Here is a 66,046-nt window from a genome sequence, read left to right as displayed (position 1 = left end):
ACTTTCTTGGAGATTTACAATATTTGTTAGCATTTTAAAGGCTTGGATAAATTCTGAAGAAGCTTACTTATCTGTGTTTAATGCAGTGATTTCCAAATTAATTTGATGGTGTAACCTATTTTATTGTGTAAAACATATTAGTAACCCACAGAATAATATCCCATAAAACATATGCAGGGAACTAATTGTCCAGACAAGTGATTTGGAGGATAACATCTGAGTATTTTGGAATCTCTGCACATCTCAACTACCAATTAATTTTGCTACAGGGCATCAGTGGGAGAGGATTCCTCTGAGCAGCAGTAACCAGGAAATAAGTAGACAAAAGGAAAGGATTGCTGAACAACCTCTAGAAGAAAGAGAAGATGAGGGTAGGAAGAACACAGCTTATCAGGCAACTGAGATTGAATGGTTGGGATTTCGAAAACCTAGCCAAGTTGACGTGTTGCATTCTAAACATGACAAGGAGCAAGAGGTCTGGGATGAAGAAATTAACAATGATGAGGATGAGGATGATTGCAATGATGATGAAGATGAAGTTCGAGTGATGGAATTTAAGAAAAAAAATGAAAAGTGTTCTCACTTAAAAGAGGAATGTGATGCAAGTGAGGACTCTGCACTGAGCAGCCCCAGTTCCCAACCTGTGACCCCCGATGAGCAGCCAACCTTCGGGAAGAAGAGTGATATCTCCAGAAGTTCCTATTCAAGATACAATACAATATCCTATCGGAAAATCAGGAAGGGGAATACCAAGCAAAGAATTGATGAATTCGAGTCTATGATGCATTTATAAACTAACTGAATCTGAGAAATTTTCATGTCCACTAAAGCAAAAGCTAATTCTATTTTCCTGAGATGCATCTTTGTATGCTTTATCTGAGTTATCCCTTCTAAGGCTGTGGACGCTTACTCTCTGTCTCACTATAGAATAATGTGGAAATAACCCTAGACAAAATTCAGTCTGGTAACCTCAAATCAAAACCTTTAGATTGATTCTTGGACATTTACTTCTTAAAACTTCACTAATATGACATTATTGATAAGCACTAAACAGCCAGAACCCCTGGGGAATCTGGCAAGATTTAGCTTTAGAAGGAGCAGAACTGGGAAATGTAATCATGAAATGAAAGATACCTATTTGAAGTCATTCCAGTATTTCTTTTGGGGTCTTTCTTCCTGTACCTTGAGGGTGATAAAAAGTCTGTTGTTAAATCTTTCTTACTTTTAAACATGATTTTATAGAGTCTGTCAATAAACTTTTTAAAATACTCTGCCTTTCCTGTTATCTTCAAAAAAAGATTTTAAGTGGTTTCCCTTGGCATTTACAGAGTGAACATTCTGTATAGGCCTCCTTCCTTCGTGGTACCATCACTGAATTTTCTCACTAGAGGGGCTGAGCAATTGTCAGTCAGGAGAATTCTGTTTACTAAATGTTGGATTTATGCTCTCAAGATGAATTAAATCCATTGTGAGGTTGATACAGGGAGGGGCTACGAGATTGGTGGACAATGTATTGGATAGTTTTATTTCTGTGACTTCAAAGAAAATCTTGTCTAGCACAGTTAAAGTCATTAAAAATGAAAATGACAGTTTTAACACATTTTAAGAAAATGCCCCCTCTCTATTACTATACTCTCTTTTATTAACAATGTCTCAGAATAATTTTCTTTCCTTAGAAACCTGAGACAACTATAATCATAACTGTATTAGTTACTATGAAAATGGAAATAATTATCTTAGAATATTTTCAAAGTAGATTGTGAGCTCGTATTTTTAGTGAGAAGGCTCTGATAGTTGTTGGGAATATATAATTTGCTGGACCTCAGCCCAAATTAAGATGCTTAAAATTGTGCTTGTGGAGTTTCACTCAAATCAATGTGTCAAATAACGTATAGAATATTTATGAAAAGGGAGAGTCTATATTTATATAGTCTTCATAGAGCCATAATTTTTCATTTCTTGCTTTCATATATATTATCCTGAACTTTCTGTCACTACAGATAAACATTTTTTTGGCTCTGCAAATAAAAAGACAATTCCTTATTGTCTGAATGTAATACAGTCTTCATTGTACTATTCAACCCTTTGTTTATTTCTTTTTCATTTTGTAAAAATACCCTGGGTTAGCCTTTCTTAGATTATTGTTTATTTATGTGTAACAAATCCCACACATTCTTTCATTCTTCCTGGTCATGTGTTTCCATAGGATCATATACTATTATTTAGTATTTACAGGACTCAATTTTGAATTTGAGATTTAAGTGATCCTTTTATTTTTTCAAACAGATATTTTGCAACTTGACCATCTGAAATTCTGCCACCCTTTATCTGTAGAACCTATAGATTTCACTCTTGACAATGCAAGTTTTCAGAATAAAGCCCGGGAAATCAGGTCTTTATTGATAAACTGAGGTAGAAGTTTGATGCACTAGGACAATTTGCTGTTTATGTAGATCATCTAAATCTTTCCATCTGGACAAACTTTTTATTCTTTTTTTCCCCCTGGATCACTGATGACCCCTACAATTTTCTACTCAACTTCAAAGCACAGTATTGTGTTATCCATTATGGAACAGGACCATATTGTTAACTTACCATCAACGGAGTCTGGGTTTTGAATTATTCTGCAGAGGTTTGAATTCCTATGGAACTTGAGTAAGGTGGCTGGTCTCTGGCCATGTGGCATGGTCAAGCAACTAGCTCTTAAAGGGTGCCAGCATACAGTAATCCTGGCCTTTCATTTACTTGGGTTAGTACTTTCAGTACATGTTCAATTGGAGAATGGACATTTAAGTTTTTCAAAGTGAAATAAAAGTCTTACCAAAAAAAATAAAAAATAAAAACAGAAAAGAAATATGTTTGACCATATGAAAAAGTCTTCTTTTAAAGCCTAAACTTTCATTGCTCTGTTTAAACAAAAGGTCTATAAAAAATAAGGTCAAAAGTTACAGCAAACATTTACCCATATTAAAATATCAGACAGTAACATAATAAATAGGAATATCAAAACATGTACACAGCTCAGGAAGCACGTGAAGTGACTAGACCATACAATCAACATGATAAACACAATGACATGGGTAGAAATCAGCAGCAGAAATCACTCAGATACTTGTGAAACTGCAAAATCAAATGATGATGTCTCATAACTAACTGCCAACTTCCTGGAGTTTTGGAAATGAATATGGAAAGTAATTTGAATTTTTACTTAGAAACTTAAAAATCAACTGGTAACATATTTGATTCCTTCTTTATAATAACTTCAGTTGGTCAGAAGCAGAAACACTGGATACTAAAAAAAATTCAAATTGACACCAAATTCTTTTATATTCTATAGTTTTAATCTAGTTTTTCCATTAATAAATGTTTTCACGTAATCAAACACAAAATTCACTAATTACTAGTTTGACCTTTGACTAGTTTTACTGTCCACTTCTTAGAGCTAATGTCCACTTCTTATAGTATAAACTAGCAACATTTGGGCAGTTGTTTGAAGGAGAAGAATTAAGATAAGTGCATATCCTAACCTGAAAAACAAGCATTTTGATCATTTAGAGTTCGGTTACTCCTTTCAAATATGGCAAACAATACCCAGAATGAAAATCCACCTGAGATATTTTTGTCCAGAAGTCCAGGTGCAGACAAAGCTATGCATTTGAGAGTTAAAAACACACAAAAATATTTCTTAATTTTATTTGTAAGTAGAAACTCTTGGTTTTACTTTCTCCCAATTCGAAGCATAAAATATAGAGACTCATATTAAACATATAAATGAATGTATATGTATATAGGTATATACCTTTATATACCTATATACACATATATTTACAAAGACCTGTATGTTTTTGAATGGTCAAATAAAGAAAATCTATTCATGCTAGCAAAAATTTTAGCTTCAACCTCTAATATAAAGATTTCATTCATATAGGGCAAATATCTACATCAATAATAAAATAGAAAGCCTTTGTTTTGAAAGAAATTATATGTTACTTATTTGATGATAACTATCAGCATGAGGAAATCAGCATATTAGAAGTTGCTCTATTTGCTGGAAAATGAGAATTTCATGCTTGGTTTTTCAAAGCAAAGACTCACATAAACTTGCAGAGACCCTAACTGGAATGGTAACTATTAATCAAGCCATTAGGTTGAAAACAGAGGCATTAAATCTGCTTAGTGTGATTTTGTTTCTTTTCCTTTCTTTTACACACAGGCACCACTAACACCTGAAATACCATCCATAAAACCTCATCAGGTGTACATAATACTTTACGTGGCTTATTCAAACCTGTTCATGAGATGGCTGTTTACCAAAAATATTTTCTATATTACCTTTGTTTAGTGTTCATTTTCTCATTGCAAGACATTTTGACTTGTAGCAATGGTTGAGTAACCTATGCAAAGTTTGTTGCAAAAGCACTACAGTGACAATCTATATAATGAAGAGAAAGTTACAAGTCTTGGTTTGTGTTTTAAATTAGAGGATTCCTCAATTTTTTTCACTTCCCATCTCTGTTCAAATTGAGAAATCTGTCAGCTTTTATTAATGGTTGGGGGAAAAAGAGTTGGCAATATTATTCACAGAGAAACAATCTCTCTATGCCTGCTTCTCACTCTCATATTTGTTCCAGGAAATGGAAAAGAATGTATATGGCACTAAGTCAAGAAGACAGACCACTGCAAAGCAATGTGGGGATAGTTATCCTTAAGCCTGCAGTTCAGTTGTTTAACTGAGAGGGGTGCAGCTTCTATTTCCTGTCTATACAACATCCAAGAGGGGAAACAAAGAAGTTTAACTCCACAATCAAGGGATATTAACTGAGCTTACCCGAGCGGATTGTCCTACTTAAAATATATATATATATATATATGAATCATGGCAGCATGATGTAGTGAAAGAGACTCTCTCTTCTTTCCTTCCTTCCTTCCTTCCTTCCTTCCTTCCTTCCTTCCTTCCTTCCTTCCTTCCTTCCTTCCTTCCTTCCTTCCTTCCTTCCTTCCTTTCTACATATAATAGAAACTGGGTTTTATCTGTTACTAGTCGGATGCCGTTAGACAATCCCTCTCAGCCGTCCTCTTATCTGCACACTGAAGAGATTGAGACCCATCTCACTGAGTTGTGTATGACAGTGAGATGGGACGCAAAAAGTGCCGAGCACATAGTAATTACTCAAAGATAATTAGTTCCCATCTATTTTCCTTCTATTCCTTGTAATTTCCTTGTTTTTATCCAAGATATCGGGGCCTTCATCTGAGCCATAACTTCTTTCCTGTGTTTGAATATAGAAGTTAAATTAAAGATGTTAAAACAAATAAAGATGGTGCTATCTGGTGTACCTCAACTTCTTTTTCTTGCATGACAGCACCTTGAAAATCCTTCTAAGCCATTCAAGAAATCAAGGTTGACTGGGGAAATTGAATTCATACAGTATAACTGGAATCTTTGCTCCTCTACAATCCCTAAGGTGGTATTAGAAGCAAGGTGTTTTAATATCTAAGAGAATGTTTCCAAATTAGTGTGGCGAAGCTAACAGTACATTGTAATCATGGCACATGGTTGTTTTTGTCCCGGTGAATGACAGCTGATTGAATGTCAGCAAGCAGAATCGTACAAATTTGATGTTGGTGATAAAACATGGTTGTACCAACAACAGCTGTGTCATCCTTTGTAAGGAGTAGGGTGGAAGCTCAGGGTAATTGTTGAAAAAGATCAAAAAAAAAAAAAAAGTCAAACCAAAAGGCTCAGATGCATTCAGATGGGTTTGGTGAGTTAGTTTTTGATCAAATAAGCCCCTGTAAAATATTATCAAAACTAAGCTTGTGTTTAAGGTAACAAGATGCATAGACATTTTTTTTTTTTAAGAAAGGCAATAAGTTAAGATCATCCAGGGAAAACTCTGAAGTCCCCAATAACACAGCCCCCTACTGAAAAATTCAGGGCTGACAAGGGCCCTAATGTGTCCCATGCAAGGGTTTCTCATTAGAAGTACCAGAAGACCTTGTAGCATTTATAACTTTATTACTGTCTTCTGCAAATAAAATTTAGAGGGCAATGCTTAAAACAATGTTGGTAGTAGATTTCACAATAAATCAATAATGTTAAGTTTAGGCCTATAAGATTCCTCACTAGTGATGTTACGTCTTCGTGTAACTGAGCAAATACATGCTAAAAGCTGTTTCTAAAATTTTACCCAAGAACAAACCTGTGATATATGAAAACAATCCTTTGTTATGTTGTTATTACAGATTCAAATATAGCTTCATATAATAAGTATTTCAAGGTAAAACCAGAAAGAGCACGCACTGAACAGACTGTAGAAGGTTTTTTTGAGGAAAACATTCACATTTCTTCCACTAGTGTACCTGAAGTTAAGTGTATTCAAAACATATTTCTTCTTTTTCTGAAAAAGGTTGAAGTTTTTGGTGGAAACTGTTTTGGGAAAATAACCTTCCAAAATTTTTCAGTTACAGGAAGAATTGCAAGAGGCACCCAGCATGTTCAGTTTGGTCAGCAATTCAATTAGGCATTTGGCAACTGACTTGTGTTTTATCCTCCACATGGCTCTGTTTTGAAAAGAATGATCTCATTTTCTAATCATTCTCTTATCTCATCTTCAAAGTCAATTATTTGGAAAAAAACTTAAATATGATGCAAATATGCAAACTGGTCTCTCCTTCCAATTTTTAGCTATCTCTCTGCTTTTGTGTAATTAATTGAGAGTTAAAAATACATTTGAAATAGGAAGTCAGAATAAAAGACGCCCACTTTTATCATCAGCTCAACTAAACAAGGTTTTTTTGTTTTTTTTTTAAATATTGTCAAGCGTATAGCATGATTATTCTCCAGAGACCCAAACCCAGCAAAAAGGTTTATGCATCTCTTTCATAGAAATGCTGTGAAACAGATTTGTTTGGGGCAGTGACCTGAGGCAACAGAATGACCGTGTCTTTGAAGATGCAAATTCTGATCCTGATTGTCCCACGAACTGGCCTGGGATTTTTAGACAGGTAATGTGTCAATTTTCTTACTAAAATGAATGTAAAAGAGTTAGGATTTCTAAGATCTCCTCTGATAGTCCCAATTATTGTCATACCTAAATTAGGGACTTGATTTAGTTCAAAGAAATATTGGACTTTTCCCCACATTTATCAGTGTTGTCATTAGGTCCACATCAAGGACTTTATTAATTTCCCCTTAGAGAGGTGCCAGCTCCCCTTTCTTTTGGGGTCAAGTCTAGGGCAATTTTTTCTTACCTCTCTTCCACACAGTGGCTTACCTCATTCTTTTCCCCTTTCATTATGTTTCCTTCACTTTATGTCTAGTTTGAAATCTTTAGAGCCCTTTTTTAACATACTTCCTCACTGTGAATGCTGCTAAATCTAACGTAGTATTTTATGTTAAAGAACTTTTTTCAGTGCTCTATTTCTGCTTTATTCATTTCAACCCCTTATTTAGTCCTGCGTTAGAGTATGTTCAATGATTAAATGTATGTTAGGTCACTACAGTGTGTTGTGATCAGCCTCTTTAATTTTGCCTTTCTTGTTTCTTTTTTAACCTCCACATACGTCTGTGACCATTTTTTTAGTATAGTTTTAAAAGCACAAAATGAACTGAAACAATGTCCACGTCTAGAACTGAACAAGCATTTGATGTCCTCACTTAAAAAAATACTTCCACAGACTCAGTTTGGTAAAAAGTATTATGCAGTGATCTAGATCAAAACTCTGCCATCACGGGGTATTATATCAATACTATTTCACACTGGAAGGTAAACGCGCATGTAGTCTAGAGGGATTTCACCAATGTGAGGGCTGTGTGTTTACAAGGTTTTCTAGCCATAGGAACGCAAGCCATTTATTTCTTTATTTTATTTTATTTTTGGATGAAAAAGTACTAAAGAAAAGATCAGGTGCACACTGATTTTAACCTACTTGTGGGCCAAAATAGCTGGTTATTATCAAACTCAATCATGGGCATCACTGTACTTCCCCAAGTACTTCTGTCTTCATTTTCAGGCATGGGGAACTTACAGGCTGAGTTTGAGCACAGGGCAGTCAGCAGGCAATTCGAAAGGCTGCCTAGAGCTGCTGAAGGACTCCAGTCAGATGATGGACTGTTTCCCTGAGTTAACTTTTGATACCTGGAATAATGTGACTTTTTAAATCTTCCATTCAACGTTGTTAATTTTGAAAATTTAAACTACCATGGGGAAATGCAGTCACCAAGTTCACTATCATTTTCACAGTGTCTAATGAGTTTACTAGATAACAACTGTTCCTCTTCAGTCTTCAAAATACTTTTCAAATTTCCACTTTTGATATGGCTTCTTTGGGTCACAAGCAGCAACTTTCAGGGTCTTCTGAGAAAAATTTCCTTCCAGGCATAACAACTGATGATAGTTTCCAAAAACAATGTGATTCACCTGGAGAGAAAGGGGATCTAGCAATGAGCCACAGACTGATTTTGATAACTGAGTAAAGAAGTGGCAACCAATAAAAAAAGAGAGATGTTTATATTTTCGATTCTTTAGGAATTATCCTGAACTAAATGAATAACATAAACAAAGGCTTTGGACTTTATTAAGTTTGTCTCTATTTCAAACTAAATCCTCATACTTTAAAGATAAATTTTCTGATCGTGTAGCTGATTACTACATTATTTAAAGAAAATAATTCCAGATGGCATTTACTATATTTGATGGATGATGGCTCCCTCACTGATGGTAAAGAAAAAAACACACAAATAATGAATTAGTTAATATCTTAATTAAGTACATGACTTAGAAAGCAAATTTGCAATATAAAATGCTAGAAATGATGTATTTTATTTATGATCTCCCTACCATAATCTGTGAGTACATAATTTCTGATGTCCAGAAAATTTAGATGTAATTAGAAAAAATATCAAAGGTGTTTCAGATGTTCTATTATTAATGTTCATTGATATCCTAGAAATGGTCAATAACCTACTTGCTCAGGGCTTTATAGTTTTTTCACTTATCAAACATGCCAATTACCCAGGACTATGAAAAAGATAATTATATATATGTATATTATATATATATTATATATATAATATATATAATATATATATTATATATATATATGTAATACTTTTAAAAAATTTCAAATGCGTGACTTCATAATAATTTATTTTACAGATGCTGCTACAAAAACCCTTGTAGAACTTTGGAACTATAATGCTTGAGTATGTTCAAGGTTTTGTAAAGGAGTTGTCCTTGAGCAAATTCATTCTTGATTGTCTACAATGTTCGGCTGGTGGATTGTAAATAGGTAACTAAATAACTCGTCCCCAACCTAGGGACACTTGATGTAAGAACTAGTGGTGGAGGGGCATTCCACGACCCAAATCCTCAAAGCTACCTATGAAACTCTTTCCTTTTAGGTGGCTAAAATCCAGAACATTTGGGAAGGGCTGACCTAGAGAACATCTTTTAAATGCTGATTTAGAAATGTATAATTTTAATAATTCATTCATATCCAGGGTCAAGCTCACTATTATCCTTCCTCCTTCCATGAAGCTCCCAACTCTTAATGCTTTCTAAAAGGAAAGACATGCTTCTGACATTCCTACTTTTATTCTTAATTTCTCTTGTTTTTAAGACTTACATGTTTTGGGGGACTTAGAAGGTTTAGTGTGATAACTACCAAAATATTGAAAAAGGAAGAAAGAACATTATCAAGATATTTATCTCCATGAAATCTAGCAGTATGAAAAGGGGAAACCAAGACAGAAGGCAATTCTGTAACATGTTACAAAGTCACCAGCACAAACAAGGTAGGGAAACAGCTTTTTAATGTTTCCCTTCTTAATTATATCACATCCTTTACAAATCGGCTTACCATTTAGGGTGACCAAAATTGGGTCTATATAAAAATCAACTAATTAAGTCTTAAATTATCAATGAGGACAACCCAGTTTGTAAATAAGCCTATGTGATTTAATAACTGCCTGCTCATTTCACCAGCCTGAAATCTTTTCCATTCTCAGATTTACTTCTGGAGGTAAGGACTGTGTTCTCGTTCTCATATATATATTCTTTCTCTCGCTCTTGCTCTTGCTCTCCTATTTCGTTTCGCTCTTTCTCTCCCTCTCCCTCCTTTTCTTTCTTTCCCTCCCTCCCTCTGTCCTTTAGCATGGGGTTAAGAGAGTAGAAGGTAAGATGTAATTTATTTCATAGACATTTATGGATTTCCCCAACACTATATAACATAAAATTAGCCTAGTATATACTAGTAATTCCTATTTTTTCTGAATAACTCAATAATAAACTTTATCACTAAAGAAAAAATATGTCCAGATGGAATTGAAATATAACAGAAAAGATCTAAAGGGAAAAAGACTAAAGAATATGTGGCTCAGGCCCTGATTTTTACCCTGGGCAGGAAGAAAAATAACCTGACGAGTATAGTCACTGGCTGTGCCTCAAAAGGATGGAGGCATTCCCAGGGAAAAGGTGTGCTTACTTTGGAGCCATCTCTGAGCAAAATAATGGTCTCCATAAACTCAATGCAAATAGTGGATTGGTGGCTACCTCCTAATGAGACAGAAAATTTGGGAAGGCAGTCCTTACATTATTTCTATTACCCTAAGGTCCTACACAATGCTTATGACTTTGTACCTTGTTAAGATAGAATTGGGAAAAATCAAGAGGACTTTGAGTGAATAGGGTAGAACAGGGATGTTCTGGTGATAAATATTAACCACTGGACCTCTGGAAAAACACCTCTTGATTTGTAGCATGGATGTAAATAATCCCATCAGGGCTGGTTTCAAGTTACAAAGCAGTATCACTGAATGTGAAGTTGGCAAGAACTGAATACAACTAGCTACTACAAGCTGGTGGGAGCTGGCTGTAGTAACCCTGGAGAGCCCGGGTCTCTGGAAGCCAGAGGGCATGAGAAAATATCTCCTGGTATGGAAAGGAGGCAGAATGTGGAACCAGATTCACGTTAAAATGCAGGGCTTATTGAAAACACTGCTCCTAACTTTCCCCATGTACTGTCTGTCCCTATAAGCTTTTCTAGTAACTAATGAGAACAAATTCTAGCCTATAAGCCTGACTTTTGGCATTGTTAATTGACTAAAGCAAATGACTTTTGGAAACATAGATGATGATAGCAATATAACCAAGAGAATATGGTGACTTCCATTTAAAATAACTGATTTGAGATAAATTTTATAAAAGAAAAAAAAAGACTTGACCATTTATAAAAATATCTGTTTATCTCTCTGTATGAACTTTCACACTGCCTCTATTGTCACAAACACACTTAAAGCTTCTGATTGAGGAAGCTGACAATGAGGGTTTGATGTCACATTTAGTTGAAATTTGGATTTGTGGTAAAGAAGAGGTATAAATATTTTGCTTACCAGTTCTGAATGAAAGACTGATGTTGATTTGTGTAGCCATTTTAGCCTTTTGTTTCTGTTATCACAAGGGTGCAGCCCCAGGTCTCCCTTATCAGGGATGGGAAACAAGCACCGTTCTCCATGTTTAATAAGTCTTAACCAGGTATAATTAAACTGTTGAAACTGTGGAAGAAATGAATAAAGAAAACATCACTTCAAACAGCAAACACAAGCAAGGGCTTTATCAAACATTTTTGTTAGTAAAGGGTAAAAATATAGGCACTCTGGTGGGATGTTTTGTATTCAAATCCTGGTACTCCCACTTTCAATTCTGATGGTATAGTATATTATTTATGCTGTCCAATCTCATTTGTCTCATTTTTAAGTTGGATAGCAATAGTGTCTGTCTCTGAGGATTGGATATTGACTGTCAAGTGTTTAGCACCCAGTAAGCCCTCAATAAATGTTAGTTGCAATAATACAAATGATTTAGTACAGTTAGTACATATCTACAAATGGATGTCACTTCAGGTGTTCTGGATCCCGGACAACTGTGGTGCTTGGAGCTTTGGAACGTTCAAACCACCACAGGATTTTATCCTTAGGCCACTGGGGCTACTGGCAGATCTAAGTCATAGTCCTAAATTACCTTGGTGGAAATTATTATGCTTCTTTGTTTGAGACTATCTAGATAGACAATTGGACTCTTAGAGGTTTTGTTTTATTGTAGGAAAGGCTAACAATCTTTCTTTGTCAATAGAACAAGGAATCAGGTTGCTGCTGTGTGAACATTCCCCAGTTCATAGAAACTGTTCTTGGAGAAGTCCAGTTTCCGGGAGTTGCCAATGTCTAGAATAAATATCAATTCAGGTAATGGAATCATGTTTTCAACTTTTATAAATATTTTCTCCAGTTGTTTACAACTCAGTACTATCTGCCTGGTCAATTTATCCTAAAGCTCTCATCTGTGGGACGTGTGTTGTTTTGCACCAATGTAAACATATTAGAAAAAAACAGACCACTGGTAAAAATCTATCCAAATGCTTCTATGTAATGAATCATTTGTAATGTCACTGAGATTTAACTTAGATTGTCAAGTATGTCATTGAGTTAGACCTCTCCACTGAAAGGGTATGCCCGGAGCATCATCAGCATCACCTAGGAGCTAGTTGGAAATGCTGAGTCTCGGCCCCTCTGTGGATGTATTGAATCAGAATCTGCATTGTAACAACCTCCCCAGGTGGTTTGCGTGCATATTGAATTTTGAGAATGTGGAAGAAAAAAGGGTTTTTAAAATTTTTTTTAAATTTATTTTATTTATTTTTAATTAAACTTTATTGGGGTGACAATTGTGAGTAAAGTTACATAGATTTCAGGTGTACAATTCTGTATTACATCATCTATAAATCCCATTGTGTTTTCACCACCCAGAGTCACTTCTCTTTCCATCACCATATATTTGTTCCCCTTTACCCTCATCTGAAAAAAGTGTTCTATGGGGAGTAACACACAGGGTGATGTCATAAATTCTTAACTGGGCAGGTCATGGTGGATATTCATTCCCCAGGCACATTTCTTATTTAGTAAAAGACTTGTCTTTGACTTAAGCAAGCCCTGTCCATTGCTTGTGTGTCTAGGTTAACACAGCTTTGAAATGTCCCCTTTCAGATCCCTTCTTCTACCTGGTAATACAGGACTAGGCTTTCAGACCCCTCCTTCGAATGTAAGAGAGTACATAAATTGAACTGTCCTGTAATTCAGTCTTTGCTTTGCTTTCTCCCACCCTTATGTAATCTTCTTTGCATTTCCTTCTTAATTTTAAATGCATAAAACAAACTACAAAACTGTTATTCTCCAGAACATTTGAGATCTTATTCCCTGGCATATGTCATCAGTTGGGCTCAAATAAACTCATAACAATTTTCTACAGGTTTGGACATTTCTTAAGTTGACAAGAAGCATGGTTGTATGTCATAGGATGAGGAACTATGCTATGTAGCTACTAAGATAAACTAGGTGTTACCTTGCAAAAGGATATCTCAACTTGTTGAAAAGTTAACTAGAGAAAATTTTAGGCAAGGAGCAAGATAGGGCTTGATGGTTCAATCCTAAGGTTTTATTCCTTTTGAGGTTTTTGTTTTGTTTTTAGATAAATGCTGTAGTCACTGGCTTGATGTTATCTCATTAATACTAGCAAGAATAAGTTAACTTCCTCCATGTTCCTTTACTTTTTATTACTCAAATAAACCACACAGAGAAGACGCTAAAACGGAGTAATAAGACAAAAAGGGAGATGGACATTTGTGGAAGGCAGGGACTGCATAATTTATACCTTTCTCTCTTAGTATCCACTCGAGAGACTATGGTTATTGAGACCAGACCTTGAATTTTCAGATAAAATACTAGTTAATCAGACACAGAAAGTCACTAAATGATGAGTCTTTAAGGATAGCATTATTTAATATTTTACTTTCATATAATTTGGACTAATTGTGGTTTTGTTTTACAGTTTATTACTTTCTTCTTTGACTTGTTAACATGTGCCAGTTAATTCTTTCAATTGATTTTTGACATTTTCTCTTTCCTCTATCTCCTCTCTTTCTTAATTAAGAAAAAGTTCCATTAGCCTCAAGTTTATAATCCACAGCTGAATTATAGCAACAGAAATGACAAAAATTCCTTCTCTTCTAGTATCAGCTTTGAATTAAAGGGTAGGGATGAGATGTGCTTGAAAATATAAACAATATCTCCAATTTGAAGCGAAGAAGTAAGTTTTGGCAAGTCTATTATCATCAAAAAATAATTTCTCTACCAAAGAGCAGTCTACGATTTTAGGGGACTCAATTCTACTTTTGAATCAATGTTCCTATGAGTCTCATTTGGCACTCAAACTGGTAATTGTCCGTACAGAATGAAAAGAGGTAGGGAACATGTGTAGGAGAGGAAGGTGCCATCACTCACAGCTCACCGCCAGCGCTCTAGAGTCACTGCTCTGTTCTCCCCAGCCTACATCTTCCCCTAAGCACTGTGTTCTGAGTTTGTGGGCATTTGCTGCAGGGTTTTTCACCATAGATCACAGATTATGCAATTTACATTACTCCCTTAAGATATAGAAGAATAGGGCAGGGGATAGGGTAAAATTTCTCCCTGAGATTAATTATTTAAAACTATGTTTTGTCTTTTTTCTTTATTATTTTATCTTCATATGTAATACATTATTTTTTCATTTTTTGTCTTTATTGTTATAGCAGTGAATGTTTCTGGAGCATAAGTGTTATGTATTTCTCTACATGCTTCATATGTATTACCTAATTTGATCCTCATGCCAGCTTTAGAGTAGGCACTATTATCAGTGCCATTTGCCTAAGTGTCAAGAAACTTATAAAGTTAACACATGTTTGTAAGTTATGGAGCCAGACTATGCCCCTGGTGGGTTGACTTCAGGACCCACACCTTTTCTCCCTCAGTCACATTGGTGGTGAACTCTCTTCCCATCAACCTTATGATGATAGAGAAATTTAGAAATTCATGATTGTTTCTACAAGCAAAAATGAATTTCTCAAGTGAGTGATGAATGTGTCATACCTTACACCTCTCAATTACACCGGTACCATCACCTGCTACCATCTGTACCATCACCTGCTGTACCATCATCAGCTGCTATGAGAGAGAAAACCCTAGCTCTGCATACCTTGCTGCTTCCGTCACAGTCTTCCAGAATGGCTGTGGTGTTTTTAATGGAAATGCATTTCCCCAAGGCCACATTAATAAGCTAGGAAGCAAAATAGAAGATATGCATTAAGAAACAAATATTTTAAAGTAAAACAAGACAGTCAGAGAACACAGAATATAAACCTACAATAAGGTTAAAAGATAGTTAATAGCTTAGCAGTGCTTAGCACTCTAAGATTTTATTGGTTGCTATCTCTAACAGAGACATAATGTAATCTTGCTAAAGTACAGCTTCAATCTGTCAATTTAGACCTGTGATTCAGCCACAGAGCTAACAAACAGAAGCTTTTAATTAACCCTTGCCTGGAATGCTGAATAGGGAATGAGCAAAAGGTGAAATGAAAAGCAGTTCTTTTCTTGGCTCAGGTTTGTCTGATGCATACATTAAAAGTCAATGCACATACTTGCCATTTAATCAAACCAATGGTTCCAGGCTCTGTAGCCTGGCTGACCCTGCCAAGCTATTTGACTGCTTAGGCACTGATTCATAGATAAATTGAGTCCTTCAAGAACAGCAGATTATAGCTGATTCCCTGTCAGAATCTTCCTAATGACTCAGGCAAGCTACAATTCATTACAGGAAAGTCACGAAAGCTAATACAGAGCCAAGCTTAAAGGCACTTCCTGGTAGGCCCCCAGGTTTTTAATGGATTTGCAGGGTCAAATATGGAGGCAGCTTTCTATAAGTCACTATTTAATGCAGAAAAATGTTCATTCCCTTGCCCTCTTTGACATCCTGGGCAGGGCTAACGAGATGGTGGGTTAATAGTGCAATTCTGACTTCTCGGATTTCTAAAGAGCTGTGCATAGCGAAGTCTACACTTGGGAAAGCCTCCTGAGTGGGTAGACAGTGAAGTCTTAGTTGCCAGGGACACTATGAGTGCCCCTCTCTGTTCTGCGGTGCCGAACACAGAAGTCTAATTCTGGGGTGCTTATGACGCAGGCTGTGTAGCTCACAGTTTCCAGCCTTCATAACACGGTGCTCAGTGAATTGGTCCCCATTTTTACATGCATAGCTTAGCTGGCAGTAAGGGGTATCTTCAGGGACCAGAAATGTCCCTGGGGGGAAGAAACACCCTAAAAGCAAGTGGTTACACTACAAATATTGGTAAGCAAGAGACCCATATTTTAAATGCAGGAGGAAAACTGGGGCATGGATAAACAAGAACGGTGGAATTACAGTTTCCCACATAAAGGTGGAAAACCAGAGAGTTAGTCTCTCAGTGGACTAGTGTACTGGGAAAAACAATTTACCCTTTAGCACAGGGAGACTACACAGAAGCTAGATTCTCCCAGATCTACAACCTTGCAATGACCTTCATTTGGGTTTGGGACGCGAATTTACACTACTTGCATGGAGTACTAACCCTGACAGACCCTCATGCACAGAAACAACATAAAAATAGTACCAGGTTGGTTACTTCTGGGTGGCTGGAATGCAAAAACAATTCCAGAAGGATAGAATCTCTGTCAGAAATCCTCAGAGAAAGCTCTATTCACAATTTAAAATGACAAATATAGGAGGGGACCATCCACCATAGCAAATGGGAACAGTCAGAACACACAGAAGGAATCAATCACCACAAATTTCAGAGGAGAGTTAACAGATGCAATAAGGTAAAATAATCCTGGAGATTAAGGAAAGGAAATGGTACCTCACTTGTTCTCTGGATCTTAACAGAGAAATATATAAATTTCTGTATTTGTAGATTATTTAGAAAGTATTCTATTTTCAAATGGGTTTGGAAAACTCTGGCTTCAACAAAGCTGAACAGGTTGTCCTATTCCAAAACCTCTCAGAACCTTCAGTATATTAATGTTTAACTTGCTGCTCCAAGAAGGAATGCAGTACAAGTGTTTGCCATATATATTTGAACATGGACTCTTATTTTTGGCAGCACAACTAATAACATTGCCCGGAACAATGTTTGGGAATCCCGGGTTCAACCAATTTCTCTGCATTTATTTCACATAGTCCTTTTATCCAAACACTGAAAGGCAACAGAAGGAAAAAGAAAACTTTTCAATCCCTGCCTCCCCCTCCACTTCATCTGAAGATCTATTTTCCCTCCATTTTATCAGAGATTACTGGAGAAATCTCTGATAAAGGAACTGTTATTTATCTCATTATGAATGGTTTTTCAAAACTGATTCTTTGTTTTTAAAGAATTTTATCCGTGCTTTACTGTGAGCCATTTCAATCTTTATAAAAAAAATCAGGTGTATATTAATTTTAAATTACCTGTTTTGAATTATTTTATTTTCCAATTTAGGAAGTGGGAATATCCCACAACATATCACAGAGTACTTAAACATTAGATTATATAGGCCATTTGCTAACAGTTTAGTCCAATATAAATACACATCATTGGTGAGGTTATTTTATTAATTACAAGTATTTTTGGTTCAATAAGAAATAATTTGTTCTTATTAAAAAAATGTAACTTTACTGGATTTAAATTCCTAAGTGTATATGTTGAAAGAAGGGAAAACTTGCAGCAAGTAACAAAAAGTTGTGGAGTTTATTTTCTTGGAGCTCCTCAAGATTGTCTATCCAAAATAATGGTTTCGTTAATCTGAATTTGAATTGCCTAGAGAAAGTTCCCTATTTTATTTTATTTTTTTAATGGCAATAATACTCCTTACCAGTTGCTTCAGAGGGGAGCAAATGACATCTTTATTAAAATTTGTCTGAGGAAGGCAACAAATAATAAAGTAGAAGGAAATAATTTGTTAAAAATCATTTAAAAATATTTTTTTGTACTTTGATATATTATAGCTCAGGCATTAGAAGGCTGTTTCATTAAGGATAGCTCTTTAAAAATGTCAGTGAGGCTCCAACAAGTTAGCCTCAAACAGAAGGCAAAAGGTAGTTTTTTAGTTCCCTCTGGTGGTTAACGTTCAGTAATGCTCTTGCTGAGATTTTTGTGTTAAGACAGTAAAACATGGAGAGAATTTCTTTTCTTTTCCTGATTAAGAGAGAGAATTTAAAAATGTAAATTTATTTTTACAGACATATTATTTGAACAGTGTATAAATCCAGCGTATTCTTCCTAATGAGTTACCTCAGATAAACTATCAGATTGAACCACCTGACGTAGCTGCTATTCTATTTTGACCTTTAACGATGGCAATTTTATAATACATTATGTTACATACAAATAGGTCACATATAGTTGTTTGTCAGCTGAATTTTATAAAAACAGAAAAATTTTTGGACTAAGTTTCTGCTTTTTCATACTGTTCCAAGATCTCCCTATACCCAAGGAGAATGGCTTTACTAAGTCCTTGTCATTGGTAGATTTGCTAGTCAGAGAGTGGTTGGCTTGCACAATCCACTTTCTAGGGAGATTGAAAAATGTTTGTGTAAAAAGCAGGCTTACTGATAGTCAACTCTGAGAATCTCTTGCATGAATAAAAAAATAACTCTGAAAGAAAATTAAACAATACTGGGAATATTTATAAATAAAAATTAAATGAGAAATAAAACAATAAAAAAAATTAAAAATATGCATGACTGGGGAAGAGCTCTAGGTCCAGGCTTAACTAACCATCTCTGAACACATTCTATGGTAAATGTCCTCATATCTTGTCATTCTGTTCAAATTAATCCTCACTCCTAGAATGGGTTTGAAATGGCTTTCATCCAGGTTCTCCTCTTCCTTGATTTTATTCTTAGCTTTGTACTTTATCTAACCTATTTAGCTTGGCTTCTTCCCTTTTGGTACATTACTCTGTGCCCTGGAATTTCCTCTGGTACTGTCTGACAATTTCTGTTATTTTCAACCCTTCTGTGAAATCTGTGAAATCCTAATTAAATTATGTTATCCCGTTGATTAACCCTACTCAATAACTTCCCATTGCATTCAGAACAAAGGAAGGAAAGAAGAAAGGAAAGGAGGGAGGAAGGAAGGGAGGGAAGGAGGGCAAGCAAAAAAAGAAAGAAGGAGAGAGAGAGAGAGAGAGAGAGAGAGAGAGAGAGAGAGAGAGAGAGAGAGAGAGAAAGAGAGAGAGAGAGGAGAGAAGAAGAAGAAGAAGAAGAAGAAGAAGAAGAAGAAGAAGAAGAAGAAGAAGAAGAAGAAGAAGAAGAAGAAGAAGAAGAAGAAGAAGAAGAAGAGGAAGGAAGGAAGGAAGGAAGGAAGGAAGGAAGGAAGGAAGGAAGGAAGGAAGGAAGGAAGGAAGGAAGGAAGGAAAGAAAGAAAGAAAGAAAGAAGGAAAGAAGGAAAGAAGGAAAGAAGGAAAGAAGGAAAGAAGGAAAGAAGGAAAGAAGGAAAGAAGGAAAGAAAGAAAGAAACCATTTAATTCTGCCTACAAGTGATATGACTCTTCCATCCTCTTCAACTTCATCTGGTGCCCTTCTTCCCTCTTTCACATCCTGACAACAGTCATCTTCTTTCCAGTTCTTGAATGCCTCGGACGGTCACGTGTCTTAGAGTTTTTGCACAAGGGCTTCCTCTGCCTGGGGCGCTCTGCTTTAGAACCTGGCTGATTCTTCACCTTTCAGACCTGGCCTTCGAAGTCTCCCCAGGGTTCACCACTCTAACTTAAGCTTCATCACTTGTAGCCAGTTCCCTAAATGAGAGCTGTTATGTTTTTTATTTACACTTTATTTGCTTATTTCTTACCTTTCTTCCCTACTTAACTTTAAGCTCCACAAAGAAAGGAACAGTCCACTTCTGAAATACCGCCCAGTTTATTGATAGTCGGTATTTGCCAAATTAATCAATGAACATGGCTACCTAGAAGCCTTTGTCAACTTTACCTATACTCAATCTTCAACCATTTTTTGTCTCATCTGCACTTATCCTAGGTATTTATTTATAATGGAATAATTCATTCTTTCCCACACATTTTGAAAGCTGTTTTTGGAATTTTCTTTTTATGGAGTCAGATATTAAATAGCTGCTTGAACTTACCACACCACTAGCCCTCACAATGGGAGCCTTCAAGTCAGGGAAAACATTCTCCAAGTACCATTTGAAACTTTTACATTTTAGTTTCTTTCGAAGTTCCCGTTGCTGCGTGAGGTTTCCGACATCTAACCCTTGGTCTATGAGGTGATCCCCGTGGCCATAGAAGAGCTCCTTATACTCATCAAGCCAGACCTCAGCAACCCGCACCAAGTTCCGTTCCACAGTCTTCATCCGGTCTTTGGGGAAGGAATACGGGTTGTCATTTCTGAATATGTGGCCCACTCTGGAACAAGGAATGATCTCAATTTCGCCACCACACATCCACACCTGGAATAGTTTGATGATAAGCATCAACTATCAAATCATTGGCCATAAACCATGGGCAATTAACAATGAATGACAAGAACCCATCTAATAACGTTCCCCTTCCCCATCTAAAGTATTATTCTCAACTTCTAAAATCTTTGTCAATAAGAAATTAAAGTCAATGGGTTTATTTAGTTTTGTGTGTTTGGTATGTTGCTGTGGACCATCTTAGAATTAGTAAAATATTTTTTCTTCCTTCCCTCCCCTGCAGTGTAATTTTTTTTCTCCTAAAGAAATCCTCACAGAATTCCAATATATAAAATGAGTTCCTGCTTTAGTTGAATCAGGGAAAGGAGTATGTATTTCCATTTCCTTGAACAAAACTCAGAAACCAGTCTTCTTGATAAGGAGCTTAAAGTAATATCCTATACATCATCCCACTCCATAGGAAAGCAGTTGTTTTTTTGATGTTCTCCATTATGGCGGTTGCTGTGGCTTTCTTGGCTATTAATCAATGATTGTGTAAATACCCAGAGTTGTATGCTATGTCTTCCTATGGCCTGTTGGTGGCCTGCTCTAGAGTTACTTTTTGTGCTTCTGTCTTGTGCTCTCCAAGATGACCCATAACTGAATGATTTCATTACTTTCAATATATCAGACAAATGTTCCAGGAGAGTTATTTTATGTCAACTATGAATCCCATAGCATTTACATTGAATGGCAGACAATTATTTCCCGCATATGCAGATACAGAAACAGTGCTGTAAAATATTAGGAACTCAAATAAATTTCATGAGTGTTATTGATTCTTCCAAATTCAATCTTGGATATGAAAACATTAATCCAGAAGCCCTACAATTCCTGTGACACTTCCTCGCAGAGGCAGTCACGTATCTGATTGTATTAGTAAAATGAAACCATTAAAAAATGATAAACTCTTAATTACAAATAGAATTTGAGAAACACTTCATAATACCTTGAACGACAACTCCATATTTTCTCCACCCCAAACATCAAGCCCGGGGTCATATGTTCCAAGTTCAAAAAAGTAATTTTTATCAATTGAGAATAATCCACCCGCCATGACGGGGCACCTACAAAAAGAAAAGTTTGTTTTTTATACTTGCATGTCATGGGAGCTCAACCTTTAGTGTGGATCGCCTGTATAGTTTGCGATGGACTTGGGAGATGTTTCAGAGTAACTACCAAGTGCCAGGAGGTCTTGGAATGGAGTCAAAATAGCACTTAAGTGACAAGTTCCCTGGTTCTTGGTGGCAGAGCTTGATTCGGGTCAGCAAAGATAGGGCCTGGAACTAGGATTCTCATTTGTCCTCTGCTCCTTGACACAGACTCTTTGTAGATGTTATTTTTAACAAACACTTATTTAGTGCTAAGGGAGTACCAGGCACTGTTATAAGTAATACATATGTATTAACTCAGACTTCTCAAAAATCCGGAGAGTGTGTACCATCAAGAAACTACAACACAGAGGTAAGAAACTTTCCCCGTATCCACCTGGGGTATAAACTGAGGTGTCCTTGCTTGACTCTGTGATCTCTCATTGCACTATACTGACTCAACTACAGGCAAACTTACTGACAGCTTTTTATGTGGCAAATACTTTTTAAAGCTCTCTCTCTCTCTCTCCTCTCTCTCTCTCTCTCTCTCTCTCTCTCTCTCTCTCTCTCTCTCTCTCTCTCTCTCTATATATATATATATATATATATATATATAGATATATATATAGAGAGAGAGTATATATAGAGTATATATATATATTATATATATATAGAGTATATATATATATAGAGAGAGAGAGAGTATATATAGAGTATATATACTCTATATATCTATATATAGAGTATATAGAGTATATATATTCTATATATAGAGAATATATATGTGTGTGTGTGTATATATATATATATACATATATATATATATATATATATATATATATATATATATATATATATAGAGAGAGAGAGAGAGAGAGAGAGAGAGAGAGAGAGATTATCTGATTTATTCTCAAAACAACCTAAGAGTTAGCTACTTTTATTAGTTTTAATGTAAAAATAAGGGAACAGAGACTTAAAGAGGTTAAGTAGCTTTTTAAATCTCACACCACTTGTAAGTAGTAGAGCTGAGATTTAAACCCAAAGAAGAGTCTGACTCTAGAGCCTTCCCTACTGTGATTGATCATGGGGGAGAGAAAGTACGTTTGATTAGACAAAGTAGTGATCACTCCCATGGTGGTCACCACTGAGCCAGCTGAAATCAGTTTCTGTGGAGAGCCTGTCTTTTCTTTAGGGTCTCCAGCAATCTAAAGGGTAAAGTAATTCTTGCCCCACATCTAACCCCCTTCCTCCATTATTTATGTACATATTCTCTCTGTATCCCAAATCCCAGATGTCCTTCCTAGATTATCCAGGATGCATACTCTTCCTAACTTTATGTTGAATATAATCTGAACTAGCCACTACATTGATCCTCAAAATGGGAGTCTGAAAAATGCAAAGCAGTTCTTTAGGTATAGGATCAGAGCAAGAGTGTTCAATTCACACAGATCTGAATTTGAATGCCAATTTTTTCTTTTACCAGCTGGATATCCCCTGGAGAATTACTTAACTCTTTTAAGTCTCAATTTCCTCATCTTTATAATGGGAATAATACTATCTCTCTTCTAGGGTTATAGAGAGGGTTAAATGCATATTGCTTGACAAATGACAGTAATCCTAGTTCATTGGCTAGAAGTATCAATTCTGAAAGAAAGCATCACACCTGGCGAGGGATGAGGCATGCTTTATCGAGGGGTAAGTTCAGGGAAAGCATGTTGTAATGTATAGTCTGGGCTCTGGCTTTCTCTTGGAGCTTGCTGGCTTGAGTCTATGTCAGTTCTTTCTCCAACGTGGAAAGCTCAGGACTCCCACTACTTTGGCTGAGGCTGGCTGCCTGCTGGTCCTGCAGGTCTAGACTCTGGAGAAAGTGTTAGCAAGACTCCATTTTGGCTTGAGGACTAAGCTGTATTCTTCAGTCCAGCTTTTCTATCAGTAAAGCCCTGATTTTAATTAATATCCAGCTTCAGAGTTTATTTATTAATTCATTCACAGAAGTTGGCACACCTCCCATGGAAGGGGTAAGACTAGACTGGAAACGAAAATCCTAACAGTAGCTATTATTATAATGATACTTCTGTTATTATTGTTTACTCTGTTAATTCTTATTCATCTTGATTTTAACATTATGTGTATTTATATAGCATGTATGCAGCACATTCAACTAGCTTAAGGTTTCTTAGGTTGTAAATCACAGAGAACAGGAATAGCATTAATGAATTTCACTACAGTCAGGGTGCAATTGACTGTGTAAAAATAAGTATTGGTAGTGGGAAACCAATTTCTCAGGAAAACTTTGTTTGCTTTTGGCCATCTATTACCATAGGTACAACTGTAATTCTTGATATTCTATGGAATGACAGGATATACTTGTTTTGTGAAATCGCTTCTTAAGAAACGTGACTGCTTCCTATCTTAAATTTCACACACTTACCTTATTATATCAGTTTCTTTAATTTTATTTTTTGCAACAATGTCTGGAGGAATTGTTCTCCAACCAAAGTTCATGGGCCACACAAAGATGCCTCTTTGAAAGTTGTCCACTGTCATGTAACTAATCCAGGAAAAAAAAACAAAAGTGCTGCCTGAGATCATACACATATACTGATCGACCCGACACCATGTCTTGTTCAAATGTGTGAAATAAGTGATTAGGCAAATTTTTAAATAACAAATTTTTAAATAACACTTCATAATACCTTGAACAATACAATACAAATTTTTAAATACAAATTTTTAAATAACACTTCAAGAAAATTTCTGAGTACAATTTTCAGTGACTAATTGGCTGGATTGCTGATTTTTAACTTATATTTTTATTAAAAAATGTTCTGGCCATTTGGGGGGTAAATAACTTATAAGCATATATATTTCCCACAAAAAATAACTAATTTTAAGGAAAACAAGTATTTTGGTGTTCAGCTGACTAGAAAGAGGAAAGAACTGCAAAATGAGTATTCAGATTTATTGGTATTAGGGTTAAGAATTTGTGATGATCAAATAAACAGATTGGCCTATTCTGAACCCAAGATATCTATCATATATTTCCATTTATTTAAATGAATAAACTGTGTATTTCTTTGATTTGCAAAAATGTACATATTAGGAGTATGACCAGTACTTTCTGTTGCTGCTGATTAAAGACTCACTTAGAAATATCTTGTGGAATATGACAATATTACCTCATATCCTTATCATTGATGACTTCAATTACTGGACAGGCTACTTTTTTTCTACTTAAATAAACTCTTTCCAGAAGAGGTTCCAACCAACCAATGTTACATTCCACGTGAGAATCTAAGAATGTCAACACATCACCTAGAGAGCCAGAAAAAAAATCATTTGAAAATGAGATAAAAGGTCTTAGGGGTTGCTCCAGAAGTATGGTTGTAAAGGCCATAGTCTTTTCTTCTCACTGAATTTTCCTGATAATTTCACTTTATAAGGAAATTTAAAAAAATTATAAGCAATTGTGTTGTGCAAGTACCATTTATGTTTGGGAAAATTGATAAGCCACTTAAATGGGCAGCCAAGACTCTGAAGGGAGTACTTAGTATTAGAGGTGGTTGCTTATGTCTCTTCTAAGGAGGTGGGTGTCATTAACTCTGAGGGTGGAGGATTGGGACTTTTTTCTGCAGAAAAACAGGAGGAGGTTGAAATTCCAAGTTTGGCTTTAGGAATGATGAAGAAGGAAATTTGCTCCACATAATAGGGGTGAAAAGAAATTAAACCAGCAAGAAACCATCAAGACTAGGAGGTAGTGTTAAAAGGATTACAGGGGAGGGGAGGGAAGATGGAGGTTGTTTAATAGGTCTAATTGTGAATTTTGTAAGATGAAAAGAGTTCTAGAGATAGGTTGTGAATATACAGTGTGAATATACTTCACAGTACTGAAATTAGTACTTATAAAGGGTTAAGATGGTGAATTTTATGTTATGTATGGTTTATACAATTAAAAAAGAGTGTAAGAGAAAAAAACTTGCAGGCCAGAAATATTTATTAATAATTTTTTAAATTAGTTTTGTGAAGTAACATTCACTCTCTTCCCCATGAAAATTTCAGTAGCATCTACATTGTTCCAAATAGTGTGTGTGTGTGTATGTGTCTGTGTGTGTGTGTGTCTGTGTGTGTGTGTGCATGTGTGATTAATAACTGGAGAAATCTGGCCCCTGGCCAAAATCCCATGTATAATCTGTCAGACTCGACCATAGGCAATGACATGGGCTTTACCTGGCAGGCCTCATGAAGGAAAGCCCTTCCCACACCAGCCTTGATGCACGCCAGTGCACTGCAGGCTCTGAAGGATGTTGCAGTCAAGGACTCAGGCCTTCCTTCCCCCCTAGCTGGACACCCTGTTATGTGTGTCTGCATTCCTAGACCTGGCTCTTCCATTTGGAGGCCTCCATCTCAGGCCAAGACTTTATGGGAGATGGGTGAATCTTAAAAACATTTTTCTGCATTCTGATTGAATATTCAGTACTTTTCCACCCCTAGCCCTGGCCCTTCTCCCTCACCCTGACTCCTGAGCCATAAAACAGAAAGCCTTTTATTCTGGACTCCTTCCACAGTGAAATTCATATCTGCTCTGATCCAGTGGCCCAGTGGCATTCCACAGGGGAAAATGGAACACTGGTGGAGCCAGCGCTTTCTTCTCTTTAGCTTCTTTACTTACACTATTGCAGTAAGTGATTCAAGACTTCACTGTGCTTTTATTTTGGCTTATTGTTTTAAATGATCACTCTGACACCTAGCTGCTTCCCTCAGCTCTTGACAAACCTATAATAACATCACTTGTCATCTATTAAGTGCTTACTCTATGCCAGCCACTGTTCTTATTCTTTAAACGTGGTTGTCTTCTTTAATCCTTACAATAAACCGGAAGGATAAATCTAAGTTTTATTCCCCTTTAAGAGGAAAGGAAACTGAGGAACAAAGAACTTAGATAATTTTTTCAAGGCTGCACAGCCAAGTGGCAGCCTGATATTAGAAAATAGATAGTTCATTCCATAACCTGCATTAAAAAAAAATGCCAAAAACATGCAGAATTTTGAATATGGAAAGGCTTAACTTAAAGCAAAAGTAGGAGATAGCAGTAGGCAAAGAACAAGATGAAAATAGATATCTAGATGATGGATCTTTATTCACTGAAATCTGTAAACTACCTCTCAGTTAATGGAATTCAGTATCTTACTCCCTGATACTGACCAATTCATGGGAATTTTGCATGAAGCTAAAGAACCGATCTTAGCCAAGATCTTGAGAAGACTCTTTAGACAGAACCAGGCTGTGCTAGACAGAAGACCTGCATTCCCTGCCACGTCCCCTACTCTTGGAGACAGCAGTTACATCTCCTGATCATGCTGGGAGAGTCTTATTTTCAGGGAATTATAGATTGTTTGATAATCAAAGGTCATTATCTCCTAAGGGTGTCCTCTTGCGTCCTCTCCCTCTTGTTGGAAGGTTTACAGGAGTCATCTAGGTATGTAGAGTATGTAAGCATGGTCTGCTAAGGTCTCACTTAGAATATGCAAAACACAGGTATGGTATAGAATATGCAAAACAGAGTTTCCTTCGTCTCACCATACCTACTCCTGTTCCATTCAGACCCAGAGTTACAAGACGAGTCACTGCTAGACCCTGTCCCGATCCCCATAGCAGGGTTAAAAGGGCCTGGATAGACTTCCTCAGTCCCCAGTGGCAGCAGAATGGGTCCCCAAACTTGCATTCGATTCCCACCAGGCCCAAATACCCGCAAGGCTTCTTATTCACTTGTTGCCAGGACCCAAGGGTAGTAGCATCTGCCCAAAACATAGGATGGGATTCTATGTTGTTTCATTTGGGGGGAGAAGAGAATCATCTCATGCATGAATGTCACTGGTCCACATTCAGACATTTAGTTGTAAATAAGATCTCAGAAATCAGAACAGGAAGTTGTGTAGCTGACTGTGAGTGGGATTTCTAATTGCTCTGGATATCATCTGTGGACATTTTACAGTTTCTTACTCTGAGAAGCTTAGAGGCATAGTGCAATGAATGTAGGATTGAAATCACACAGAACTGTCTTCATCCCAGCTCTATTGCTCTTAGCCACATTGAATAAGTTACTTTTAACCTCTTTGAGATTTACTTATGGGGATATTTCTAATAACTACCAAATACCTAAATTCTTAATAAATGGTGCATATTATTTACGGTTTTCCCATGAGTGTTTACGCTATCACTCAGAATAAGTAACTGAATCTGGATTGCCTCCTGTTAGGATTTTCTGTTTCCAAAGACTGACTCCCAGTAATGCTGGATTGTTTACAGATGAATTTCATTGATATCTCTATCTATCTATCTATCTATCTATCTATCTATCTATCTATCTATCTATCTATCTATCTATCTATCTATATCTGCCAACCGAGATCCTCTCATCGAGCCAAACAGCTTTGGCTCCTTTTTGAACATGGATCATCACTTATACTTAGCCGACCAGCTTGGGATATTGCTACCAGCACCAATTAGTGTCGGAGTGTTGTGTTTAGGACTCCTTGAGGGATCTGGACCTGACTTGTCACCTAATTTTACGTATTGACTTATAAGTGATGCTTTAAAAAAAAGAAACACCTGTTTTAACTTTAGCAGAAACAAGTTGTAGGAATTTGCAGAAGGACCGTGACCCTTCAGGAGGCCTCCGAGTTGGCCAGGAGTTAGATAGCACTTCTTGTCCACATACTTACAGTTAGCCAACTGATTCTTTGGAATGTGAATAGCAATGTCAAGTATTTTGCTAAAGGCCACATCATGAAGGAAATGAGAATCTGCTCTCTGATTCTGGAATGTACTGCTGAACCTGACCAACTACAGGCTCCTCCTGGCAGGGCAATAAGTCACTGGGTCCTGTCATTGGTAGCACGGGATCCAGGCAGTCAGGGTATTCTCTTGTATCTCAATGACCACATCTCTTCTTCTACTGCTTTCATATAGGGGACTTTGCCTAGTGAACCTTGACGTGGCCTACCCTTCAGAGTGTGAAATCCTCCTTGGTTTCTCTAACTCCTCATTCGCATTAAACAACTGATTGGACCAGAGCCTTTTGATTGAATCAGATTCAGATGAAGAACCTATCATGCTCTGGAACTGAATGTGTAGTGGACATTACTAGTGGTCAGAGAGTCGTTGATTTGCCCTTATTGTTTTGTAGAAGACTCTTTCAGACTTTCAGAGAGCCTGATGATAACTGGGACAGAAATGGGGCCTCCTGACTTTTGTTTCTGCATGTCTTTGAATGTCCTATCTCATCCTTGCCTGTAGTTACCTTTCCCTTTTCTCTGAATTCTAAAGTGCAAATCTATAGAGGACAATAGCTGTTAAAGCCTGTCAGATTCTGATTCTAGATTCAGGTTCTTATCTTTGATTTCCTTTGCTGGGCTAAGGCGTTCTAGAGCAAATGTCTGCACTGCTATCTTTGCTGATCTCTGATTACAGAGACTCCTTAGACCCAGAGAGGTTTCCTGCCTCTGCTCTACTTGTGAGGCCTGGGGTACACCCAGGGTGGGGTTGAGAGGACTCACAAAACTGTCCACTCCCTTTAATGCCAGCCCTGATTGGTCTCTGAAATTATATCTTTGGCTAAAGCTGATACAGGATCCTGTATCCCCTTGAATTCCCCACAGGGGCCAGGTACAAGGTATATTCAAGGCTGGATATATCCTTAGACAAGGCTGTTACTACCCCATCCAGACACACCTTTCTGATTTCTTCCAAATTCAGGCCCTCCAGTACTAATACTACTCAACTCATGGGCCATAGACCTGACTGCTAATGTGCTCAAGGGTGTTAATGAATGACTGAGGAACAAATTTACCTTTTTATTATGTATTTGAATTTACTAAGGAATTAGTTTACAGTTGTAACTATAAGTAGTTGAGCAGGCCATTTAGGCAATTGCTTTGATCAAGTTTGTAACTTGATCAAAGTGGTGGCTAACTGTTTAGAGGCAGCCTATCTGAAGACAGCCTCCCATGTTGTGTAACAGTTTACACTATTATGGAGATCACGACCAGCATGCTTTGTGTGCGATGAGGAAGAGAGAAGTTTTTTATAAGCAGCACATTTTTGTCCTGTATTCACCAGCTTTCTCTACAAGGATGTTTAATTTTCATCTCAAACTTACATGGACAAAATGAGAAGTCAGTTGCAATCCAAATATTCTGGTTATGGCCTCACCACCCACCAATTTTTTTAGACCCCAATCCTAGGATTTTTTTTTTTTTGACTCCTCTCATTTATTACTATCTTCATATCTTATCTGATGGCAAGTCCTGTAAACTCCATGTCCACAGTGTATTCTAAATCTGAGCCCTCCCTCCCTTTGTCATAATACCTCCCTGGTGCCTGGACAACTATAATAACCTTCTAATTGTTCTCCCTATTTCCTCTCTCATCTCCCTAATAGTCATTCTCTACAAAGTGACCAGAGTGAACTTTCAAAAGTAAATCAGACAAATTTACGCTCCTCTTTAATGTCCTACATTGGCTTCACATTAAACCAGGAATAATGCCTACACTCCTTAAATGATGCACACAACTTTACAAAAGTCTGCCTTTGCCTTTCTTTCCCAATGAGTCCCCTACCACTCAGTCTGTGGTCAGTCTCCATCAGCTATAATAAACTTCTTTCTTTAACTAAAATATACAGAGCTTGTTTCATTTGCTGGGAATGTTCTTCAGCTCTAAAGTTACCTGGTTGGATTATTTCTTGACTATCCTATTTTTGCATCATTTGTGGATAATTACTTTCCAAAGGAAATTAATTTCATTTATTTTTTTCTGAATGCTGTCCATCATTAAAAATCTTAGTTGTTACTGCAATGCCAATTTTAGAGTCATATATTTGTTGCCAATTGAGAATTTCCATTATACAGAGGAAATTTTTAAGCAAATTAACGAGCTAAGAAAAGTTCCAAATTTGGGGCCTAGTTATAAGGAAATGAAACTCAACTGAGCAGATAATGCACCATCAGCACAGGCTTGAATCCAAGCTGGTGGGGTGTTCTGCAACGTCATAGCTTATAGGAGCGAAGTGGTGGCTAACTGTTTAGAGGCAGCAAAATCCAGTAAATAAAAGTATGGATTCTGGAGCAAAGGTTTCTGCGTTCTAATCCTGGCTCTACCACTTACTAGCTAGGAGAATTTGGGCAAGTCATAACCACATGTGTATCTGTATTCTCATTTGTAAAATGAAGAAATGATTGTACCTACCTCATAGAGTTATTGTGAGGATTATATCAATTAGAATAGAAAGTGTTTAGAATGGTACCTGGTGTATAAGTTCAGCTATTGTTATGGGGTACAGGTCCTTCCATAGAAGAATGTGAAAATGAACCAAATGCTTGATGTTGTTTTTAGACTACTCACAGACAGAAAAGATTTGTCTTCTCCCATTCACCCTCTAACTCCCACACACACTAAAAAGAGATGGGGGAAAGAAGTCAAATTGCTCTTTGAGGAGACAGAAATGGTTATAGGAAGAACAGACCTGAGTTAGGGAACAGAGAGTTAAAAAATTCTGAAGTCTTCAAATACTGATGAGTTTAGGTCAAAAAAGTCCCAGGCTTGAATGGGCTTCTCGTGGTGGTCAAATCTGAGAAAATTTGAGCACCAAAATAATAATACATAATAATAATAATAATAATAATAATAATAATAGTAATAATAACAATTTTCTAAAGTCACAAATCCATAGTGATGGGGGCCTGAAAGGGGAATACAAAGGAGAGAGAGACAGAGAGAGAGAGAGAGAAAGAGAGAGAGAGAGAGAGATTTCTTCATAAGTGAATGTCAGCTAATAAAAGATGATAGAAAAAACAATTTTGCAGCACTTGGTGTAACAATTGATCCAAGCAATGATCATCAATGTATGCCAAACCATTGGTTAAAATGTGAGGAAACCAATATTCAACATTGATCAAAGTATTACCCCACAGATTACTTCTCACTGCCAAAGGAAAACCGCAGTTGTCAACATCTTAACCAAGTGCTCAAAATTAGTATCATCAACAGTGGCATAACCTGACATCATGTGCCTTTTGATTTGAAGCAATTAGAAGTATACAATTCCCATAGCCTATGAAGTAGAATTCTATGTAAGTATTTATGTCAAAACATTTATCCTGTTAGTTAGATCTCAAATTTCAAACAAAACAAAACAAAACAAAAAACAGGTATAAAAATATTTTGGGAACAATGAGAAAATTTGAAAACAGCATATATTAGGTGATAGTTAGATAGGAAAGTTATGCTTATGTAAGAGAATCTCTATTCTTTAGAGATGTCCACTAAGGTACTTAAGAGCGTAGTGTCATGGGATCTGTAAGTTCCTTTTGAAAAGTTCAGAAAAAAAACGTGTATATATATGAACATGTGTGTGTCTATGTGTGATAAAGCACATAATTCAAAAAGTTAAAAATTGGTGGAATTAAACGACAGCTATATGGGTATGCACTGTACTATTATTTCACACCTGATGCATATTTGAAAAAAAATATTAACTGAAACAAACACGTAACCAAAACAAAAGATTAGCAGCTTCTTACCTGTTGCAATCTCTGCCCCTGCCAGTCTGGCTCTTATTAAGCCGTGTCTCTCTTTGAGGTGAAGAATCCGAACTTTTGGGAACTGAGACATGTATTTATCCAAATTATCTTTTAGGTAATCTATATCAGAGTTTAAGGATAGACAAGAAAACACTTAATTGACTAGATCTGAATAATACCAGAAGAAGTGCCTTCTCGATGTCAAACTCCAGAAACTATGATTTAAAAAAAAAACATTAAAAATTTTCAATTAAGTTAACAAATAATATATTAGTTTCAGGTGTACAACATAGTGATTAGACATTTATATAACTTACATAGTGATCACCCCATAAGTCTAATACCCACCTGGCAGCATACATATTTAGTACAACATTATTGACTATATTCCCTGTGCTGTACTTTACATCCCCCATGGCTATTTTGTAACTACCAATTTGTACTTCTTAATCTCTTCACCTTTTTCACTCCAATCCCCAACCTTCCTCCCCTCTGGCAACCAACAATTTGTTCTCTGTATCTATGGGTCTGTTTCTACTTTTTTGTTGTTCGTTTACTTTGTTTTTCTAAGATTCCACATATAAGTAAAATCATATGGTATTTGTCTTTCTCTGTTTGACTTATTTCACTTAGCGTAGCACCCATGTTGTCGTAAACAAAATTTTATTCCTTGGGCCATGATTTTATTTTCTGATATGATTTTCTTAGATGAATTTTTGTCTGGGTTCAATACTCTAAGCTGTCTATTTTCTTAAATCCCAAGCCTTCTTTTCAGTGTTGCCAAATTACACAGAAATGGGTTCCACCTTTTCTGCATATTTGTCAGTACAGGAGAAAATTTACCTTGAAATAAAAGAAAGTGAAGTTTTTGCACAACTTTCCCTTTGTAAAACCCTTTCTAAGACCCAGGGAAAAGGCTAAGCATTGCATGCAAATTGAAAAAAATGCAAAAGAAAGATATTGTAACTGCAATTGGTTAAGAACATTGTCACTTCCTACTGTGAAATCCCCCCTTCATTACAACCTACCCCCTCTTGTTGAATGGCCAAAGAGGGATCCAGGTAAAGGAACATTTTTTTTTTTTTGGTGGTTTTATGGGGTATATTGATGTGGCTTTCAGTTGCTTCTATGTGCAATTAAGCTATTGACAGCTATCTCAGATAGGAATGGCTTTTAGGAATGCTGCTGCTCGCTTTCCTATTAATTTTGTGTTGTTTTTCTTAAAGAGACCCCATAGAAGCTTCAAGTTCCACAAAATTTGGGTATGCCATTTTTAAAGGGACTATTATCTGCTTGGTAACTACATACTATTTCTGTTTATGCTTTCTAGGCTACTTTTTAAAGTTTTCAACTAGTCTTCCTCAGGCATCTCAATACTCCTGGAGCTCAGTGTGATTCTGGTCAGAATTCTGAGGCTGAGGAAAGTGGCTGTGATTGTGGTCATGATCAAGGAGAAGCTGTTCTATTAAGGTTGCCACCTGTTTGCTATTTTCTAAAATTTTTGAAAGTAGATTGCATTTTGGGAATTCATAAGGTAGTAGTCATGAGAAGTCTGACAGTCAGGGGACCACTTACATACACAAATTCTTTGACAATCCAAAGACAGATTCTCCTCTGTAATAAACAAAACACATGTAAAGACCTACCATGGCAGATTCTGTCTTTGAACTCTGTGAGAATCTGATCTCTCTAGTCCAATTGGCAATTTCTCTTCACAGTCCTTAACTGGACACATAATATGCTTTTCTCTTGAGGAAGAAGGCATAGGCCTCCCATTTCTTTGTTTTCCACAGAATCTAACCTCTAGTTAGAAGAAAGGCATCCAGTTAATTGTGGGTTCTTTGCTTATTAGAACCCATGAATAGGTATTCATGCAATTGTAGAAGACATCTTCTGGTTTCTGGAACTTCAAAGTTCCCATCTCCAAGGAGCTATAGTTAGAAACTCTCACTCTTAGATGGCAGAGATGCCACAGCTGAAAGAGAGTTTGAGGTGGCTAGCTGAACAGGGCCCTGGATGACAGAGCTGACTTTCTGTGTTCCACACATGCTTGGACTTAAGCCTCTGAAGCACACATGGAACAATGATTTGGCATTTGTAAAATGCTTATGCTGTATGAAATTACCCTGGAATTTTGCCATCCATTCATACTGCTATGACCTCACGTCAAATTTGATTTCTCAGGAGTGGTTTTCTTACCTTTGGTGCTAAAGTCGTCCACCAGTAGAATCTCCTTGATGAGATGTGGAGGAGAGCGATTGAGTACACTGTGAACAGACCTCAGGAGAGTGGACCAAACCTCATCCACAAAGCATATGATGACACTGGTGGTTGGCAGGTTATTGTGGACTAGCTGTTGTGCACACCTGGGTCGGAACACAAGCAGAGCACAAGCGATGTGCTAACAAGATTCACAAGATAGTTTAACAAGGTACAGACTGTGATTGTGTGTATATATACATTCTATCTTATCTATCGATTCATCTACCTATACATGTCAATTATGATTTTATCATGTGCAGTTTCTTGGGGAGGGGCGTAAGTAAAATAAAAGAGCAGAGGAAGAAAAGCCAGTAACAGTTATTGCTATAAAAGGACCAGCAATGCAAAACAAGAACTTCCTGTGGAGGCATCACACTGTAGTGGAAAGGACATGGACTTCTCAGGTGGTTAGTCACTATTCTGAACCCCATCATCAATATTTCTTAGATCTTTATTCATTGATACCTTATTTAATTTTTCTGTGTCTCAGTTTCCTTATCTATAAAATGAGGTAATGGTTCTTATTCAATTATAATAAGTTTTACAGCCTAGTGAGAATGCACATAAAATGCCTAGCACAGTTTCTGGCACAGGAATTGACCAAATGGGAGCTTTTGTTATCCTAATTGGATTATATAACACAAGAGAACATTCTTTTTGAATTATTTAATGCTACCAAGTAGTTTTTGATTGCCCTTCCAACTGGCCTTCTGCCAAGTGCCAAATGAAATATTATTTCTTCCACTCTGCATGTAAATATATTTATGGAGATCATGTATATATATACCAAATAATTAAACTCTTCAGCATATCTGTTTATTTAAGGATTGTTTGCTGAGACTCTCTCTGCTACAGAGTAGCCACAATTAAAATCACTTTGCTGGCATAGAAATGAGAAGAAGACTACTGTGGGAATTGGTGTTCAGGTGGGTTGTAATTTTTTTTTTTTAATGCCCTGCAGTGAATACTGCCTCATTGCTGGCATTTTTCCAGCAATGGCATTTTTCCTGTTACTCTTCACAGGATGGTACCCAGTGGAACCAGTCTTGCCATCCTTCAACACTGCTGCTGTTAGTAATATAATAATTAAGTTATAAGTAAATACTATAGGCCCTCTGAATTATTTCAATTTAAACCTTAAAATTTGGGTATGCCAACAGCATCTTCTCCTCTTTTTATAGATGAATAATTGAAATCATAGGGAGACTAGTCCATGATTATACTGTTAGTAAATGGCAGAGTTGGGACTCAAATTCTGGTGCAAGTCCAGCTCCAGAAATAAACATTCAGGAAGTCTTAAGTCCACAAGAATAAAAGCAGCTAGCAGTAGATGTGATGGTTTGTGGGGAGCAGGTTTTTCTGCCAGATAATATAGCCACACTTTACTTTGTTCATAAATAAGAAATAGAAACGAATAAAAACCATAGTAAAACCACATTATCACAAGACTTTATAGTTGGTAAAGTACTATTATGTATATGATTGAATTCAATCTTTGTAACAACTGCTTAAGATACATATTATTATACACTTCTTCAAACAGAGAAAACTGAAGCTTGTGAAGTTAAGTGGCTTACCCAACATTATTCATCTAGAAAGGATGTACAGTTGGCCTTTGAACAATGCAAAGATTAGAGAGATGACCCCAGTACAGTGGGAAAGCTGTGCATAACTTTGAGTCTACAGTCTGCCCTTCACATCTATCATGGTCTGAAAATAGTATTTTCTATCTGTAGTTGGGAATCTGCAGTTAGAAATGCAAAAATACTGTTTTCAATCCTCAGTTAGTTGAATCTATGGATGCGAAACCCAAGGACATGAAGGGCCAAATGTATTTATTGAAAACAACAAAAACAACAAAATGCATATTCAGTGGGTCTTCACAATTCAAACCTGTCTTGTTCAAGAGTCAACTTTTTTTGGAGAGAGAGATGGCACATCTATTATTTCTCTGAATGGGTGAGTGCCCTCTCTACCTGTCAACAAAAGGTTGGTTTACTTTTGACTAACAGAATTATTGAAGTAGAGGAATACATTTTTAAAATAACTACATCTGGAGCTTCTTTGAAGTTTAGAAATTTACACATTAAAGACCATGAAAGTGTTAATTAGTGATATGAAATTATGAATTCTAATAGTGTAACTCAATTATGAAAAAGAAACAATAATTAGAAAAAGAGGAAAGAATATGAAGTGAAGTATTTCTAAACATTAAATAAAATAATGATAGCATTTATCAACAATTTTAGCAATTGAAAATAATTTTGGTACTAGAAAAATTTAAACTCCAGAATTTTTTTTTTTTTTTTTTTTTACAAAGCAAAGTATTTCTTATGTGAGAGACCAATTCTCAGCATCTCTAATGTGACCATCAAAGACCAGAGGTGATAAGATTAATGTTCCCCAAGCAGGAAATAGGTGGGGCTAGAGTACAATGAATTTAGAGTAAAAGGGATGGTGGAATGGAGACTATTTTGTAGACTATTTTGGGAGAAAACCTAGAAAGAAAAGAGGATAGCTAGGTGGGATGTCATCCCCATTCCCACACCCTCTCCCCAGTAGGAAGGTACAGAATCATATTTATGGGTTTCAGGGAAGCTATACATAGAGTTGAAAGTTGAAAGCATCAGTGATTTGTTAGGATTGATTATTGGTGGAGCAAGCTCTCTCCTTGCATCAATCAACCTTGGAGTAGCAGCAGTTGACTCAATTGATTGCTCTTGTCTCCCTGAGTAAGTCTCTCTCTCTCTTTCTCTCTCTCTCTCTCTCTCTCTCTCTCTCTCTCTCTCTCTCTCTCTCAATTTTTCTGTCCCATGAAACACTACCCTCTTTTGGTTTTCACCCATCACTCACAGGCTTTCCCCTTTCAGTCTCCTTCTCAGCTTTTCCCTCTTCTTCTTAATCTCTAAACAGAAGATTCTCAGAACTGAGTCCTTTTTGTTTCTTCTATGTACTGTCACTGTATGATCTCATCTATGCCCACAGCTTTAAATATTATATCTTCCAAATTTATATTCTGGTTGTATTTCTCTCCTGAGTTTCAGACTCATATATCCAACCAAATACTTGACATCTCCTCTGGTTGCCTCACAGCACCTTACACATGACAGTGTGAAATGGAAATCTTGATTTCACTTTACCCACCTAACCAGTTCCTCTGCATTTTCCCTCTTAATTAATGGCATCATCACCTACCTTGCTGTAGAAATATAAAAGTTTTCCTAGATTCACCCTCTTCCTGACTGTCATAAAACTGATCTCTCATTAACTTCTGACCACTCTATTGCCAAAATATATCTCAACTCCAACTTTTCACCTCCACCATTGCCACCCCTAATTTAGGAGCTTTCCTCATCTTTCTCCAGGATTATGTTTGAAATCTGTTGACTAGACTCTTTATTCCCACTCTTCACCACATTCACACACTCTTGTTTAAAATCCTTCAGTGATTCCTGCGGGATAAAATAGGAAAAAAAGAAATCCAAAAATTTACCATAGCCTAAAGGACCCAGTGTGACATCGCCTCTGGCCATCTCCCCAACTTCTTGTGGGCTATCCTCTCTATCCCCTCACATACTTCATCTAGCCACATTGGCCTTGTTTCAGTTTCTTAAAAGATGTTAAACTCCTTCCAGTTTTGTTGTTTCTTTAACTTCTAAAACTACTTCCACCCCCACCCCCAGACTTTCATTGCTGGCTTCTTCTGTTCATTTAGGTCTTAAACAGTGCCTCCAAATAGAAACCTTCTCTGACTACTCAGTCAAAATTTAGCTATTGAAATTTAGAATTTCTTCCTCTCTTTTATAGTCACCTGTATTTCTGCCATTTCTGCCATTTATTTATTGATTTTATTTCCTTATGTTCTGCATCCATAATTTCCCAAGGGCAGAGCAAATTTGCCTTACTACAGTGCCACAGCTTCTAGCATACATGCACATAATAAATATTTAATAAAAATATATTGAGTGGATGAATGAATGGAGATGGAATGGAGCTTAAATCAAAAGCCTAAATGGTAGAAAAAGAGATAGTTTCCTTCGAGAAAGGAAGGAAAAAGTGGTAAAGTGTACAAATAAATTTATGTGTCTGGGATGAGAAGTTGAAAGAATTTGTAGCTCATACTGGAGGAAAGGTTATTTGCTAATATAATAGGGTAGGGACTTGAAGAGAATGGAGAATATCTGGGACAGACAGTATGAGCAATGGGAGACAGTACTAGCTAACTACACACAAAAACATTTTTAAGCACTTTCTTGAATTTAAAGGTCCCAAAATTTTAGTCAGAATACAAGTGTGATTTCCAGTGTTTGGCATCCTGAGTGTAGGAAGAGATAGAATAGATTGTTGTATTATTCCAAGTCTAGGGGTCATCAGAGCAAATGACATAGAAAGAAAAGTGGTAGAGGAATTTGAGGGTACTGGTGTAAAATGGTTAAATGTTTAATTATGGATTTAGATTGGGAAAGAGGAAGGAAGAGGCACAGTCGTTCAGAGGAGGTTAATAGCCTGAGTGAAATGGAAGGTACTAACTTCCTATGACTTTCTCTTCTCTAACTTTAGAATGTAAATGAATGGGAAATGCACATTTCACACATAAATATTCTTTACAACATTTGGTACTGAAAAAATAAATCAGTTCTAAAAAGGAAGGGTCAGCTGCACAAATTCTGCATGAGCCATCTGAACCAACAAGCCTAGCTGTGAAGTCCTGAAAATTGCTTTATGGTTGAAATTTGGTTGATTTTAGAAACATCAAGCTCCAAATGAATATACATTGAGAAGAGTTAACCAAGCTGGCTAATACTGATGACTATAACTCAGTAGGTTTTGGGTCTCTTTTAGAAGGAAATTCAAGAAGTTTTGTCATGTTATCCAGCCTGAAATTGGAGGTAACAAAAGCGCCCAGAAATGTGAGAGATTTGGGAAAGGCACCTCCACTCCTCAACTATCTGATCCTCCGTTCCCCCCAGCCTGTCATGGTGCCTTAATTTCACCATTAGAAATCCATGTGGATAAATTATGAAGGATTCCATTAGATTCTAACATCCCAGGAAATAAGTAGTACCTGTGCTAATTATTGACAAACATATTGGAGATGTATTTAAGGAATCACATTGAAGAAGACCCTGTGGAAGATAATGTACAGATCACATTGGTGCCAGGAAAGAGGAGCAGCAGTCAAGGAGATGTGAGAGGTCTCAAGTATGAATTTTCCATGTGCCTTGGCTTAGCTGGCTGAGATGTCAGGCCACTCTCACATTTATAGTTCCCTATTTCCTTCATTACAAAACAGGTTAGACATGTTTCCAGATGTCTAGAAAAACAGCATGCTGTGCTGTTCAAAGGCACAGTGGTTCAGACCAGAAAGGCTTTCAGAATTATTAACTCTTGCACCGTTTTTACATATTGACAGTCATCTAGATTTCACAGGTTGTAAAAACTATTTCAAGTTATCCTACACTGACCCAATGAAGTAAACTTCCGTTATTTCACTTTTCCCTTGGAAACCTTGCTTTCTGCTATACTGGAGGAGTCACAGCTAAAGATTAACATAAATGCAAGATATTGCTGGGTTGGTAATCTTTTTTAGAGAATAATAAATCATATTTTTATTCCATCTGCCCATTCATTACAAAAATTAGGTATTTAGAATCTATAGGCCCCAAACTATCCTTAAAAATTAACCCAATCTATTTTGTTTGGGGGAAGTCTAGACTTAGGTTCCTGTAGCCAGCCCAACTACAGAAACAAACGGGGATCTTAATATGGGGTTTCACTGTCCTGCACACAGTGTCCTGCACATTACTGTGGTGGGACAGAAAGACTCTGGACTTGAGAAAGATGATGAGGGACTGAGTTTTGAGTCCTTTCTGACTTTGATTTGGCTGCATGATGACGGGAAATAACATAACTTGCCAGAACCCTAATTTCCTCACTTTTAGGATGAGGATTACATTGTCTTCTTCACAAAATATCTGTGAAGATTTGATGAGATAATGTTATAAAAACACGTTATACGCTCCATAGGGGAGGAGAAAACTCATGTGAGGACCTATGATTATCCACAATGCAAACAAATACATTTTGACTGGTGCACTGCCCTTTTCCTAGGCAGTTCTTTAGTCCAAATCTATCAGTGGCTCATCATTTATCAAGAGACTCAGAAAGTGATGTGTTTCACCTTCTTGGCTTGTGTGTGCTGAATGCTCAGCCACTAACTTGATTTGAATGTAGGCTATCAAATAAAGAAGGTTTCAAATCAGAAGATTGAGGGAATGATAACATTCTCCCACTTCTATGAATTTTTCATTTTATTCCAAGACAGTCAAAATGTACTATGTAGGTCAAGTCTCACTCTTCTCAGGTTTGAACAGAAGGTCAAGGAGAATATTTTCTCCACTTCTATTTGCAATTCAACTACTCCTTCCTTTAAGCCTTTAGGGGCCTTCACTCCCCAGGCTCTGGTATCTTCAGGAGGATCAGAAGGAGAATTGAGCATCTGGCTGAAGAGCTCTGTCTGGAATTTTATGATTTTCTTTAAGACCTTAGAATTACTGGGGCTTCTTTTCCTCTCACTGATAAGAAGGTATAGTTATACTAAAATTTTACTTTTATGTTTTATTATTTCTAGGATAGAATTGCCTGACTACTAATTTAAGAGATTTCAGTCACACTCACCACCTCTGCTCGAAAATGCCTTAGCCAGCTGAAGCTTTGCTTCCTGAGGTAACCGTACAGCCATGAAAGCCACTGGCCTCAGGCTTACAACTATAAACCAACATTCACCCCTTCAACAATAGTCTGTTTTGAGCAGGCAGCTGTCAGAGTGAAATTGGGAGGGGAGGGTGGAGAGCAAGAGGTGGCGTGATGTGGCAGAAATAGGTCTAAGTGGACGTCAGGGCACCTTGGGGGTAGTTCTGTCTCTCCTGTACTGTAAGACCTTGGACAAGTCACTTCCCTCCTTGGACTTCTCTGTAACAGAAGGGACTGGATTAGATTGTTTTTGAAGCTCCAGTCTACTATTAATGATCTGTGATTCTCTATTCATTCACCCATAAGGGCTTTGTTTCCTTCAGTGTCATGCGACCTGGAGAAAAGGTAAATTAAATCGTTCTCTCTGTGTTTTTAAATCTTTCGACATTTGTCCACTGGCCCTTAGAAGAACCCGAATAATGGGAACTCTACTTACGACTATGGTTTCATTTCTACCCCCACTGCTCTCCCCCACCCCATGTCGGATTTCTCTCAGTTTCTCAATGGATTATTCTTTGTACTCTCTTTCCCCACTTCTCTAACTGCCTACCCTTCAGGTCACAACTCAAACACTTCTGCCTTCTGTCAGGCCAGGTTTGGCCTTTCTCTTGTTTACTCCAGTAGTACCATGTTTTCCCCAAAATAAGACCGGGTCTTAAATTAAGGTTTGCTCCAAAAGACATATTAGGGCTTATGTTGAGGGGATGTCATCCTGAAAAATCATGTTAGGGCTTATTTTTCGGTTAGGCCTTATTTTTGGGGAAATACGGTAAGTACCCTGTGACTCTGTATAATGTTTGCTCTACTCTTTGAAAGCAGGAACAATGCTTAGGTGTTGCATAGTAGGAACGCAGAGATATTTGCGCACTACTGAGCTGTGGTTGTTGGGCAGTTTTAAAGAATCATCTTTGTTTGGTGCTGTATAGAAAAGGATTTCCTATAAATTTTCTCTCTGATGAGATACCTAACATGCAAAAGTATTGCCCTTCATACACCTCTGATCCACATATAAGAAAGAAAGATGCTTTAATTTCTGCTGAAGTCATATGATTATAAAGAAACAAAAGGAGGAGGAGCTGAATCCTACAGAAAAAAAAACTCTGGACTTAGATGTCAGGAAATTTTCTTTTGAATTCCAAATCTGCTCTTGGCTTGTTGGACAGCAGATATATCATTTGTCTTTCATTTCTCATTTGTAAATCATCTGAGAGGTAGTGCATCTTTCATAGTGTTGCTGTGAGGATTGGCAAGAAGAAAGACACATAAACATATAGAAACACACACACATTCACACACACACTGCTACCTGGAACATAAATAAGCACTTTTGTTGGTTTGAGGCTCAGCAAGAGAGAGATTTCCCTTATTCATAGAGTCTTGGCAAACCCAGGAGAGGTGGTGGGGATGGTGGTCACAGTGAGGGAAAAATGACTGGGGTCTAGGAAAGAACCAGCTGATGTAACAGAATTATTACTGAGTGAGGAAGAATCAGAAGACTAAGGTTGGATCCCAACCTTGCTATCGGGGGCCCTTGGGCAAGTTAACTTTCCCTGGGCTTTTTTCCTCACCTGTTAATAAGGAGAAGTAACTGTGTATCAATCTGACATGACTATTGTCAGGATCAAACGAGATGACATAAGTGAAGGATGAAAGGTCCCAGCTGCCTGGCATGGTGTGCCCAGCTCAGGATAGTTAATGAGCAAATAGCTCGGGAATGAAATGGTCTGCCAGCATCTGAATTATCTGCTACAATCTGAAACCTCAGCTTCCTATTTAAATCTCAGTTTCTGTCCAGATAAAGCTGAAACAATGATGTTCCCTGCCCTGAGGAATGGTTTTAAGGATCAAACAAGAAGACAAGTCATAAAGGCCCTTACAAATGCTAAGTTTTTCAGTATTGCTCCTTCTTACACATGTTCATATCCCAACATTTTAGAAGCAGTGCCAATTTAGAAGATAATTTAATTTGGAATAATACAGACTTTTTTTTTTTTTAATAAACAGAGGGAAATCAACAAAGCTTCTTTCATTTTGAAAGCAAACAAAACAGAGCTTCTAAACATTGCTATTTTCCTTGAATTTTCTGACCCATGAGCAAAAACTGTTTCCCTCTTGAGAGGCTCTGCTCTGAATGGGTCAGACAGAATAGCCTAACAGGAAACTTTTTTTCTGGGACAAGAATACCCGTGGCAATATTATGGCAAGAAGCTGATAAAACTAGGCTGATGGTTAAATTGGATCCTCGATTAGATGTGTAAAAAAGAAGTGAAAACAGGTTTGAATTCCTACATTTACTAATTACTCTCTCCCAGAAATGTTTCTAGGTCTCTGGCAGTATATAGGAGAAAAAGTCACTGATTTTCTTGAACATTTCTCCATTTTACATCAGTTAGGCACTGTTTAACCGTCTTCTTCTCTTTGAATTAGTGTTTTACATTCCTCTCCTTTGGTCATCTTCCTCCTTATTATTCCCCTAGATATGGGGAAAGTGTAATAGATAAAAGTATCAAAAGGCTCTATAATCTTCTTTTGGCCATATTTATTTTAACCTTTATTATGTTATGTTCTAGCCTGCATCTTTTAACAAATTCTGCTGTTTATTTCCTGCTCTCCTATATGACTGTTCAGTGAAATAGTGCACTGTGCTTAACACAGCAGACACAACTGCACACAAATGTGTACAGGTACCTGTACACACACACACACACACACACACACACACACACACACACACACACCCCACACACTTCAAAAGCACCATGGCATTGTGTTCATCGATAGGGGTAAAAGTGGAAATAACTCATTTAAATCCATCTTGTGAGATTTGTTTTGTCTCCTGCCCCTGTTTGGTTTTTCAGGGAGGTCATAGCTTCGCTAGTGAATTTTAGATAATGTTCTCCAGTCACTGCTAGTCACAAAAGCAGTTTCATCTCATCAATTAAAATATTCATCCCACACAAAAATAAAAGAATTTGAACTTCATTTAACTTTAAAATGACTTTTCTCCCAACCTGATAAACTTTCAGAGGCCTGAAGTTTGGAAGGATATGTGGTCAGTGTATTTTCGCTCTCCTAGCTGCTCCTCCTACTGCAGTAAGCCATTGGTTATAGTTTTTGACCTCACAAGGGATGGGAAGGGAGGGGAGAGATAGTTCCAAAAAGGGTTTTCTTCCCCCTCAGTAATTTAGACTCGTTTGTGGCAAATGGATGGTGCTATCTTTTGCTTTTCATACTTGCCAAAAAAAAACTCTTTAGCTGTGTAGGAAGGAATCAAATTATTGGTTGACGACAGTCCCAGCTCTGGGCTGAGAATAAAGAACAATTTTTAATCATTTTATTGAGGGGCTTGCCAGACTTCTGTAGGAAAAGCAAGCATTAAACAATCAAGCAAAGTCAGGACGACACCGCATTAGTAAAAGAGCATGCTGCAAATCTTATTGTACTTTAAAAATGAAATACTGGCAGCAAATTTTTTTTTTTGAGTCATTTTTCTCTAAATACAGATTCAGGAAGTGCTCTCTTAAAATAAATTCGTTTTTGTAGTTTCATCTTAACTATAGCTGCAGGCCAAAAGACAGACTTTTTTTAATAGAATTGTCCTGCATTTTCAATACATAAGACCATGTTTAACAACACCCGTGTATTTATTATCGCTGACTAAAATACACTTTAGTAATTAACAGCAAGAACTATAAGAATTAGCTTTTCATAAAGAAATGATTAAATATCAAACTTCAAAATGGCTGTCAAAACAGCATTTTATTGTAAACATACTTGATAGGCAAAAATTTTAGGCAAAAATGAAATTGTATTTTACTTTCTGACATTCTTATAAGTAAAATAAGGATATTTTCTCCCTTGACTCTCAAAACATTAAAATTAAAATCAAAACAATACCAAAGACATCCACTAAATAATAAATGTGGATTAATTAATACATCAATAATGTTAGAGCAGGATATATTTACCTTTAACTTGATACCAACATATTTCATATAGTCAAAATGAAAAATTAGGGAGTCATTATTAATTCATGAAAGGACTCATTACAAGCTTCATTTGAATAGTTACCTCTCATTTAATTTTAAAAATAGTATCAATTTTTAAAAAATCATTTTAGAAAAACTTATCTTTTAAAACAATATTGTGTAAACTTGTATCTTTTGAGTGCACAACACTGCTCAGTGCTAAGGGAGTACAAAATGAAGTAAAAGACAGTTTTCTTCAGAAGCTTATAATTTCACGGAGCAGGCAAAATAGATTCTCAAGGCTCTAGTTAGTGGAGAGCACAAAACAAGGAGTGTGTTAGCAACCACAAGAACATTAAGGGTCATTGGAATTTAGAGGTCACAGTCAAATCATGGTCCAGTGGGAGGTAAGCTACAGCTCGGTTTTGAGCAGAATTAGATTAAGATGTATGGGGGGGATATGGTGTGGACCATGGAAGGTAAGGATAGTGGGAGGCTATGGGAAGGGACCAGTGAATCAAAACATCAGTGGTTAGTAATGGGCATAATATGTAGAAAAAGGTAACGAGACTAACTTTCCTCATGATGAGGGCCCACATCTGAGAAAATGTCACATGCAGAAAGCTATAGCTACACTTCAAGGGGCAGAAACATGCGTGGCACTAAATCGGACAGTGAGAAAAATACTGATAACAGGAAGGAGTTCAGTTCTTGTGCTTTTTGGAAAAGGCCATAATTGTATCTAAGCATCTTAGAGATGGTTCTTTGGGACTCAGGAAAAAAGGAGGGAAGAGCAGGTTTGGAGGAGAGTCTCATTTTGGAAGTCGAGCAGGTGAGCTTGTCCTGCTTGTCTCCTTTCTTGCTCAAGGCCAACCTAGCATATCAGTTAAATCATCCTTAACAAGATTATTAGTAAGTAACTAGTTATCTTTATTGAGGGGAATTGAATTTAAATGAATACAATAGAAATTATATGATTTTTTTATTCCTTTTTTGTGTAGGTGGGAGTTTCAAGCTATATTCAATATGCAGTTAAGATGTGCCAGGAACTGTGTTAATCAATCTATAGTGATGGAATCAGAAAAAATATAAAAATGGAGATATTACCCAGAACTCTTAAAATGTCAAGATTTCAGTGAGCTGCAACTGTAGCTAATTTTAAGGTCCATCCTCCTCTGTTCTCTCTCTCTCTCTCTCTCTCTCTCTCTCTCTCTCTCTCACCCACTTTCTTATTATATTCTAGAACATTTTTCCTCTGTTACTTACCTTCAAATTTTATTATCTTAGAACATCTTAATGTATGTGCATTCTTATAAGCCATCTCATATACTTTTTGAGCAAGGCAGAACATAAATAAAATCAAAGTAAGAAAACTTCACCCCAAGTCCTGCCAACCTGATGAATCAAATGTTTCTCATTTGTAGTTCCTTCCAACTTTTATCTGTATGAATACATAGTTTGTACATATTTGTAGTCAGAGTGAGTGAAAGAAAAATAAATATCCTCTTTCAAGGAAAAATGGCACAAAAGTGCTGTAAATACTTCAGGGGTCCCACACAGAGGATCCCTGGTGGCTTGTCACCTGCATCCTCTTAGTGGAGTAGAGCATCAGGTCGGCAGTTTGCTGAGACAGCGGTTATGTTTAGCTAAGGTGGATTGTGTGATAAGAGGGAGGAGGCCTGGCCATATGCTATCTGACTCATCCGCTCGAGCACACGTGTCAGTTTCTCCTACAGTCCGGACAGTATCCTTAATAAAACTGAGCAGGACTGTAAAAGCAACTTTCCTGGGCTGCAACCCTAACGTCCATAGACCAAATTTCAGAAATGAACAAGTTCTGGGAGTCTTCAAGCCTTCAATAAATCACATGCATAATAACATCATTATTACTTGCTTTTGGCCCTCACACAATTGCCCTTTCTCTGGTTTGGAACTGTAGCTCACGCTCCTGTGCAGTGTTTGATTCTTCCCCAGGCTCCACAGCCGTCTGCTGGGGCTACAAGAGGAATGTTAAAATGAAGCTGCTTTAACTACTTACTACTTTATTCCCTCGAATTTTGTGTTCAAAGGTGGCATATATATATATATATATATATATATATATATATATATATATATATATATATATATATAAATCATGTATATGTGATATGTAATGTACAGAATTTCATATCAGAGCTGGTCCAACATCATTTTCAGGATCCTTGGCAGGGGGTGAGGGGCAGTAATCAGCAAGAGGTAGGAGATAAATGCACAGCATACTTCTGAGCATGGATTTTACTTATTTCTCTACAATTACTGACTCTATGACCATGGACAATTGAATTTCCCAGGGCCTTGAGTTCTTTATCTTGATTTTGGGTACATTGTGTGTTCTCCTCAAGATTGGTGAGTTTCCCCAGGGTGAGGAACACAGCTGGCACAGTGCTCGGTCTAAGCAGGCAATTAGAGCAAGGCTGAGGCATTGACCAATGGCTGAGAGAACTGAAATGGGCTCCTTGTACGTGACATTGCAGTGTGGAGGCTCCTCCTGCTAATATGAATACAGGCCTACCAATATCTGCCTTCTTCTAGTAACACTGATGACCTGGATCACAAACATGAGTTTTCTACAGAGGCCAAACAAAGCAGTTGTTTACACACCCTGTGTGCTAAGCTGAATCTTGACATTATCTAATTCCAACTTCCAGGCAAACATTGTTTGGCTCAGGGAACTGAATATCAAGGCATGCATGGAGCTGTACATCAACTAAAGGATAGTGACCATACGGCTACACAGTACCCTCACTTATGAGTGGGCTACAAAGAGCTGGAAACCCACCTGTATTTGAACCAGATCACGTAATTGTGACTTGATGACCTTCTGGTGATGTAGTTGTAGAAATTTAATTCCTAAAGCTGCCCAATGAGCTTTCATGAATCAGTGCTTCAAGGAATTAAATTACTCACAATTAGGAAGAATTTTGCTAGTTAAGATATGATGTTAGGGAAGCCTAGAAGGTTTTTCCTCTGTGCTCCATTCCCAAATATATCCCTGACAAACTTGCTAACAACGCCAAGTTCCGAAACTGGGAATTCACTTCACTGTGACTGTTTTAATGGAATTACAATTTAAACTCTATCATTCATACATACCTTATTAGAAATCGAGTTCATCTAGTCATTTTTATGTTTTTCAATAGAGGAAAGAAAATGGAACACAAGCTAATAGGGGAGAGGGCCAAAGTCTCAGAGAAATAAGTATAGGAAGATAACACAGTTGGTATGCTGATATTGGAATTTTTCTCTATGTGGGTGGTAGATTATTTGGACGGTGTCTCATGATTAATGTTGCTTTAGTTCTGCAGGTGATCATAAAATTATGCAGAAATATGTCTCTATCTCAGAACCAGAATACTTGGGGTTGAGAAAAGACAGAGAAATGGATCTTACCCAGCTGGTCTTGTGTCTTCAATGGCTCTATCCACTGGGATCAAATCACTGAGGTAGACATTGAAGTTTCCTTCTTTCCATCTTCTTTCTGCCTCCTTCTCCTTTCCATGGGGAACGACTACAGGACGTCCAAACTGACCTGGAGCTTTGGGGTTCCTTGGAGAAACTGTCATATCAATGCTTAACACCTGGTGCGTTTTGGAGTCTTCAGGTAAAAGGGCTTTTGTATGACTTTGGTTGAGTTCTTCAGTCTGGGCTTTGCTAGTTAAGTTGATTCTTGCTGGTTCTAGCCCCTCAGCTAAGATTCGATTAGTTTGAGACACTGTTGCTCTCTGTAGAACAAGTGAAGAGAAAGATGCCCTGCTTCTATTCCTGGAAATGTATTTCCCTTGGTTTTCACCCAATATTATAGGAAATATACTTTTGCTTTTAGGATTGGGGCCCTCGTTGGTGTCTCTCTTTAGCTCCTCCTCCTTGGTTATAATCACAACATGGCTTTCAGAGAAATTGAGTTTCTTCCCACCGGCCACTTTGGCTCCACCATCCTTTGGCAATCTTCCCAACTGAGTCTCATTAATAGATTGCTTCTTTAAGCCATTTAAATTGGCAATGAACCTGGAAAAGGGAAGGCTTTTATTTGCTTTGTGTTTATATGCATTTAGTTCTTTGCTCTGAGTCTCAGTTTTATTTAAGGCGATGGCTTCCCTAGGTTTTGGCACTGGTAGGCTGGCAGGGTGTATTCTCCCATTTGCTACTGCCTGTGATTGCTGCTTTGATCTGTTAGTATTAAGCCTGATGGTCACATTCAGGTTCCTTTCAGCTGCTCGTTTTGATGTGTCACTGCTGTGACTATGACTCTTCCGGGCCTCCTGGTTTACACCAACAGGCCCTGTGTGTACAGATATTTTGGGCAATGGAGTTCCTTTTTCTGCTATGAATGGGGTTTTCTGAGTCCCATGAGTTATTGTTTGCTTTGGTGTCACAGAGCGAGAATAGGCTTCAGGTTTGAAATCTCGCTCCTCTGTCATCTGCTTGGTAGAAGTCACCGAGAAAGTCTGCATACGTACTGGATGCCACAAAGGGGCAACCTTAACACTTCCCAGGGCATTCTGCATTTTTCTTTCCCTCCGGGTTTGGTCCAAATCATCTTCATCCTTGAGCACACTCTCCCCAGTCTTTCTAAAGTTCTCCTTGCCCCATACACCCTTCCCATGTCCCCTCAGTGGGGACTTCATCTCTTTTATGTTGCTGTAAACGATCTTCATTTGGTCTGGCTGAACTCTGAACCCTATTCGCTCCCTTCTGACAATGTCTTCCTTGAAGACCCTAGTGTTGATCTCACTGAATGAGAGGCGGAGAGCTGCCATGTCAAAGAGCAGCCAGATGACAGAAGCTACAAATATAAATGCCAGGACTCGCCCACTTCCTCGGAAAAACTTTCGGATCTTGTTCATGGTACAAAGGCTTCCCTTGCAGCCTGCCCTCCCTTTGATTCTGCTTACCTTGAGTGGAGAGGGGGCTGAAGTAGTAGTAGCAGCAGCAGCAGCAGCAGCAGAATTGCCAGAAAGCGGCCCCCTCCCCTGAACACAGCAGGAAACAGCAGTCCAAGGGGAAAGCTCAGTTCCTACAGCTTGTCAGTCTCTGCCTGCGTGGCATTTCATAGCAGAGCATCTGTGCCTGCTTACTGGCCCCTGGCTAAACCCTGCTAAACACTGTCCTTAGGTCACTCTGGGAGCAGTCGATTCCAGCCAGCAGACAGTTAAACATATCACTCGTCTTGTCTCCGGGAGCCTGTGTCCACCTTCCTACAAGCCCAAGAAAAGGTGGGGGCCGGGCTGGAACTGCTGCTTCTCTCCTCCCAGTTCTCAGTCTGCACGCTGTAACTCAACACCACTTCTCATAAGGAAAACATTTCAAGCCATTACCCAGAAAACTTCATTCAACTCTCACCTTCCATGTTATATGAGAGTGAGTGTGTTTTCAGGGCAATTAAAGGGAAAGAAAGCTATCTCATTTGGAGAGCATGTGTTCCTGGTTTGTAACCCCACCTACCCCATTCGTGCTCATTAACCCTGTTGTACCAGGTCTCTGAATGATCTGCCTGTGCAATTAATCAGCGACCTTAATGTTTCAGCTTGAAGAGGTAGCAGCTTAAAGAATGGGGTTTAGCATAACCTCAATACCAGAGGTGGAGGTATAATTATTCAGAAGTCTTCTTTGAGGGGGTATTAAAATGTTTTTTTTTTTGTAAATCAACTGTTTTTTAAACTAGTTTATTTTTATTATTTCATTTAATAGATGCATTTTAACTTATCATATTGATATGAAGGTTTCTAAGCACTTATTCTCAGTACTTGTCTCATCATACACTGTCACAGTTTGCCAATTGCTCCAGGACTTGGACCTGACTTTGTGTGGCTTTACCTTAGACTCTCAGAAGAAGTCTCCCCACTTTCTGATTAATCGATGGGGGAAGAGGGCCGAAACGACAAGTGGTTTGGTATTGTGTTTGGAAGAAGCTTCCCAAGTCTTTCTAATGTGCGGCCAAAGTTGAAAAACACTGGTCTAGAGTGAAATACCCCACTATTATTATTATTGTTATTTTTGGTGTTTGAACACGGCCCATAATTTTTGTGAAATTCCTTTCCAGACAGAGTAAAATTTAACGAAAACTACATATTCCCAGGACAAGTGAATCAGAATCTGCATTTCAACATCACCTAAGATAAACCTTGTCCATAAAGTTGGAGAAGTACTGCCCCGGGACACTTTTCTGAGGGGCTCTGAGAGATCTGCAGACAGTGATACCACTCTGTGTTAGGAGGGTTCTAGCATTCCTGCTTTGAGAAAAACTTAGTTTCCCAAAGACATGGGAAAGGAAAAGGAAAGATTCTGAATTCTTTATACTTATGGCATTGCCTACTGCAGCATCTGGCCTTTAAGTTTGTACTTTACCCCAAGAGAAGGCACCCTGATAAATGCAGCGATGGTAACCTGTTTCTTGAATCCCTGATTCTCCTATTTATTGATTGCCTGCTCACTCTGATTTGGAATATCCACCTGGATGGCGGTATTGATAGGTCAGCCCCTTCTGTCATGCATGACTGCCTCGATTCCCCATCTTTTCAATAGTTGTTGAGTGTGTTCCCTGGCTCAGGCCCTGTGTTGGGTGTTAAGGAATATTGAGTAAAGGGATATAGTTCTTGTTTTTGAAATCTCACAGTCTATTCATGGACACAGACAGGTAAGCACATATTTAGTGCACAATAAGTGACAAGAGAGAATAATATCCTGGATTCTATGGGAATGTAGCTTAGTTTTGGGATGCAGGGATGATTTTTGAAGAAGCTATTCTTAGACTTGAGGGATGAATAAGAACATAATTTTCTCCGCTTATATTGTGGTCCAAGAAAACAAATATTAGTTGGATGGTGAAAGGCAGATATATTGGCAAAAGCATAGAAGTGAAGAGAGAGTATAGTACCTGATGGGAAGCATAAGTTTCTGACGACCAGAATGATTAGAAACACAGGCTTTGGTGTTAGTTTGTGTGTGTGTGTGTGTGCACCCAATATGTCCCATACACTTTGCTAAGCTCTTTCCATCGAGTATGTCATTCAATCTTCACAACAATCTAATGAGGAAGATACAGGTATAACTATCATTTTGCAAACAAGGAAACAAAAGCCTAGAGGTGAAGCAACTTGAAGTAATGATTAGGAGAGTTGGATCTCGAATAAATGACTATGAGGTTACAGTCCATGTGCTTAAATACCACACAGTACTGCTTCTCTAGCTGTATAACTTTGCAAGTTAGTTAGTTTTATGTGTTTACTCAGCAATAAAAAAGCAAATAATTTCTGCCTTGCAGATTAATGTGAAGATTGGACAGCACGATTCAAAGTTTTTGTTATATTGAATGCATGATTGTCACTGTCACTAATATTGTGGCTGATACTTTTTGGTGATAGGAGTGTGGGGTGCAAGTAGGAGGCAATATACTAGCTTCTCACAAAAATCAAACAGAAGGCTGAGGACTAACATGATTTCAGCACTAGGGCAAGAAGTATATCTGAGACTTTTTTTCTTGATGTTCCTATGTCTTTTTTATTATGGATTCAGTCAATGAACAATTGTCCACTAAGAATTAACTACATGGCCAAAACATGAAGTAATGACATTATTTTTGCCATGAATGATCTTAAAACTCCACCAAATAGAACACCTTCAGCACAAAGCACAACACAAATATTTAGGATCCAAGTTCTGAAATAAAGTGAGAATTTTTTTTTTTTTTTAAGTATCAGGGGTAAGTGGTTTGCATTATGCTATTATTTTAAATATGAAAATAGAATGCTTTGAGAATGTTTTACTATACAATATTTAAGTTTTGTCCAACTGCAGGTCCACCCCAAATGGCAGCTGGGATTACTAAAACTCTTGTTAGAATAGTTAACACTTGTTACATCCTTACCATGCTTGATAGCTTTAAAAGACTGCTTGAAAAATATTCTGAGTCTTCTATATTCATTTGATCTAAGAACAGTGATTTATTTCTCTCTTTCTCTGGTCTGTCCTTACTAATAAAAACCCAAATTGCTTGAGAAAAGTGTTAAGAAAAATAGAGTCTTGGCTTATCTATCTTGGGTAAAGTTACTGATTACCTCTGGCTTACTCTTTAGTGTTAGCTGACATAGAATTCAGAATAAGACAAGAAGAGTACATAAGGGAGGAAAGAAACATTGAGTAAGTCCCCTACAAAAGGAAGAGTGGATTGATATTTAGACCAGGTCTAAAATACTGATTTGGCCATTAATACACATGACCATGGATATGTCACATATGAAAGAGCTCCTCTAAAGGTCTCCTCCCAACCTTTTCTCCATCTTTCCCCTGGTGAGTCTATGAGAATCCAAGTGGATAACAGAAGTTGGATATAAGCAACACTGCAGACTCAACATTATGGGTCCTTAGGGACCCAGTAACAATTTCTGGTGGCCCTCAGCATGTCTCCTCTTTTTACTCTCTTGTCTGGACATGTGATATTCAGAACAATGACAAAGTATGGATAGAAAACAATAGAAAACAAAGAAATTAAGAAATTTTACCTTTAGTAGAAGTCATCACACACATTATCCAATAGATGACCTTTAATATAGGTGAATCATGCTCTTTTTTATTGTAGGTGTATTAATTTCCATGTTACCAGCAGAAAATTAAATGTATTGGTGAGTTGGCTATTTAAGGTACTTCTAACAATCATCCCAAATGTAGCTTTGGCTGGTAAATTTCTCAAGAATCTGCACAAACTTAGCTGGAGCGGATAACAGCCTAAATATCTAGTTATGAATTGATCTCTGGGAGGCTCTCGCAGGGGTTATTCTAATTCTCATTCTGAGTCTACCTGTGTAGTAAAAATTAAAAATACATATTTTAGTTTCTTCTTCTGTAAAATGGGTATATTAGCAGGAGGACATAACCTTTACTCTACTTGGTTGCTGTAAGAATATCATATTAACAGCAACCATTCATTGAGAATTTACTGAGTGTTTGCCACTAGATTCTCCCAGACTAGCTCATAAACTGTTCAGAAAGACAGCTCTATGCATAATTAGAGTGGGATCTGTACCCTTGCCACTACTTCCATGGCATATAGTTCTGAAATATCCTCATTGTTAATCAGTAGGAGTTCAATAAACATGTTTCTATTTCTATCTTCACATTTCCCCAACAGAATTTTAGAAGTATTGGTTTCATTTCTGTGACTTAGCACCGGAAGTTACTCTCTCAGGGTATTTGAAAGTTTCTTGATTATGTGAGTATAGTCTAAGTAACTAATGGCTATATTCTTTTATGATATTTACTCAACAGCTTACCATAATTATAAGGATATAAAGGAAACCCTTAATTAAACATATATTTTTACAGAGAATAATGATAATCTATAGATGCATCATTGAATTTTAATTAGTTTTAAATTTGAGGGTTCCAGTTAAAGACAACGTGGGATGAGGAAATGATTCATTTGGGAAATTTGAATTGGAAATCTGAGTAAATATTAAATATCATTGTTCTTTCTTATTTTAATGTGGTCATTTTGTTTCTTTCAGAAATTTTTTTGAGAAAAAGACAAATTGTATTCAACAGGATAACACTATTCTGTGAACAAAACCCTCACACAAAAAGAGAAGGTTGAAATCATAATTTAAAGGCTGGAGTTATAGAAAAATTCATCAGTAGAATACAAATATAAATGGAAAACTTATTTCACTTTAACAAGTTGTCCCACTGAAGATGAATGAATATAAATCAGGCAGTCATTTAAGCATTGGTGTATGTCTCTTTTTTTATAACTTTTGGAAGCTGGTTAAGAAATGACCTCACTCCTTAAGGCCCAGAGAATGAGGGATGCTGTGACCTTCCATTAAATATTTGTTCCTGGAAAGAGTTCCCCGTATTAGTGGCTGTAAATCATAATTAATTAAGCTTGAGTTTAAAGAAAGCAAGGCCTCTCCTCTTGAAAGATAATACACTATGCTTAGACTTTAGTTTTCATTGATACTTGCATATTGGACCTGAGCCAACATTTGTGTTTTATAGGTCTCTGGCCAATTTTAAGTTTTTAATATTTTATTTTGATTTGTAAAAAATTAATAAAGTTAAAGGTAAAGCATTAATTGAGTATCTACCTTGGACAGAGAACTGTGCTAGTTATCAGAAGGAAGAAAATGAGAAGATTCTTAAAAAATAAGTTGTCAATGAGCCCAACACCTGTAGCTCAAATACAAAGTTAACGGCCATTGGTATTGGTTAATTATAAATGCAGGGATAAAACAAGAAAATAGCTCAAAGAGACTCTGATAAAGGCTTCACTAACTCAGACAGGAAAGGTAGGGGGAACAATGATAGTCTGAGAGAAAAGAGAAGTTCAAATTTAAAAATGTCAGGTTTGTAATATATGTGGATTACTATGTACTAGGCTCTGGGAAAACAAAGAAACTGAAATTCACAGCTTAGTGTACTGTTTCCAATTTTTTTGTACATCAAAAAATTTCATGGGGATGGATTTTTAAAACATAGATTCCCATGTTCTACTCTCAGAGATTCTGAGGTTGAATACAGGACCCAGGAATCTAGATTTTTAACTAGGCTATCAGATGATTCTGATACAGAATCTGATAAATCTGATAAATCTGATAAAGAATAAAGAATAAAGAATCTCAAAGAACCACACTTTGAGCCTCATGGGTTCAGTGGCAGAGGAAAACATATTCATATTAAAATGGAAAAGTGAAACAAGCAACTAATTTACTGAAATTATTGGAAAGGCCTCCTGGTGGTGATGACTGAATTATCCTATGCCTAGGGAGGGGGAATTTAGGAAAAGCATTCTAGCAAAGGGAAGAACAGGCTCAAAGCACTGAGGAAGGAAGATATGACAATGACATGAATGAATAATCACAATTTCATATCACTAGATTTTAGAGTGCCTTGCCAAACAATGAGGCACAGATTGTTGGATGGACCTGGACTGTGAACGGCCCATTGTTCAGGTTAGGATTTAGAAATTTTATCTTTCAAGAAATACAAGCCATTGAACCTTTTTAAAAAAAAAATTATTGGGGTGACATTGATTAGTAAAATTATATAGGAGTCAAGTGTACATCATCTATATATTGCACTGTGTGTTCACCACCCAGTCAGTTCTCCTTCCATCACCATATATTTATTTGAACCCCTCTTCTCCCTCTTCTACCATCCTCCCACCCCCCTTATAATCTGGTAACCACTAAACTATTGTCTGTGTGTCTGTGAGTTTTTGTTTCTTTGTGTGTTTGTTGCTTTCACTTTTACATCCCACATATGAGTGAAGTCATATGGTTCTCGATTTTTCCTGTCTGACTTATTAAAGTTGGAGTGTGACACTCATGTTTTAGAAGAGAGAGCTGGTGGCTGTGTGGAGACTGGATCGATAGGAGGCAAGCTGCAGGCTGGGAGCCCAAATAGGATGAACACCACCTGTTCATGGTCCTTCTTTCAATCAGTGTAATCAGACATGGAATAAAATCTAAACTTTAATCGTTGGTATTATATTAATCTATGTAAGAGTTATTTTTCTAGATCCAGTGGGAAGACTGAAAGCAAAATCATTTCCTACTAAAAGAATGAGCCCTATTAAAGATACAAGTGATTAAAGTATAGATAAGTTACAAATATAAGTGCCTCTCCTTCTCTTTAAAAGCCTAGGGTATGTTTAACTGTTAAGGAACTGCAAAAATAGTTTCTGAGGCACTTGTACCATTTCATATTCCCACCAACAGTGTATGAGAGTCCCAGTTTCTCCATATCTTCACCAACACTTGGCTTTTTAAATTTTTGTCATTCTTGTGGAGATATAGTGGTATCTATTTGTGGTTTTAAAATTATGTTCCCCTAAGGCCTTATGATTTTGAGCAAATTTTCATGTGCATATTAGTTCTCTACATATATATTTTTGAAGAAGGGCCTATTGAAACATTTTGTCCATTTTTAAAAATATTTTTATTAAATTGCTAACATACAATATTATGTTAGTTTCAGGTGTACACCATAGTTATTCAGCATTTATATATAATACCTAAAAAAGTGATCACCATGATAAGTCCAATAACCATCTGACCCCATAGTATGCTATCACAATATTACTGACTATATTCCCTATGACATATATTACATCCCCAATATGACATATATTATGACATGTATTATGACAATATGACATATATTATGACATACAATACGACATATATTACAAAACAAGTAAAACATTACTTGTTTTATACCTGGAAATCTGGACCTCTTATTCCCCTTCACCTTTCCCACCGTTTAAAATTTTTTCAATTACAGTTGACATTCGATATTATTTTATATTAACTTCTGGTGTACAATATAGTGGTTAGACACTTGTATAATTTAAGAAGTTATCCCCCTTGGTTCAGTGTGAGGTCGGAGGGATAGTGGATGGGGGGAGGGGGGTTCACAGTATGAGGGATATAAATGATGAACGTCTAAGTATTACCTAGTTTTGTACACCTGAAACTAATAAATAAATTAATTAATTAAAAAAAAAAAGAAGTTATCCCCTTGATTAATCTAGTCCCCACCTGGCACTATACATAGTAGTTATCAAATTATTGCCTATATTCCCTATGCTTTACTTTACATTCTCATGACTACTTTGAAACTACCAATTTGTATTTCTTAATCCCTTCACCTTTTTCACCCTGTCCCCCAACCCCTCCCATCTATCACCCTGATAAATCTAGTACCCATGTGACACCATATATAGTTATTGCAATATTATTGACTATATACCTTATTCTATACCCTATATCCCCATGACTACTTTGGAACAACCAATTTGTGCTTCTTAAGCCCTTCCCCCTTTTCACAGATAACCCCCAATCCTCCTCCAATCTGGCAACCATCAAAATATTCTCTGTATCTATGAGTTTGTTTCTGTTTTGTTTGTTTACTTTGTTCTTTAGATTCCACATACCCATTACATCTGACACTGCATTCAGAACAATACCCTCCAGGTCCATCCATGCCACTGCAGATGGCAAGAACTATTGCTTCATGGATGAGCAATATTCCATTATATATATGTGCCACCTCCTCTTTATCCATTCTTCTATCGACAGACACTCAGGCTGCCTCCATATCTTGGCCATTGTAAATAATGCTGCAATGAACATATGGATCACAGGTCCCTCAAAGTAGCATTGTGGGTTTCTTTAGATAAATACCCAGAAGTGGGATTACTAGGTCCTATTTGTGTCTTGTTGTAGCCTTTGTTTTAAAGTCTATTTTATCTAAGTATTGCTACTCCAGATTTTCTATTTGTTTGTTTCTATTTTAATGAAATATCTTTTTCCATCCCTTTTGTTTTCATCTGTGTCTTTCAAATTGAAGTGATTCTCTTGCAGGTAGTAGCATATGTGAGGGTTTTGTTTTCTTATCCATTCAGCCCTGCCATGTCTTTTGATTAGAGCATTTAATCCATTTACATTGAAAGTATTTGTTGATAGACATGTAGCTATTGCCATTTTATTATTCATAATTTTGATCTGTTTTTTTCTCTCCCATCTTAAAGAAGTCCCTCCAATATGCCTTGTCATTCTGGCTTGGTGGTGATGAACTACTTTAGCTTTTTCTTGTCTGGGAAGCTCTTTATCTGTCCTTTGATTTTTTTTTTTTTTTGTACTTTTTAATTTAATTTAATTTAATTTATTTATTTTTTTTAGTTAAATTTATTGGGGTGACAATTGTTAGTAAATTTACATAGATTTCAGGTGTACAATTCTGTATTACATCGTCTATAAATCCCATTGTGTGTTCACCACCCAGAGTCAGTTCTCCTTCCATCACCATATATTTGATCCCCTTTACCCTCAATGCTAAGTGAAATAAGTCAGACAGACAAAGCAGAGAACCCTATGATTTCACTGATATGTGGTATATAAACCAAAAACAACAAGACAAACAAATGAGAAAGAAAAACTCATAGACACAGACAATAATTTAGTGGTTACCAGAGGGTAAGGGGGCGGGGGGTGGGTGATGAGGGTAAAGGGGATCAAATATATGTCCTTTGATTTTAAATGATAGTCTTGCTGTGTAGAATACCTATGGTTGTAAGTCCTTGTTTTTCATCACCTTGAATATTTTGTGCCAATTCCTTCTGGCCTGCAAAGTTTCTGTAGAGAAATCAGTTTACAATTTTATGGGGGCTCCCTTATAAGTTACTAGTTGCCTTTCTCTTGCTCCTTTTAGGATTCTCTCTTTGTCTTTAACTCTTGCCATTTTAATTATAATGTGTCTTCATGTGGGCCAGTTTGGGTTCGTCTTGTTTGGGACTCTGTCAGCTTCCTGGACTTGTCTATCTATTTCCTTCACCAGGTTAGGACAGTTTTCAGTCATTACTTCTTCAAATAGGTTGTCAATCCCTTGCTTTCTCTCCTCTCCTTCTGGTACGCCTGTAATGCGAATGTTGTTAACACTTGATGTTGTCCCAGAGGTCTCTTAAATTATCCTCATTTTTTTTTCTTGTATTCTTTTTGATGTTCTGATTGGGTTTCTTCAGATAAATTTTGGGCTACGTTGTCTTCCAAATCACTGATTCAATCCTCTGCTTCATCTAGTCTGCTGGTGATTCATTCTAGAGCATTCTTCATTTTAGTTATTGTATGCTTCACTTCTTCCTGGTTTCTTTTTATGGCTTCTATGTCCTTTTTTGTGCTTGTTATCTCTTTGTTGAAGTTCTCACCAAATTCCTTGAGCATCCTTATAACCATTGTTTTCAACTATGTATTTAGTAGGTTGCTTGCCTCCATTTTGTTGAGTTCTTCTTTTGGAGTTTTCTCCTGTTCTTTCATTTGAAATGTATTTCTTTGTTTCCTCATTTCAGCTGCTTCTCTGTGTTTGTTTCTATGTATTAGGTAGATCTGCTATGTCTTCCAGTCTTGGCTGGGTGGCCTTATATAGTAGGTGCCCTGTGGGGTCCTGGCATAGTCTCCCTCGTCACCTACTCCAGGTGCTCCCAGAATGTCCCTTGTGTGGTTTTGTGTGTGCCCTCCTGTTGTAATTGAGTCTTGATTGCTATTGGCATGTAATTGGGTGGGATTGACCCTCAGGCTGATTGGTTGTGGGGTTTGACCATATCCACAGCTTAAAGCCTGCTATGTGGTGGGCTTATCCCACTGAGTGGGATTTGCCCCAGTGGGCTCAGGTGCCTGTTGAAACCTCACTTTGGCTGTGCTGGTTGTGAGGCTAATTGGGCAGTGCTCTGCTGTGTTTGGAAACCAATCTTCACTTATGTTGGTTCTGGGGAATCTTGGAAGGGTCTCTGGTGTAAGCCCAGGTCACTTAATGCCTGTGACCAGCTGGGAACTACCTAGTAGGAGCTACAATCCAAGGTTCTTCACTGCCTGTGCCAAACCTGGATATGTGTGGGAGAGTCCATACTGTGAACTGAGGATGTCTGCCACCAGTACCAGGCCTGGGGTAGCTCCACAAAAAATCTTGGACACCCTGAGTCCTGCTGCAACCTGCCAGCTCCCTTAAAGTTCAGCCACTGATAAAGCCTCATGGGCTATCCACATTGGGTGAGGCAGGGTCCCAGGGAGTCACTAGAGTAGGAAGAGTTGTGGTTACCAAGTTAATATAGATTCTAGTTTGCTGCCAGTGCTGAGCCTGGGGCTTCTTAGCAAAAATCTCAGAGCATATTGAGGCCAATAGCAGCCTGTCTGGACTCTGATAGTTTCCACAAAAGAGTACAATGTGGGCAGAGCTCATGGAGAAAGTGCCTCCAGTGTTGGGGGAGTTTGGTGGGGTGGGGGTCCCAGTGAGTCAGCAAGGTGGAGCAGCGGAGCTTACCAGGCCAATCAGATTTAGATTTGGTCTCTTGGGGGAAGGCTCATTTCAGGAATGATGGCGTCCTTCAGTCAGCTGCAGAAGAGGAGGATGTCACACAGGGAAAATCGTGACTGTCCTCCCACCCTAGCTCCGAATCCACACATCTCAGTCTGCCTTCTGTATGCCTCTCATGCTCCCCGAATCACTGTCTCTATGCTGGAGCCCAAGGTGAGTGCCTGCTAACGAGATAATCTGTGTGGGGGCCCCTTAAGAGGATGTCTGGGTTTTCTGCAGCCCTCTGTCCTGGTTGGTTGGAATCCTCACTGTTTTTCCCAGCCAGATATTGTGGTAGCTCTTCTTCCCAGCACCAGTACTCTGGGCTTGGGAGCCTGATGTGAGGCTGGGGTTTCTTTCTTCTTCGGGAGGAACCTCCATGGCAAAGATATCCCTCCAGATTCTCAATCACCACACACAGGTGTGGGTCTGTCTCTGACCCTCCTAGCAGTCTCGTCATTGCTTCTTCTTAATATCCTTAATTATAAAACTTCTCTTCAGCTGGACTTCAGAGGGTTCTCTAGGTTGATTGTTCTATAATATAGTTGTAATTTCAATGTGTACATGGAAAGAAGCAGGCACAGTGTTTACCTCACCATCTTGGATCTCTCCACATTTTGCCCATTTTTAAATGGATTTGTTTTCTTATCCTTTAGAGGCACAAAAAATCTTTTAGGGATGATAGATAAGTCTATTATTTTGATCCTGGTGATGTCAAAATGTATCAAATTGTACACCTTAAAAACATAGTTTAATATATGTCTATTACAATTCAATAAAACTTTTTTTTTTTTGACTCAGGAAAAAATAAAGGTAATTCCTGGACAAAAAGACAAGTTCAGTGTTACAATTTTTTACCACTGCAGATAGGAAAAATGTGGGTGGAGACGTTATTATACCTAAGGTCCCCAAGAAAGTGTTCGTAGCTCTCTGGTCCTAAGAGGAAACTGCAGTTCGGTCAGTGGGTCTCAACAAGGGCAGTGCAGGATCTCTTGATTTGTGTCGTGTTGCCTCAGGCTGTCTGAGAGGGCATGCCCTTGTGTTCTTCCTTGTATGGGTCCAGCTGAATGCACTTCTGATTCTTGATGCCTGGGTACAAAGTACCCATTGACTCTTTTAACACATTTAATAGAAGCCAATTGCAAAGTTAGAATTCAAGTGTAACATTGCATCTAAATTAAAATTGAGTTGCAAAATATCTATAACAAAAACCTATAGGCTTCAATTATAGTCTTTTTTGAAGAAAATATTTATAAAATATGGTATTTGTGGATCATCTTGGGGGAGGGGACTTCAGGCCCCAGGCCCAGGATGGACATTGTGCAGGGAACCCTCTCCAAGGACAATGCTTAGGGCTTTAGAAGTTTAAGGAAGGTGAGAGTGGATGGGGTGTGTGTGGAGGAACTCAATGCTTAGATGGGTTTGGTGATCAATTAGAATGTCTTACTGAGTGAGACAGGGAATATAGAACAAACTAAGGAAGTACAGAACAAACTCAAGATTTCTGTGTGGGTGACGGAGTGAATATTTTTATCCAGTGGTTCTCCAACTTCAGCATGCACCAGAATCACCCAGAGGACTACTGGATCCCACTACTCAAGTTTCTGATTGAGTAGGTCTGAAGTGGAGTCCCAGAATTTGCACTTACAATAAGTTTCCTAATGAGACTAAAGAAAGGTGCTAATCTGGGGACAACACTTTGAGACACATTGGCTTTTGCTGAGAATGAGGAGCCTAGAAGAGAAATAAGTTTGTGGAAGATAATGGTGATTTTGATTGTGGTCATGTTGAGTTTGCACTGCCAAGGGGATATATTTGATTGGCGATATCCTCTGTCAAAAAACAAAAACAAAAAATTGGCTTGGATTTTAATTTTAATTAATTTAATTAATTAATTTAATATTAATTTTTGCTCCAAAAAACACATTACAGCTGATGGTCCAGCTAGGTCTCATTTTCAGGGAAACACAGTAATAAGAAAGACACTGAGAAAGAACAGTAAGAGAGAGGGGAAGACTGGGAAGGAATACGTCATGAAAATCCAGGGAGGAAAGAATGACAGATGTTCAGCAGGATCTGACGTTTTTAAGAAGTTAAGCAAAATATATTCTTAAAATGGTCCTTTAGATTTTCCAGTTGAAAGTTTGTTGGTGGCCTTTAAATGATTTTTAAACTGAGGTGAAATGTATATAACATAAAATTAACTAATTTAAAGTGAACAATTCAATGTCCTTTAACACATTCACAATATTGTACAACCACCACCTGTAACTACTTTCAAAATTTTCCCAAAAGGAAACCCCTTACTCATTAAAACGTTAATGCCCATGCTCCCTTCTTCCCAGTCCCTGGCAACCCAATCTGCTCTCTGTCTCTATGGATTTACTGTTTCTGGATATGTATATAAACGGAACCATATAATAGGTGAGATTTGAAGTCTAGCTTCTTTCGCACAGTATAATGTTTTCAAGGTTTATCTATTTTGTAGCATGTATTAGTACTTCATTTTTTTTCATGGATAAATAATATTCCATTGCATATTTATACCACAATGTGTTTATCCACTCATCTATTGTTGAAACTTTGGGTTGTTTCCACTTATTGCTATTGGGAATAAAGTTGCTGTAAACATGCCTGTACATACATTTGTGTGAGTACCTGTTTTTAATTCTTTTGGATGTATATTGAGGAGTGAAATTGCTGGATCATGTGGCAATCCTGCTTAACTTTTTGAGAAACTTCCAAATTGTTTTCCACAAAGGCTTAACCATTTTATATTCCAATTATAAGGACTCCAATTTCTCCACATACTTGCCAACACTTGTCATTTTTCATTTTAAAAATTATTATTATCACCATCATTGTGGGTATGAAGTGATATTTCATTGTGGTTCTGAATTAGATTTTTGTAATGACTAATGTTGAACATCTTTTCATGTGTTTGTTGGTCTTTTGCCATCTTCTTTGAAGAAATATCTATTCAAGGTCTTCACCTATTTTAAAAATTAGGTTGTTAGTCTTTTTTGTTGTTGAGTTGTAAGTGTTCTTTTTTTAATTCTAGATATTAGACTCCTATTAGATATATGATTTTTACATATTTTTCTCCCGTTGTGTAGGTTGTCTTTTCATTTCCTTGATAATGTTCTTTGATATATAAAAGCTTTTAAATTTGATAAAGTACAACTTGTCTATTTTTTTCCTTTTCTTGCCTGTGCTTTCAATGTCAAATGTAAGCATCTTTTGGAAAAACCAGAGTCATTCGTATTTACTCCCATATTTTTCTTGAATTTTATGATTTTAGCACTTATATTTAGGTCACTGATCTATTTTGTGTTAATTTTTGTGTATGGTGTTAAGTGAATCATTTAAAAAAGAGTTGTGAAGGTAAAAAGAGTGAGAAATTGAATTGAAGGAATATAGGTTTTCTTTTAAAAATTTTGGTTATCTCTTATACATGTGTTTTTCCTTGTTTACAGTAAACAAGGTCCTTGAAGGCAAAACTACATTTATTTTATTCATCATTATATTCTTAGAGCCTAGCACCAATCAATACTACTTTTCACTATGTTTCACGCACCAAAAAATACAAAAGTGATTAAACCGGAGGAGGTTCTATACTTATTTATTCACACTGTAGTGGGGGTACATAACTTAATAAACCGACAAAGAATGTAATTTTAGATAGCGATGCATTCTAGAAAGAGAAATAAAAGGGACTAGGGAGACAAAAATTGAGTATAATTAGGGAAGCCTCTATCTGAGCAGAAACCTAACTCAAGTGAAGGAATGAACTATGAAAAAATCTGGGAGAAGAGACAGATTCCAGATGGAGAACACAGAAAGAGCCAAGACCTGAAACTGAAAACAAGCCTGGCATTCTGGGGATTGGTAGAAATGGGAATGTAACTGGAGAACCATGAGTGAGAACAAGAGTGGAAAGAGATGAATTCAAAGAGGTAGGCAGGGGCCATATTTCATAGCTAATTTATTGTATAAATGATTGTATTCATCGAAAGAGTGGGCTAACATTCATAGCATTACATAGATTACCTTAAAAGGATCTTTTCTTAAAAACTACTTTGTGAAATAGGTGCTAATATCCCCATTTTATAGGTAAGAAACCTAAGGCATAGTGAGGTTAAGTAATCTGCCATAGTCACACAGCCACTCAAATAGTGTTGGGTCCAGGATATAAACCCAGGTAGTCTGGGTCCAGTACACCAGCGTTTCACAATCTTTTTGTTGTTGTTTATTATCAAACACCACTGCCTAAAAGAAAAAAAAAAATAAATTAAAACTCTCTCTAAAAAGAGAGGAATTAAATACTAAGAAATATCATTTTGTCAAGTAGAGTAGAACTTTGGAAGGTCAGAAACCATTGTAATATTTTAGAATTTTTTGTACCTCCTCCCCAAACTAATTTTTACTCCCTCAAGGCAAACATCACCTCATTAATAAAAACACATGCATTACATTATAATACATAGTTTCATAGTGAAAACATACCTTATAAATAAAGTGTGTCTCTCATAAATAAGTACTTTTATTGTATAATTTTCTTACAAACAGAGAAATCAAAGGGATAAGTCAGCAGTTTAATGCGACTACATTTTATCTGAGGATGGAGAAACCTGAATATTTTTGAAGACTAAGGCATACAGGTGATAGGATTGAAGATAAAGAGTGAATAAGACTTTATCAGATTAAAGTGAGGTCTAGGAGGAGACAGGAAATGGGTTTAAGAACAAAGGTGGATTATTTAATTCATTTTGGAAACCTGTTGGAGCACTTTCATTTTTACGTTGTACTTGTTCCAGGGCAGATAAGGATAAATGGAGATGAAAGGAAGGGAAAGTTTAGGGAGTTTGTGTCCCATGACTGCCAATTGTTTTAGATAAGTATAAGGCAGACACTGAAGAGTTGGGGTGGGTGGGAAGGGGATCAATGTGCTTGGTAAAGGTTGGAATCAATTGTTATGAAGAGAAAGAAATACTGGTAACTCAGAACAAGGGTAGGGATTGTCAGAAAGCTTGGAGATTTCTGCTGACACTTAAACAAATGCCTCTAATCTGGGGTAAAACACTTCGAGTGACAATAGAACAGAGTGGGGATCTGGATAGTCCCACAATATTCATGAGGCAAAGTGCAAAAGGGGGAT

At 37.3% G+C, this 66,046-nt stretch overlaps 2 protein-coding genes across 3 annotated transcripts in view; one reads left to right on the top strand and one right to left on the bottom strand.

The window, feature by feature from the left end:
• The window catches only part of ERMN (ermin), a 5,497-nt gene extending 4,231 nt beyond the window's left edge, over positions 1-1,266 (top strand). The window contains exon 3 of the mRNA XM_081051607.1: positions 270-1,266. Within this exon, the coding sequence (XP_080907733.1) occupies positions 270-793 (524 nt within the window). The 3' untranslated portion in view covers positions 794-1,266. The remainder of the gene's footprint in view (positions 1-269) is intronic.
• A 5,554-nt stretch (positions 1,267-6,820) lies between these two features.
• GALNT5 (polypeptide N-acetylgalactosaminyltransferase 5) lies at positions 6,821-50,402 on the bottom strand. 2 transcript variants are annotated; one of them, XM_081051725.1, is made up of 11 exons: positions 49,941-50,252; positions 48,439-49,053; positions 34,223-34,389; positions 32,024-32,143; positions 24,623-24,758; positions 23,875-23,994; positions 21,302-21,419; positions 20,023-20,346; positions 15,066-15,146; positions 11,396-11,557; positions 6,821-8,423 (listed from the first exon to the last, which is right to left on the bottom strand). In XM_081051725.1, the coding sequence occupies exons 2-11, from the start codon at positions 48,609-48,611 to the stop codon at positions 8,283-8,285; spliced, it is 1,542 nt and encodes a 513-aa protein (XP_080907851.1). In that variant the 5' UTR covers positions 48,612-49,053; positions 49,941-50,252; the 3' UTR covers positions 6,821-8,282. The 2 variants fall into 2 exon arrangements, with proteins under 2 accessions (XP_080907851.1, XP_080907850.1); XM_081051724.1 differs by having other exon boundaries at positions 48,439-50,402.
• Positions 50,403-66,046: the final 15,644 nt, after the last annotated feature.

This window comes from Rhinolophus hipposideros (assembly GCF_964194185.1).
Source record: "Rhinolophus hipposideros genome assembly, chromosome: 6".
Taxonomy (NCBI): Eukaryota; Metazoa; Chordata; class Mammalia; order Chiroptera; family Rhinolophidae; genus Rhinolophus; species Rhinolophus hipposideros.
This window is presented reverse-complemented; position numbering and strand designations above follow the sequence as displayed.

Coding starts and splice junctions, on each gene's coding strand:
- GALNT5 (XM_081051724.1), bottom strand. CDS start 49,892: ATGAACAAGATCCGAAAGTTTTTCCGAGGAAGTGGGCGAGTCCTGGCA. Junction 21,420..23,874: donor AAAGAAACTGATATAATAAG/GTAAGTGTGTGA, acceptor TTCTTTTTGTAG/GTGCCCCGTCATGGCGGGTG. Junction 8,424..11,395: donor CAGTCTTTCATTCAGAACTG/GTAAGCAAAATA, acceptor CTTTCTCTCCAG/GTGAATCACATTGTTTTTGG.